Below are 72,089 nucleotides of genomic sequence, written 5' to 3' on the forward strand. Positions count from 1 at the left end.
ATATTTAAGACCACTGGTCCAAAAGACACCCACCTATCTGAAGGACACAAGAGACCTCCTAAACATGTTACAAAACTTTGAGTACTCGGAAGGAACAATGCTCTTAGTGGGCTTAGATGTAGAGAGTCTCTACACCAGTTTGCCACAACAAAAAACACTAGACACTCTTGGGACATTTCTCTTTAACATTGACTGGCCAAACAAAACCCCCAGACATTTTGTTTTGGAGTGCTGTAGATTAGCTCTAATGGAAAATTTCTTCCAGTACAAAGACACCCTCTTCCTTCAACGCCATGGAACATCTATGGGCAGTACATTTGCCCCAAGTGTGGCGGGGTTGTACGTTAGCACCTTTGAACGCACCTTCGTTCAGAATGAGAACAATCCCTTTCTTCATCATATTCTCTTTTGGAAGAGATATATAGATGATACCTTTTTAATTTGGAAGGGTGATAAGGAAACCTTGACGGATTTCCATCGCTGGCTTAAAACCCAAGATGAATGCTTGAAATGTACATACACTGCCAATGAAATACTTTAGATTTTTTAGACATTACCATCTTTTCTAAAGACAATACTTTGCACACCCAAACTTTCTTTAAACCGACGGCCAAGAATAGCCTGCTCTCTTTTCAAAGCTTTCATCCAAGACCCTTACGGGAAAATCTCCCGTACAGCCAATTCCTTCGCTTGAGGAGAAATTGCAGCTCAATTACTGACTACAAAAGTCAAGCGAATGACCTATGTGACAAACTACTGGTTCGTCAATACCCAAAGAAGGTGATCAACACATGCAAGAAACGTGCCCGCAACCAACCAAGAGAAGCACTCCTAGAGACGTGTTCTAAATTGAAGGAAGATAGGATCACAGGCGTAACTACTTATAGCCCAGTCACCAACCAAGTGAAGAAAATAATCAACAGAAACTGGAGAATAGTAACATCTCACAATCTGAATTGGCCTAAACCGATGTTTGCCAACAAGAGAAGCCGCAACCTCAAGGACTTGCTGGTGCACACGAGACCCCCACCTAAGAAAAAGAAAGACACACCTGGACTGTGGAATAACAGTCCAGTAACAGGCCATTACCCATGTGGAAACTGCACAGTCTGTGACACTACAAAACCCACAAAGGAATTACAGCTGCTTCCCAACTTCAATTGGAAATTAAAAAGACATACGAACTGCAACACAAGCCATGTCATTTACATGATAACTTACCCGTGTCAAATGAGATATATTGGCATGACCTGTCGTAAAGCAAAACAAAGACATTGCGAACACCGCAGCAATGTGAACTGTAAAAAAACAACCACAAAAATGTCAACTCACTACAAAGAATCTGGGCACTCTGTGAATGACCTACAGTGGGTCATCCTAGAAACCCTTGAAACTGTGGACAGGAATGCAGCCAAAATTTTATTTGAAAAAGAGCAACGTTGGGTGCACAGACTTAAGACAGACAGTGAGGGCCTAAATGATGCCGTTCCGTGGTTATGTCTTAACAAATAATTGATATTTTGCCTGAATTACGAATTTTCTAACGTTCTTTGATTATGAGAAAATTCCAAATGAGCGCCTAAAGAGTACATTCTCATAAACTCCATTTGTCATCTATTTCCAAGATAGAAATGATTACAATTCTTATCTGAAAATTAGGTATAACATTTTAGTACAACTAATAAGTATAAACACTCGAGTAACTCTTCAGTTTCCATTACTTTGCAATAAAAGAAGACAAGTTACACACTGGCGATTGATTCCGGGTCACCAAGGGCAGAGACAGCACAAGCTGCTAGACGGGTGTTTGAAGGCTAGAGGTATCGAGGAGCATTGTCCTTTTCGTTATGGAGTAAACCGCAAGTATTAAAACCCCTTTACTAAACTCCTTTTTTCCTCACTCCAAAACAGTGAAGCCTCCCCCTAACTGCCGTGGTTCCCGAGGAGACAAGTCTTACATAATGTAGAGGTACATTCTATAAGGTCTAGTTACGCATAAGCGCATGTGAAGACCCTGCTCTGTTTTGAGTTTTGCTTAGTTTTAGACTTTTGTTAGAAGTGCCTACTTTTGGAATAGAATCTCTTTCTGAATAGGCTTTCCAGAGTGCGCATTTAAAGATACTATAGCGGCAGTATGCACATGTTCGGTTTTCAGAATACATGTAGAACGAGTGCTTGGTACCGTCTAATAACGAGTGCATGTACTTTGAAATAATTGTAAGAGTCTATACTTGAACAGGTATTACATCGTTATACCAATGTTTAAGATAATCGTGATGACACAGTAAAATTGAATAGCGCCTTTGACGTCATGGTAATGTAACAATGGAATTGCGCCTTAAATTAAATAGCGCTTTTAATATCAGGGCACTGTAAAGAAAGGATCTCATGACGCCTAAATACGATTTTGGGATTTATACATCACAATATCCGCGTAGAATTTTGAGAATGAGTAAGTTGACGCTTAATATGAATGTGACTCTGAGTTTAGTATTGCACAACTCGCTTTTAATTATATGTTTTTTAATAATATGCTTCATAATTCTCAACTGTGTCTCTATGTCATTGTACATTGCTGAAGTGTCTTTTCCCACGTATTCGCTACAAATGTGGTTGCACTATCTCCCTTTTCTTTTATTACAGGTACAATGTGACCTACTACCACAAAACGAATCAGGTTACAAATTTACCTTTTCCTTTTTATCACTTAATCACTTTATGGTCCTGAGGAAAGCCGACTGACCAACAGGCAGATAAGGCTGAAACATGTCGACCACTTTTAACCTCACAAGATTAGTGCGCTACAATTCCTAAATAATTCCATAGCGACACGCCTTAACCTTTTACCCGAATCCAGAAATATTAAAGTTGAACCTCTGGCTGTCCGGGTATTTTAGAACACCTTTATAGCACTATTTCACTTATTCACCATCACTACTGTTTTAACCAATGGTACAACCTCCTGGCGGAGGGTGCAAACAAAAACTGACCCAAGGATTACGCACGGACACGTGTTACAAGAAGCGGGGACACATCATATACCGCCACACGACTCTGAAAAAACAGGTGTATGAGGGTCTTTTATTTGGGAGACACCTACCGATCCACCTGCAGACCTTGGTTATGCAGGACCAGTGATCCTTTCCACATTGATTTATAATTATTGAAAGGAGATTGAAAGGATCTCTACTCTCTTTCCCTCCACCAATTGATGATACACTATTGTGGTTATACATAAGGAGGGGATGCCTCGGAATAGATGTGCATCATACCGGCCTATTTCATTGTTAAACGCTGAGCCAAAGATTTTGGCAAAGGTACTAGCCAATAGACTAATCAAGGTCATTAGTGATCTAGTGCATCCGGATCAATCCGGTTTTATCCCACACCGGAATACTGCATTGAATTTTCGGCGGTTGCATGGTGTTATTGCTAGGGCCGGGACGTGGCGGGAACCGCCCATTTTGGCGTCTCTTGACGCCACTATGGCGTTTGATACTGTGGAATGGCCGTACTTGTGGGCAGTGTTGGCCAAATTTGGCTTCGGCTCTGAATTTATCGGCTGGGTACGACTTCTTTACGCCGACCCCCTTGCTCAGGTAGTGGTTAATGGCCGCGTTTCTGAATCGTTTGCTCTTGGGCGTGGTACTCGGCAGGGTTGTCCGCTATCTCCCCTCCTGTTTGCGCTGGCGCTTGAGCCACTTGCTGCTTGGATCCGTTGGGAGCCTTCCATGAGGGGTATCTACTGGTCCCCGGAACATGAGGATCGCATCTCTTTGTATGCGGATAACATCCTATTATATCTCACCTCCCCTAGAAAATCCCTGATAGTGTTGTGTGACGTTTTGGCCTCTTTTGGTAAGAATTCTGGTTTGATCATTAATTGGGCGAAATCCTCCCTTTATGTGCTCAGTGGTGATACACCGGTTTTGCCGCGTGGTTGTCCTATTCAGATCACACAGCAGGGGTTTAAATATCTTGGTATTTTTATTTCACTGAACCCTTTGATCCAATATGAGAAAAACCTCCTCCCTCCTTTGGCGCGGTTGAGACGGGATGCGGCGGGTTGGCGAAATCTACCGCTTTCTTTGCTCGGGCGTGCGGCCCTTTTTAAGATGATGTCCCTCCCTCCTTTTTTGTATGCCTTGCAAAATACCCTGGATTTGGTTCCTGGTAGCTACTTCCGTGTTGTTGAGGATCTGCAGAGGAAATTGCTGTGGGATGGTAGGCCCCAAATTGCACTTGCCAAACTGACACTTCCCTGGTACGATGGGGCTATTGCTCTTCCTGATATTAAATGGTATTATTGGGCATCGCAGTTGGGGGCTATCAACCATGGTACGTACTATCCCGGGCCTCACCCGGGTTTCGCTATGGATAGGTGGCTGCTCCCCGGAGGTAATTACTATAGGGCATTGTATTCCAAATCGGTAGTGGGATCTCTGACGGGGCCGACGCGTACGGCTGTGCGTGTTTGGCAGGTGGCCACTAGTGCATTAGGATGGAAAGATCGTTTGACCTTGGCTACCCCGCTGTTTGGATCGGATTGACTTGGCAAACTGTGGAATACGAAGGGATTTGACAGGTGGGACCTTATTGGTATCTCCAGGGTTGGGGACCTCTGGGCTAAGGGGCAGGTGAAGTCCTTTGTGGCCCTACAGGCCGAGTTTAAGCTGGGTGGAATGGAGTTCTTCCGCTACGCTCAGATTCGTCATGCGCATTATTCGGTCTTTCGTACTGGGGCGGAGATACTTGAATCTGCCTCGCTGGAGGACCGTGTGCTGGATGGGTATATACCGGATAGTACCATCTCGCTGGTGTATAAAAAATGTATTAATCATAGAGCGGACCTTCTCTCCCAATTGCGAGATCAGTGGACCCGTGATGGCCTTGAACTTGATGACGAGGACTGGCAATCAGCGGTCTCCTCCCCGAAGGAGGTAATGATACCAGCCCGCCTCAGATTCCGACTCAAAATACTGCACAGAGTATACGTCACGGGCCCTCATTTGGTACGGATGGGTTTTTTGGAGGAGGGTCTGTGTAGGGGGGGTTGTGGCCGGCTGGCCACATTTCTGCACATCATCTGGGAGTGTGGTTACATCGCTGATTATTGGCGCAGGATTCACCGGGTGCTTCAGGAGGTCACGGGGATCGCACTTTTACCTGAAGCCAGGCGTTGTATTTTAAATGTTTGGGAGCCCACTGATCATAATGTAGCCCAAACTCAGTGGGTGACCTTGGGAACAATGATTGCCAAACGCAATATTGCACAGCTGTGAGGAGCCCAAAGGCCTCCTACTATTGAGTGTTGGATGAATGATATATACTGGTGTATGTTTAGGGAAAAGACTGTATATGTAGCCCGGGGTCGCCCCCGAAAGTGGCAGAAGATCTGGGCCCCCTGGAATCGTTATAGAGGAGATATATGTGTACCACCTGAAACAGTTATACTTGATCTCCCACATTCCCCCTGATCCTCACTGTATATGATGTTAAATGTTTCATTTTGTCTTCTTCCTTTCCACCCCCCATCCTTCTTTATTATATGTGAGTTAAATGACGCTTGTTTTGAGGATCCGCCAATGCACAGTCTATTTGCTTGATGTAACTGACACCTTGCTGTTTTATTTGTTAATTTTCAATAAAAAGAAATATAAAAAAAAAAATAACACTTCTGCTGGAGTCTTATTGAAGTCTTCATGGTGGTTGAACAACTTAGAAGTTTTTGTCTAGATGGCCTGAGAAGGTCTTGGACTAGAGTTCAGGTCTATTTAACAAACATGAATTCATCCTATTTTTACATGTGCTCTGAGACCCATCATGTATTTCTTGGAAGACTATTACCAGTCATTGAATGAGGGAGGTGACATTGGGTTAGAGATGAGATCTTTTGCCACAGACTGCATTATAAGACAACCCATTCTTCATGAGTTTATGCAATGTCCATAATAATGCCTCAAAAAGATCTGCAAATCTAACATGCAGCTTCACTGCGATTTGTACATATTGTGCAACATGCAACCTATACGTTTAGGTTATGTATCATAATCTCTAAAATATAAATCATATGCATGAGTGAATCACTTTTTTCACCTCAAATGTCTTGTAAGGTCTTCAGTTGCCAGCTTTCATTGTGTTACATCTTACACCAGTATATTCTGTTTTATCCGATGCCTTTCCATCATGTTTCTTCTATCAAAATATTAAAAGGGTGTTATATAGAGGGGTTCTCTCAGGTAACAATTTTCAATCAATCAATCAATCACGGCATTTGTAAAGCGCGCTACTCACCCGGGAGGGTCTCAAGGCGCTGGGGAGAGGGGTATGTTACTGCTCGAACAGCCAGGTCTTGAGCTGCTTCCTGAAGGAGAGATGGTCTTGGGTTCGCCGAAGGTGGATGGGGAGGGAGTTCCAAGTCTTGGCTGCCAGGTAGGAGAAGGATCTTCCTCCGGCGGTGGCTCTGTGGATGCGTGGTACGGTGGCGAGTGAGTGGCTGGTCGATCGTAGCTGGCGGGTGGGCGTGTAGAAGGTCATGCGGTCGTTGAGGTACTTGGGGCCCAGGTCGTGGAGAGCCTTGTGTGCGTGGGTTAGGAGTCTGAACGTGATTCTTTTGTTGACGGGGAGCCAGTGCAGGTCTCTCAGGTGTCCGGTGATGTGGCTGTGACGAGGGATGTCCAGGATGAGTCGTGCGGAGGCGTTCTGGATGTGTTGGAGTCTTTTTTGAAGTTTGGCTGTGGTTCCGGTGTAGAGGGTGTTCCCGTAGTCCAGTCGGCTGGTGACGAGTGCCTGGGTGACGGTCTTCCTGGTTTCAGTGGGGATCCATCTGAAGATCTTGCGGAGCATGCGTAGGGTGTTGAAGCATGAGGATGATACGGCGTTGACGTGTCTGGTCATTGTCAGGGAGGAGTCCAGGATGAAGCCCAGGTTGCGTGTGTGGTCCGTTGGTTTTGGAGCGGTGCCCAGGGCCGGGGGCCACTAGGAGGCATCCCAGGCGGAGGGTGATGATCCCAGGATGAGGACTTCCGTCGTGTCTGAGTTCAGTTTGAGGCGGCTGTTCCACATCCAGTCGGCGACGTCTTTCATCCCTTCGTGTAGGTTGGCTCTGGCGGTGGTGGGGTCGTTGGTGAGGGAGAGGATGAGCTGGGTGTCGTCGGCATAGGAGATGATGTTGAGGTTGTGTTGGCGTGCGATGGCTGCGAGGGGGCTCATGTAGACGTTGAAGAGGGTTGGACTGAGTGAAGATCCTTGTGGTACGCCGCAGATGACTTCGGTGGCCTCGGATCTGAACGGAGGGAGGCAGACTCTCTGGGTTCTTCCGGTGAGGAACGAGATGATCCACTCCAGCGCTTTCTCTTGGATTCCGATGTTGCTGAGGCGCTTCACTAGGGTGCGGTGGCAGACAGTGTCGAATGCCGCAGAGAGGTCCAGGAGGATGAGGGCCGCTGTTTCCCCGTTGTCGATCAGGGTTCTGATGTCGTCAGTGGCTGCGATTAGGGCGGTCTCGGTGCTGTGGTTGGCCCGAAATCCGGACTGCGAGGGGTCGAGGGATCCGTTTGTCTCGAGGAAGGCGGCAAGCTGTTTGTTGACGATCTTCTCGATGACTTTGGCCGGAAAAGGGAGGAGCGAGATGGGACGGTAGTTCTTGAGGTCGGTTTTCAGCAACAAGTAGCAAAATAACATCTGTCTAAATGTGTTCACTGCTATTAAGAATCATAAATCATGTGTACTTATTTGGGTTTGCTCAAGCTCTTAACTGGAAGCAGTTGCTCAACAATTGTGATACAACTAGCAAAAAGAGGCAAGCTATCATAAGAGATTTAGAACATAAAAAATGTCAATTTGAAAGATGCAAGATGCCCCCTCAAAATAAGAATTCCTAAATTTTTTCCGATTTTGCACACAAAAAAGATGAATTTCTGTCTTTTTTAACCAACAAAGCTGAATTTTTTTCACAACAATCTGCTTATGATTAAAAGTATTTCGCAAAGGTATAAATAAATAGGGATGACTTCTGGTGTGCTCTATCTATAGCAGAAACGTGACGCTCCCCACGCTGCTGCACAGCTCTGCCTGCATTGTTTTTGCCTAATCTTGTATTTGTCTCCTGTGCCTAACTTACTTTCTTGCCCAGACTTGTTTTTCTTCCCCTGTACCTGTACTTGCTTTCTTGCCCAGACTTGTCTTTATTCCCCTGTGCCTTTACTTGTTTTCTTGCCTAAACTTGTTTTTCCTTCCAGTGCCCAGTTCTACCGTGGCCCGTCCATTTTTACTGCCGCTGCATCCCTACGGCCCCGCCCCCCTGCAATCCCATTCGCCGCCCCGCTCCCGCCTCCCAGCTGCTCCTCCCTCTCACATCCCCCCATATGGAGGCCGCGCAGCAGACGCGAGCAGCGGACGCATGCAGAGGGCGTGCCGCTGGCACCAGGACCCCTGGACCCCGCGAATGCCACGATGCCCGGCACCGCTACGATGCCAGAACCCGCCATGCACTCAACACCGTACATTCACACACCTGCTTCCTGGCCGCCCCGAAGCGCACCCAGGGAGCTTTCACCCACGGAGCTTTCCCCTGCCGGAACTGCAGCTTCACAAGCATCCGCCCCACCATGCTGCCAACCAGGAAGGAACACAACCACCTCAGATGCATCCTTCTCAACACCCGCTCCGCCCCAAACATGTCGTTGAACTCTGGGACCTACTCGACTCAAACTCCACAGATGTCGCCATCCTGACGGAGACCTAGCTGAACCCCGCCTCGGCACCCGACATAGCCATAGCCGTCCCAGAAGGCTACAAGATCACCCACAGGGACCGCACCAACGGAGTCGGAGGAGGAATCGCCATCATCCACAGGAACACTCTCAGAATCTCGACCAGCACTGACGATACCCTCAGCACCATCGAACTCCGGCACTTCCAGATTCCCACCGACCCCAACACCACCCTCAGAGGAACCCTCATCTACAGACCCCCCGGACCCCAACCACAGTTCAGCGACTCCATCGCTGACTTCTTCAGCACACACGCCCTCGCCTCCATGGACTACATCCTCCTCGGGGACTTGAACTTCCACCTCGAGAACAACAACAACACCAACTCCACCACCCTGATCGACAACCTAGCCAACCTCGGACTCAGACAACTCGTCACAACACCCACCCACTCCGCCGGTCACACGCTTGACCCCATCTTCTCTGCAAGCCCCCACGTCTCCTTAAACCACACAACACGGAACTCCAATGGACCGACCATCGTTGCATCCACTTCACCTTCAAGAAACCCACCACACACCACCGCACCCAACAAATGCCTCGCCGCTGCTGGAGAAAAGTCACCGAAGACCAGCTAACCACCACCCTCGCCCAGGGCCCACCCGCCGACCCCACCAACCACGACACCGCTGCCCGTAACTTCAGACAGTGGATCAACGAATGTGCCAACACCCTTGCCCCAATCAAGAAACCCTCCAACAGTCGCACCAACAAGAAAGCCAGCTGGTTCACTGAAGACCTCTGGGTCTCCAAGCAAACCTGCAGAAAGCTGGAGAAGATCTGGCTCCGTGAACGAATACCGGACAGCCACGCAGCCCACAAGAACACCACCTGCAGACACCATCACCTCATCAGAGCCACCAAAAGGGCCTCCTTCAAAGACCTCCTAGACAACAACATGCACAACAGCAAAGAGCTCTTCAACATCGTGAAGGAACTCTCCAACCCCAGCTCCAACACCAACGACGTCCCACCCTTGCAAGACCTGTGTGACTCGCTGGCCACCTTTTTCCACCGCAAGATCACAGACATCCACGACAGCTTCAACGCCACGACCTCCTCGACAACCACTGAGACCTCCGCACCCACGACCACCATCTGCACCAACCGCCTGCTCTCCTGGACCAACATCAACGACAACAACACCATCAAGATCATTAACACCATCCATTCCGGATCTCCATCAGACCCATGCCCACACCACATCTTCAACAAAGCCTGCACATCCATCGCACCCCACCTCCAGAAAGCCATCAACACCTCCTTCGAGACAGCGACCTTCCCGGAGAGCTGTAAGCACGCAGAGATCAACGCCTTATTCAAGAAACCCAAAGTGGACCCCAAGGACCTCAAGAATTTCCGACCCATCTCCCTGCTCCCGTTCCCGGCAAAGGTCATTGAGAAGACCATCAACGAACAACTGACCCGCTACCTCAAGAACAACATCCTGGACCCTTCCCAGTCTGGGTTCCGCAGAAACCACAGCACCGAGACTGCCCTCATCGCCGCCACCGATGACATCAAGTCCCTGCTGGACAACCGAGAAACGGTGGCCCTCATCCTCCTGGACCTGTCAGCCGCCTTTGACATGGTCTGCCACCACACACTACGAACACGCCTCCACAACGCCAGGATCCAAGAGAAGGCCCTGGACTGGACCACCTCCTTCCTCTCTGGCAGAACACAGAGCGTCCGCCTCCCCCCTTCTGCTCCGAAGCCACCAAAATCATCTGCTGCGTACCCCAGAGCTCATCCCTCAGCCCAACTCTGTTTAACATCTACATAGCACTGCTCGCCCACGTCGGCCATCGGCATGACCTCAATATCATCTCCAACGCCAATGACACCCAGCTGATCCTCTCGCTCACCAAGGACCCCAACACCGCCAAAACCAACCTTCACAAAGTAATGAAGACAGTCGCTGAATGGATGAGGAACAGCCGACTGAAGCTGCACTCGGACAAGACGGAGGTCCTCATCTTCGGATCCACCCCTTCGGCCTGGGATGACTCCTGCTGGCCGACCGCACTAGAAACCGCTCCAACACCCACCGGCCACACATGCAACTTAGGGGTCATCCTCGACTCCACCCTCTCCATGACTAAACGGGTCAACGCCGTCTCTTCCTCCTGCTTCAACACCCTCCGCATGCTCCGCAGGATCTGCAAGTGGATCCCCACTGAAACAAGAAGAACGGTCACCCAAGCCCCCGTCAGCAGCGGGTTGGACTACAGAAACGCCCTCTACTCAGGAGCCTCAGCCAAACTCCTGAGATGGCTTCAACACATCCAGAATGCCTCTGCACGCCTGATACTCAACATCCCTCGCCGCAGCCACATCACACACCACCTGAGAGACCTGCACTGGCTCCCGGTCAACAAGAGGATAACCTTCAAGCTCCTCACCCACACACACAAGGCACTCCACAACACCGGACCAACATACCTCAACAGGCGACTTAGCTTCTACACCCCCACCCGCCAGCTCCGCTTCGCCGACCTCACCCTCGCCACAGTCCCCCGCTTCCGAAGAGTGACCTCCGGCGGCAGATCGTTCTCCCACCTCACCGCCAAGACCTGGAACACCCTCCCTATCCACCTACGGCAGACGCAAGACCTGCTGACCTTCAGAAAACTCCTCAAGACCTGGCTTTTGAGCAGTAGCAGCATTCCCCACCCCAGCGCCTTGAGACCCTCATGGGTAAGTAGTGCACTTTACAAATGTTATGATTCATTGATTGATTGATTGACTTTATCAAAGTAGGTAGTGACAGAGCATACAAGTAACGGCGCCAGAGTAAGAACAGAAGATTTTCTAGTGCTGACAGTGGAAGGCTAGTAACCGGATGGTAAGGTCTACATTACTAAAATGTAAGAAATCCAACATTTCCAAAAATATAAGGTAGAAACCCTTAAGTTAAAACAAAAAGTAGCTGGTCTGAAAAAAACATCGAAATGTAAAGCCTGTTTAACATGGATAAGAGGGAGGGTTAGCTTTAAAGGAAGGGCAAATGTTATGTTAACGGGCATGTGCTTGGCGCTGGTGGTAGTATTATACATGCTGTAAAGGCTAGGGATAGCTTAATGGTGTGGGTTAGGGTTTGGCTTGGTGATAGTATTAAAATAAACGTATTAATAAGAGTAAGAGATAGTGGTAAATAACAGTAAGAGTGAAGTGGCGGGGTTAACATTACATTTAGAAATGGGATTCCCACAAAAAAGGCTACATTTAAATTAAACATGGTGCTGTGCCACTTTTATTTTCAAAGTTTTTGTTTTCTCATTTTTTGATTATGAAACATCAGCCTACATTTTTCTCCCACTTGCTGTGATCTCTTGAGAGGATTTTCAACAGACTGAAGAATCAAATGGGGGTACTTTTAAAACTCCTCCCACAAAAGCTATGCTATCTGTGACCAGTTCAGCAGGTCAACACAAGCATGACTGCAGCTTAATATTCCCAGCTACGGAAAATATTTTGAGTGCGTGCACTGTAAAATGTATGTGATCATATGATTGTGGCAAAGAATCTCAAGAAGCTGTGGCCTGAGTTAATTCTCAGCAGTGGAGACAGGAGCAGGTGATTTTGGAGGCCATACATAACATAAAATTAAAGATGGGTAAAAAGTAAATATTGTTTTACCTCTGGATTCTGTGTGACACCATAAACAACTCAAGTTTCGCTCTTGTTGTCTATTTGATGTCACTCCAAATATGTAGGTGAAAAAAAATCCCGTTATTCACTGTTACTCATCTTTAATTCTAGATTTTATCATTTTATAGGCCATGCAAATACTCCTTGAGGTAACCTTGTACTATGATTCAGTCAATAACATTACAGATCAAAAAGGTAGTTCTTGAGTGTTTCTTCAGTGTTTCCTGAACATTAGGTGAGTAGGTAAAGTATTCTTAATTTTAGCAGCTTGAAAGATAGAAACTCACTCTTGCTGTTGAATTTTTCTAATTGTATGCACTACTAGCAGTTGGGAAGAAGATAGCACCAAGTGCACACAAGTTGGCCCAAAGGAAACAGACTCCATATGAAATACGGTTAAAGATTAGGTACGGTTTTTGTTTTATAATCGCAGCATCTTTTTTTATGACAGATCTTTTAACTACACATAACATCAGACTAATGTACAAGGGCAATTCTTAATACAAGGAATTCTCATAAGTGTAGCAAGATCCCATCACATCCTGAGAAAGTGTATTTCGACTGCCAGATGTATAGTAAACACATTCTGTTTTTTACCTTTGATATCCTTTCATTTTCAAACAAATTGTGTGTTAGTCATATAATCAGAAAATGGCACTACTATGATTTCATGAAATATACATTCTTAGCATATTGTTAAAAAGTTTACTTGATTTATACAAATATGACAATCAAGCTTGTACGACTACATTAATGTTATTTAATCATTTTTACTGAAGATTATAATTATTACCCATTATAAAAAAAGAGCTTTCCGACTGGGGGCTAACCACCTTTTTCCCTCCCCGCTCACACACCTAGTACGCAACCCTGACTTCATGCCGGGGCTGGATGAGACCGGGTTCCGACACTGGACGGGAGAGGCAAGCCAATCCATTGGTCCCTTTTTTGACCTTGAGGGCCCCAGATCCTTCACAGATATGCGCAGGGAAGAGGGCATACCCGAAACTGATCACTAGTGGTACCTACAGATCCGGCACTGGGTTCTCCAGGGCGAAATCCATGCGGGCACAGAGAGACGCCTTACTTCCTTTGAAAAATGGCTCCTTACCCAACACAAAGAAGCTCGCCTGACCTCGGACTTATATAAATTTGCACACCCTGTTTCTGGAGAAGGGAAGGCTCCAAAACAGCTGCGGTGGGAGAAGGAGCTGGGCAGGGAACTAACACAGAGGGAATGGTCAACAATCTATTATAGGGCCTGGCACACGGCTCGCAATGTGGCCTTAACTGATTCTGCCACTTAAGTAGCTTCCTATTGGTATTTAACTCCTGTACGCTTACATCACGGCAACCTCTCTCAAAGCTCCCTCTGCTGTAGAGCATGCAGCTACCTAGGCACACTCACTCGCATTCTTTGGGAGTGTCCACTGCTGGGGGACTGTTGGCGACAGCCTCTGGACGACATGGACTCGCACTTTGACACTCAAATCCCACGCTTCCCTGCGTATGTCATTTTAGGCCTTCCGAATGCTCTCACATTCCCCCTTAAATCCAGGATGGGTAAACAGAGGGCCTTGGGTTTAGGGGCTGCAGTTCAGAACATTGTACACACTGGGGTACTACGACGATACCGACACGTCTAGGCTGGCTCCATAGACTGTGGGGGATCTTGGGGATGGAGGAAATCTTGCTCGCCGAAGCTCATTCAGAATCATTCTTCCACGGCCTCTGGGAACCGTTCCTCACACTACTCACCTCCGAGTTTACGGAGCTCACATGCCCTAAATACCTAGAACTCTTTCGACTCGCGGATCCGCTGTGCCCATCGGATCCAAACGCCACCAACACCTAAAGGCCCACGCGGCGGTAACCTGACATGAATGGACAGAATATAGTGGTGAGAGATATCGAAATGAAGGTAAGTAATGTAATATCGATTTTTTAAATATAGAAATTCAAAATATCGAAGTATATAAGATATGTATTAAAATATATCGAATTTTTTATAATATCTAAGTTTTTTAAAGTTTTTTTTATGTTATTTCATTTATGTGTAATTTAATTCTGTAGCAGGTTGTGGGTTTATAGGGAAATAGGGTGGGAAGTAATTTAATTGTAATTAAATAAATATGTTAATGTATTTATTGGTATTTATTTTGAAATAATTGCTAATTAATTTTTAATTGGTAATTTATTTGTATTAATTGATTAATTGATAATTATGTTTATTTTATTAATTTATTTTCCGTAGCGGGTTGTGGGTTTAAAGGAGAATAGGGTGGGAAGTAATTTAATTGTAATTAATTAAATATGTAAATTTTTGTATTGGTATTTAATTTGAATTGATTGTTAATTAACTTTTAATTGGTAATTAATTAATTTTGAATTGGTAATTAATTGTATTAATTGATAATTATGTTAATGTAATTAATGTATTTTTGTAGCGGGTTGTGGGTTTATAGGGGAATTGGGTGGGAAGTAATTTAATTGTAATTAATTAAATATGTTAATTTATTTATTGGTAGTCAGTTTGAATTAATTGTTAAGTAATTAATGTTTGTTAATTAATTAATTTGTATTTGGTAATTAATTTTTATTAGTTGATTAATTGATAATTATGTTAATTTTATTAATTTATTTTTAGTAGTGGGTTTTGGTTTATAGGGGAATAGAGTGGGCAGTAATTTAATTGTAATTAAGTAAATCATTATTATTTATTTATTGGTATTGATTTTTAATTTATTGTCAATTAATTGTTAATTGGTAATTAATTTGTATTAATAGGTAATTAATTTTAATAACTGATATTAATTTGTATTTTTAATTGATTCATTATTACATAATATTAAATTGGTAATTTATTTTAATTAATTGTTTCTTGGTATTGATATTTAATTAATTTGTATTAATATATTTAGGGCCCGATGTAGGTAATCTCGATTTACCTACTCTTAAATACCGAATCATACCTATTCGGTATTTAAGAGTAGGTAAATGGGATGTAGGTAATTTCTATTTTTAAATTACAGAATCGGTAAAATTCGGTAATTACCGAATCTGTATTTACCGATTCGGTAATTGCCATTGATTCCTATGGACCTTGAGGACCTTAGGAATCAATGCCAATTACCGATTCGGTAAATACCGATTCGGTAATTACCGGATTTGCAAGGGGGACAGGGTGTAGCTTTGACACCCTGTTGCACCCCTCAATTGTGCATGGGTGCACATTTTGCTGACATGTATGGCTGCAACATGGCACATTTTTAAAGCAAAAAAAATGCTTTTTGAAGGGTTTTCATTATTTACCACCAACTTCTGATTACAGTGCTACCTACATGTTAAATTACAGAATCAGTTATTTAACCGATTCGGTATTTTACAGAATCGGAAAAATTACAGATTCGGTAAAATTACAGATTCTGTAATTTGACATGCCCCTACATCTCAATATACAAATACCGGTCGGAAACGGCTGAAAATTGGTATTTTTGTCCGTTTCCGACCGGTATTTGCCTACCTACATCGGGCCTTAAATCTTTACTTTCCCTACTGTTGCACTCTCTGGAGTGCTAATAGTAATTTTTACACCTACGCTATCCAACGCTTTCCCTACTGTTGCACTCTCTGGAGTGGGAATAGTAATTTTTACCCCTACGCTATCCAACGCGTTCTCTACTGTTGCACTCTCTGGAGTGGGAATAGTCATTTTTACCCTCCCGCAATCCAATGCTTTCCCTACTGTTGCACTCACTGGAGTGGGAATAGTAATGTTTTCCCCTACGCTATCCAACGCTTTCCCTACTGTTGCACACACTGGAGTGGGAATAGTAATTTTTACCCCTACGCTATTCAACGCTTTCCCTACTGTTGCACTCTTTGGAGTGGGAATAGTAACTTTTACACCCCACTATCCAATGCTTTCCCTACTGTTGCACTCACTGGAGTGGTAATAGTAATGTTTACCCCTACGCTATCCAATGCTTTCCCTACTGTTGCACTCACTGGAGTGGGAATAGGTATTTTTACCCCTACGCTATCCAACGTTTACCCCAGTGTTGCACTCACTGGAGTGGGAATAGTAATTTTTACCCCTACGCTATCCAACGTTTACCCTAGTGTTGCACTCACTGGAGTGGTAATAGTAAATGTTACCCTCCCACTAGCTTACGGTAACAATATTTTATATTTTTTATTAATAATATGTTCATATATATTTATATATGTGTGATCAAGGTCCAGGTGGGACTGAAATGCGTTATGGCGGCGATGCAGGGTGTTTCATCATAAATATTTCTGGCACGAAGAACTTTTTGGGTCCGCTATTCTTCTATCGTTATTTACTGGATGTTTTGAGGAAAACTACAATATATATATCAGATTTTGGAAACTCCTACCTAAATAAACTTTGTGCCAAAAGGAACGTTGGACTTGCGTGGTTTTCTCTGTCGTGGCAATCGACGTGTTGAGAGACTGCAGCAGTTGTATATATATATATATATATATATATATATTCACTGAAAAAACCATAGGTTATAGACCATATATAGTTAGGAATTTGCATTTACAAAACCTTGAAAATTCACTGAAAAAACCATAGGTTAGAGACCATATATTGTTAGCTGGACATTTTATTGACATAAAACCAATGAAATTCCATATATAGTTAGTTGCACTAACTATATATCGCGCACCCGCAATCCACTGCTGATGATGTCACATATTACATCATTCATGACATGGTCAGTGACATCACTGATGACATCACTGATGACATCTCAAATGACATCACTGATGACATCACTGATGACATCTCAAATGACATCACTGATGACATCATCTAGTGTCTGTGTGTTTTGTAAAGTTTAAATATGTTTTACATATTGAAGAATGAGTGGATGTATGGAAGACTGAGTGTGTGTGTGGCTGCCTGGGAGGTGTGTGACTCTGTGCATATCAATGTGTACTTGTATCAGTGATTGTATAAGAGAGTAAGTATGTGTTAGTATATGTGTGAAAAGTATGGTGTTCTGTGTTTAACTGTATAGATGAGGAAATCGAAGTGTGATTGATTCTTCACAGGACTGACTAGGTGTATGAGTGCATATGATAGTGTTGTAATAATGAGTGACTGTATGTATGAGTGATTGTATGGGTGAATGAGTGAATGTGTGTGTAGACGTAGGAATCAGTGAGTGCGTATGTAGTAACTGGTATTGGTGTGTCATGATGTCATCAGTGATGTCATTTGAGATGTCATCAGTGATGTCATCAGTGATGTCATTTGAGATGTCATCAGTGATGTCATCAGTGATGTCACTGACCATGTCATGAATGATGTAATATGTGACATCATCAGCAGTGGATTGCGGGTGCGCGATATATAGTTAGTGCAACTAACTATATATGGAATTTCATTGGTTTTATGTCAATAAAATGTCCAGCTAACTATATATGGTCTCTAACCTATGGTTTTTTAAGTGAATTTTCAAGGTTTTGTAAATGCAAATTCCTAACTATATATGGTCTATAACCTATGGTTTTTTCAGTGAATTTCATTGGTTTTTTAAAAGCTAATATCTATAGCTGTAAAATATATTCTTTATTACGTGACGTATCACGTAGCCACGTGAGACGCCTCATGACGCGTCGCAGAACCGTGACGTATCGGCTCTACAGCGCAAACAAAAACCGTAACGTAAGCGTGCCGGAGCACGCTTACAGATATATATATTTTTTTTAACGTTAATTAGACAAAATCCACACGTGCACATATCTTGAGGCCTTGCAAAGGCACATCAAACAAACAGTCCCTACAATTTTGCCAAGTTTGCTGGAAATCTATTCCCTTAATTTTTTTTTTACTGTTTCTCTTGGTTTTCCCCTTGTTACGCTTACCGGGACGCTACCCGGTACGCGAACCGGACGCTCCAAAAACACAAGATGGCGGACTCCCGTTACGCTGCCGGTTAGCTGCCCGGTTCGCGTACCGGGAAGCGCCTCTACCGCGAAAAATCACGGGGGACTTTAATATCCCCCTCATCAATCCTAGGGGGTCAGGAGGGGTTTACCTTGCCCCCTTTCCTTCATTTCCCCCTTCTTTTTTCACCACATCTTGTCTCTCGAACCTACCGAGAGACAAGATGGCGGCCGCTCCGGACTGTTTACAATGTTGACAGCTACGCTGCCAGTTAGCTGCCCGGTGAGCTGCCCGGTGAGCTGCCCGGTGAGCTGCCCGGTGAGCTGCCCAGTGAGCGTACCGGGACGCGCCTCTACGGCGTAAAATCGCAAAAAAAAAAAAATTTTTTTTTTTGCCCCGCGGGGCACTTTAATATCCCCCTCATCAATCCTAGGGGGTCAGGAGTGGTCTACCTTGCCCCCTTTCCTTCATTTCCCACTTCGTTTTTCACCACATCTTGTCTCTCGATCGTACCGGAAGACAAGATGGCGGCCGCTCCGGACTGTTTAGAATGTTGACAGACACCGGAAAGCCAATCAGCTTCGCTTCGCGAAGTTCCGTTACGCGTCAGGTACGCGAACCGGGGCGCTAACCGGAGCGCTGTCACAGATATATATATTTTTTTAAACGTTAATTTCTCAAAATCCACTGGAGCACATATATTGAGACATAGCAAAGGCACGTCGGGCAAACCATATCTACAATTTTGCCAAGTTTCAAGTAAATCTATTCAGCCGTTCGAGCTAAAAGTGAGTCCAACCGCCCTATGGAAAAATGAATGGGAAAAACGCGTTTTGGGACCCCCCTTTTTTCTCGGCCCCCCTTGACGAAACCCCCCCAAATTTTCAGGGGCTGCTCAGAAACAAAATGTGCCATTTTCCTGAAAATTACAGCCAATTCCGTCCACAAACGCCAAAGTTATTAGACATAGAATTTTCAGAAATCCCATAGAGAAAAAATCCTAACTATATATACCCACTGGCTATCGCCAGTAGGTAATATACATATATAAACATATATAATCTGCATATCTATATAAATATAAATGCATGCATACATATACATATATGCATACATATGCATGTTATTTACATGAAAGTTTTAAAAACACTAATAAAAGCAAAGCTAAAAAGCCACCTCATTACAAACAGAATGGCTTTAACTTAAACGAGGGCGAGATCTATTGCATTTTCAATGCTTGTTTACTTTGGTTCTATCAAGAAGGCATTCAGATGTGTCACACATTTGCCATAAATTCTGAATGTTAGCACTCTAGTTGCTCATTAGATCACTGTAGTAAAGCTAGTGCTCACCAGGGAAGTCTGCTGCTAATCATGGTTTGCAGCCATTTTCCCGCATTTTTTATCCCGCAGACTTTCAGTCCGCATAGCATTATCCCGCAAGGTCATTGACCTCGCATACCATTATCCTGAATTTTTTCAAAACGCATGTGCATTTATCGCGCATGCCTTTACAAAGAATTACGTTTTAAAGGCATGTATGGTAAATGCATTTGCGTTGTGAAAACCACGATGACGAGAGAGGTAAGTGGGTTTGTGTTAATTTTTTCGTGGGTTAGTGATTGTGTAGTGTAGTGTAGTGTTGTGTAGTGTAGTGTTGTGTTAGTGTAGTGTAGAGTTGTGGTGGTTGTTTAGTGTAGGGTCATGCTGGGGGTAGTGTTTTAGGGTTTAGGGTTGTGTTGTAGTGTTTGCGTAGTGTAGGGTCATGCTGGGGGTAGTGTTTTAGGGTTTAGGGTAGTGTTGTAGTGTTTGCGTAGTGTAGGGTCATGCTGGGGGTAGTGTTTTAGGGTTTAGGGTTGTGTTGTAGTGTTTGCGTAGTGTAGGGTCATGCTGGGGCTAGTGTTTTAGGGTTTAGGGTAGTGTTGTAGTGTTTGCGTAGTGTAGGGTCATGCTGGGCGTAGTGTTTTAGGGTTTAGGGTAGTGTTGTAGTGTTTGCGTAGTGTAGGGTCATGCTGGGGGTAGTGTTTTAGGGTTTTGGGTAGTGTTGTAGTGTTTGGGTAGTGTAGGGTCATGCTGGGGTGTAGTGTTTTAGGGTTTAGGGTAGTGTTGTAGTGTTTGCGTAGTGTAGGGTCATGCTGGGGGTAGTGTTTTAGGGTTTTGGGTAGTGTTGTGGTGTTTGCGTAGTGTAGGGTCATGCTGGGGGTAGTGTTTTAGGGTTTTGGGTAGTGTTGTGGTGTTTGCGTAGTGTAGGGTCATGCTGGGGTGTAGTGTTTTAGGGTTTTGGGTAGTGTTGTAGTGTTTGCGTAGTGTAGGGTCATGCTGGGGTGTAGTGTTTTAGGGTTTTGGGTAGTGTTGTAGTGTTTGCGTAGTGTAGGGTCATGCTGGGGGTAGTGTTTTAGGGTTTTGGGTAGTGTTGTAGTGTTTGCGTAGTGTAGGGTCATGCTGGGGGTAGTGTTTTAGGGTTTTGGGTAGTGTTGTAGTGTTTGCGTAGTGTAGGGTCATGCTGGGGGTAGTGTTTTAGGGTTTTGGGTAGTGTTGTAGTGTTTGCGTAGTGTAGGGTCATGCTGGGGGTAGTGTTTTAGGGTTTAGGGTAGTGTTGTAGTGTTTGCGTAGTGTAGGGTCATGCTGGGGGTAGTGTTTTAGGGTTTAGGGTAGTGTTGTAGTGTTTGCGTAGTGTAGGGTCATGCTGGGGGTAGTGTTTTAGGGTTTAGGGTAGTGTTGTAGTGTTTGCGTAGTGTAGGGTCATGCTGGGGGTAGTGTTTTAGGGTTTAGGGTAGTGTTGTAGTGTTTGCGTAGTGTAGGGTCATGCTGGGGTGTAGTATTTTAGGGTTTTGGGTAGTGTTGTAATGTTTGCGTAGTGTAGGGTCATGCTGGGGGTAGTGTTTTAGGGTTTAGGGTAGTGTTGTAGTGTTTGCGTAGTGTAGGGTCATGCTGGGGTGTAGTGTTTTAGGGTTTTGGGTAGTGTTGTAGTGTTTGCGTAGTGTAGGGTCATGCTGGGGGTAGGGTTTTAGGGTTTAGGGTAGTGTTGTAGTGTTTGCGTAGTGTAGGGTCATGCTGGGGGTAGTGTTTTAGGGTTTAGGGTTGTGTTGTAGTGTTTGCGTAGTGTAGGGTCATGCTGGGGGTAGTGTTTTAGGGTTTAGGGTTGTGTTGTAGTGTTTGTGTAGTGTAGGGTCATGCTGGGGGTAGTGTTTTAGGGTTTAGGGTAGTGTTGTAGTGTTTGCGTAGTGTAGGGTCATGCTGGGGTGTAGTGTTTTAGGGTTTTGGGTAGTGTTGTAGTGTTTGCATAGTGTAGGGTCATGCTGGGGGTAGTGTTTTAGGGTTTAGGGTAGTGTTGTAGTGTTTGTGTAGTGTAGGGTCATGCTGGGGGTAGTGGTTTAGGGTTTAGGGTAGTGTTGTACTGTTTGTGTAGTGTAGGGTCATGCTGGGGGGAGTGTTTTAGGGTTTAGGGTAGTTTAGTTGTTTAGTGTATGCTAAAGGCATATTCGTTCTAAAAGTTTTCGTTATTTTAATTTGCGGCCTAATAGTACATGCGGGATTTTTTTTACGGACTGATGGTATGCGGGATTTTGTCATATATTCGCTAATCATACTTTCTATGGCAAAATGAACCCCCTCATTTTGTTCCTTTTTAAATTAAATGTTTTAAGAGTTACCACTTTATTCCAATCAAGATGGCTTCAGGTGTGCCATACCTTTGTAATAAGTAGGACTGTTAGCACTCTAGTTGTTCTTTAGAACACTCTGGGACATTCTGTCATTGGGCTATAGTTGGGCTACATCTGGCTGATATTTGGGCTACATTTGTTTTTTTTTGTCTCTGGTGGCCATCTTTGGGCTACATTGGGCTACATTGGGCTACATTGGGCTACATTTGGGCTCCAACATATATATAGCCCAATGTAGCCCAATATATATTTTTCAAAGTTAATTTTCGTAAACACCACTGGAGCCTATATCTTGAGACATAGCAAAGGCACATCAGGCTACCAGTCCCTACAATTTTGCCAAGTTTGGTGTAAATCCATTCAGCCGTTCAGGCTAAAAGTGAGGCCAACCGCCCTATGGAAAATTGCATGGGAAAAACACGTTTTGGGACCCCCCTTTTTTCTCTGCCCCCCCTTGACGAAACCCCCCCAAATTTTCAGGGACTGCTCAGAAACAAAATGTTCAATTTTCCTGAAAATTTCAGCCAATTCTGTCCTCAAACGCCAAAGTTATTCGACATAGAATTTTCAAAAATCCCATAGGAAAAAAATCCTAACTATATATACCTACTGGCTATCGCCAGTAGGTAATATATATATATATATATATATTCACTGAAAAAAACATAGGTTTCACACCAGTTATAGTTAGCTGGACATTTTACTCATACAAAACCATTGAAATTCCCCCGTTATAGTAAGTTGTACTCACTATAACTCGCGCACCCGCAATCCACTGCTGATGATGTCACTTATTACATCATTTATGACATGGTCAGTGACATCACTGATGACATCACTGATGACATCTCAAATGACATCACTGATGACATCATCCATGTGACAATCAAATACACCTCATCACACACTAGTATAATCTTTCATCACTCACTGTAAAATAGAAAGTGCCATATTTGAAACCATTGACACACCAATCTCGATTTTGGAGCTGCCGACTGTGGAGACCAGGTTGCGGGTCGGCCGTGCTGCGGCTTCCCCGGGGGGCCTGCGGTCTCCTGTGACCAGCGGAGCGACGTGTGAGTCCCGAGCTGCCGCACTGACCACAGGGGAGGCGAGTGAAGAGTGTAGACCCCCCCCAGGGGGGAGCAGCGGCCTACCTTGGTGCCGAGCAGCAGGGGCCTCGATTTTGGCGACGCTGGGCTGGTGCCGGGCTCTGACGACGGCGGCCCAGTAGTGGACCTTGGGAGGCTGAGATCCGGAGCGGGGGCCCTACCTGAGGGACTGTACATGACGTACCGGCATTTCCTGGTGAGGAGGACTGGTGGGCAGCCGAGCAGACTGGCGTGATCTGTGCCCGTGCCTGGCGTGGCCCTGCGGTGGCTTACGAACACTTAGTGGTTCCCCTTGGGGGCCCTGGGGCCAGTGCTGTTGGCGGTGGTACTGAGGAGGGCGGCCACCGCTGTGACTGTGCCCACAACACTAGACGAGCTGGAGCGGCGAGGCCGGCGGTGGGTGGACCGCGAGACAGCGGAGCCAAGGGGTCACCGGTGCAGAGACCAGTGCGCTGCGAATTGGAGATATCTGCTCCGAGACTGACTGGGGAACCAGCCTAGTGCTAGCGACAGTGGTGCTGAGGACACTGGCGCCTGGGTGTAGCGGACCAGCTGGGCAGATCTACGCTGGACATTCCTGGAAGTCCGAAAACCTACATTGGTGTGTACACTTGCTGCGTAGCGGCCCCCGGGTCAGACCGCAGCCATGACCAGGGGTGGTGGCGGGCCCCCGAAGCATGGTCCCATAGATAAATTCACCGGGCCCAGTGGAGGGTCCGGGGCCTCCGGAGGAGGTCCTGGAGTGGGGCCGGACAACGCGGTGCTTATGGCGGCGATCACCCAGTCCCGGGACATGCTGGACGCCAAGATTGGGGCTGTGGGCGCAGATGTGACCCTGCTACGTCAGGACCTACGGAATGCGGTGGCACGGATTACAGAGACGGAATCTAGGATTTCGGTGGTGGAAGACGACGTTAAGACCCTGAAGCGGAAAATGGCGGCGATGGAACAATCTCAGAAAGGCCTCGCGCTCCGCGCGGAGGATGCTGAAGGGCGCGCACGCAGGAATAACCTCCGCTTCGTAGGCTTTCCGGAGCGGTGCGAGAAAGGGAATATGGAACTATTTCTGACCCAGTGGCTGGAGAGCTGGCTGGCCCCTGGGGTTCTTTCTACTTGCTTTGTTATTGAGCGGGCACACCGGGCTCTGACGCAGAGGCCGCCGGAGGGAGAGCGGCCCAGGCCAGTGATCGCTAGACTCTTGAACTACCACGATCGCGACACTATCCTGCGAGAAGCACGAGCTAGGGACTCTATAACATATGAGAATCAAAGGATCATGATATTTCCCGACTACAGCAAACTTGTGCAGCAACAGCGTCACTCCTTCGTAGAAGCCAAGGCCAAACTGCGGGGCCTCAAGATCCTGTATTCCCTGCTGTATCCCGCCCGCCTGCGGGTGATTTATCAGTCACGGACACACTTCTTCAACACGCCCGAAGACGTCTTCAAATGGACTGACGAAACGGTGAGGGTCAGGCCGCATGCCCAGCCGGGCCTGGACGAGGGGCGTATGGACCCGTCGATCGGGAGCTCTAAGATTGCCTCTGCTACCAGTTCCAGATAGTGCCTAGTACATGTATGGTATGGTGGACTGGGGTCCGGGTGGCTACTTTTCAGGGGCCACTGACCTCCTGTTAAATCGGGAGTTGACTGGGGGGGGGGGTGATTTCACTGTTTTTGGGGGGGTTGGGATCCATTGGTATGGTTGGCCTTGGGTCCTCAGTTTTGGGCCCGAGGTTACCCATGCCGCGACAGGTACTTCAGAGTTCTATGAGGTATAGGGGTGGGGGGTTGGGGGTGCAGGGGGGAGTGGTAGGGGGTGAGTTGGGACTGCATATAGCTGCGGTAGGTTTGGGAGTTGAGGTTGTTGTGGGGGGGACCTGGAGTTGGGGGCGGCTGCACGTGATTTACTTTGACATTCTACTGGTGCTAAGTGTGTGGGTGTGGCGCAGAGGTCCCACCTGTTTGGTTCCGCTGGACTATGGCTGATGTTCCTCAAGGGCTCCCTGGTGAGTCCATACGCATGATAACCTGGAATGTCAGGGGAATGCTCGATAAGATCAAACGGGGGGCGATCCTACGATGGGGGAAGAGGGAGGCAGCGGATGTCCTCTTGCTGCAAGAAACACACATGATGGGTTCCAAGGTGCTTAGTTTGCAGAGGTTTGGGTACCAGCAAGTCTTCCATGCTGGGTTCTCTAGGGGGTCCAGGGGGGTGGCTATTCTGGTGCATCGCAGGTTGGCCTATGTTCATGAGAAGCAGTGGGCAGACACACAGGGTTGTTATATCTTTATTAAAGGAATGGTGGGGGTTGAACATGTAGTGTTTGGTAGTGTCTACGCCCCTCCACCTCTACAGTGGGCCTTGTCTGAGAAGCGGTTTACGGTGTGGGAGGATATCCGTGAGTCTTTGGCAGTGGTTGGGGGCGATTGGAATGAGGTGATGGATGTGTGTATGGATCGCCAGAGGCAGCAGGGAGTGCAGACAGCAGCCCCTACCACCCGGTTGAATGCTATGGTGGAAGGAATGGGCTGGGTGGATGTGTGGCGCCATATGCATCCCAAGGTGCGCGAGTACACGTATGTTTCCGTGGTGCATTGCTCCTTCTCGAGGCTGGATTACATGTTTGTTTCCAGTGTCCACCTGAGCAGAGTGCGGGAGGCTGAGATCTTACCGAGAGGGCTGTCGGACCATTCTCCAGTGGCAATCAGAGTCGAGCTGCTTAAGCAGCGACAGCCGTTCCGGTGGAGGATGTCCTCGTGGCACCTTCAGCAGCCTGGCTATGTCCAGCATTTGAGAGGGGCGATTTCCCATTATTGGCAGGAAAACCTGGTGGAGGATATCAATGCTGTGGTGGTGTGGGAGGCGATGAAACCCACCATACGGGGTGTGGACATTGCGTGGTGTGCGGCAGCCCGTCGGCGACGCCGGGAGGTGATTGTGGAAGCTGCGGCTTTGGTGGAATCCCTGGAACAACGCTGTCGGGGAGGGGGTGACGAGATTGCGGTGCGGTTACTCCTGCAGGCACAGCAGTCTTACGCCACTATACTACTTGATGAGGCTAGACAGGCGTGGCTGGCCACGCGGAGCAGAGTATACCAGTGGGGGGATAAGTCCTGCACCATGCTTCATCGGCTGTGTCAGCGTGCGTTCCAACCGGTTGCGCTGCCGGGCCTCACTTCGGAAGATGGGGTAGCGATTACTGATCCGGCTGAGCTGGGGGCGACCTTTGCTAGATTCTTCGCGGCGCAATATGCTCCGATAGAATGTCTGTCAGCGGACGAGGTAGCTAAATTTATCGACGACCTGCCCCCGGTAGCGGTCTCCGAGGAGACCAGGAAGGCTCTTGATGTCCCGCTTACGGCGGAGGAACTGGGCGATGCGTTGGGACAGCTCAATACTGGGAAAGCACCTGGGCCCAGTGGCTTCCCGAGCGAATTTTATAAAAAGTTTCAGCTCCAGCTGGGGTCACATTACCGTAGGGCGCTTGAGGAAGCGAGAATGCAGGGCAGATTGCCGCCTGACTGGCGACACGCCGAAGTTGTTGTCTTTCAGAAGCCGGGCAGACCCCCGGATAGCCCTGCCTCGTACCGCCCGATATCCTAGTTAAATATAGAAGCAAAAATTCTGGCTAAGGCTCTAGCGAACCGACTACTTCCATATGTGACGGATCTGGTCCACCCGGACCAGGCCGGCTTTATGCCTCGAAGAGCAACGAGACACAATATTCGGCGGGCGCAAGCGGCAGTAGATGCAATGGGGGCCACAGGGGAACAGGCAGCTTTGCTGTTAGCAGATATAGATAAAGCGTTTGATTCCGTGAGTTGGACATACTTGTTTGCGCTCCTGCCTCGTCTTAACCTAGGCCCGGTGTTCCTTTCGTATATCAAACTTCTCTATACTGACATTACGGCCTCGGTGCGCGTTGCCGGGGCAGTCTCCGGAAAGTTTCAGATTGGTCGGGGGACCCGACAGGGATGTCCACTATCCCCATACCTCTTTGCCCTAGCGATGGAGCCGCTGGCCTCTTGGGTGCGTATAGATGCCCAGATGCGGGGCTTTGTATGGAACAGGACCCTCACGGACAGAATTGCACTATATGCAGATGACGTCCTGTTTTTTCTTACAGATCTGTGTCGCTCCGGGACCCGGGTGTTGGAAATTATGCGGATTTTTGGGGAAGTGTCGGGCCTTTGTCTGAACCCACGCAAATCCACACTGTGGGTGTTGGGAGGTGGTGTCGTGGAGGATCCCTGGGCGTCGGGGTTGCAGGTCGCGACCGGTGGTTTGCAGTATTTAGGAGTATTCCTTTCGGAGTCAGTGGACATCGCCTGGGAGCGTAACATAGTGCCGGTTTGGGAGAAGGTACAAACAGACGTGAAGACGTGGTCTCGGATGCCCCTTACAATCTTTGGTAGGTCAGCCATATTCAAAATGGTTGCGCTCCCACGTCTCCTATACCAACTGCAAAGCTATCCCCACCAAATCAGTCCCCGGTGGTTTCAACAGGTCAACTCAGTCTTAAGCCGATTCTTATGGGCCGGGGGGGCAGTTAGAGTTGCGCTGCGGACATGCTTCCTGTCCACATACTGTGGTGGTCTTGCCACATCAGATTTATTGTCCTATTACCAAGCCTCCCAATTGTTGGTGCTTAATGAGTGGTGGTATGGAGACAGAGGGGACCCGGCGTACGCCCTGGAACGCTCGCTGATGGGGGACAATGCACTACACATGATACTGTACTCTGCTCGGTTGCGGCGGACACTGCCGGGTGTCACGAGAATTGTTTTCGTGGTATGGCGACAAGCACTGCGTCGCACGGGCTGGTGGGGTAAGCTGACGGCGGAGACCCCGTTGTGGAACAACGGGTTGCTCCCAGAACTGGCCTCCCTTGCGGGGTTTGATAGCTGGGATGCCATTGGGATCTCGTCACTGGGTCATGTGCTGACCGGGGTTACACTCAAATCGTTTCAAGAGCTCAGTGCTGAGTTCCACATGCCGTGGACCCAGTTTTTCCGGTACCTGCAGCTTCGCCATGCGCTCGCACCTAGCATCGCTGACCTAGAGTCGCTTCCGGAATGTAGCCCGATTGAAGCTAAGGTCTTTATGGGGGATCTTGGTGATAAGAAAGTCTCTCGAATTTATCAGACGCTGGTCACTCACTGCTCGTCCACTCTACTTCCCCTCAGGGAGACCTGGGAGGCAGATGTTGGTCCCCTTGAAGAGGATGATTGGAGGGAGGCCCTGGAGTCCCCGCGAGGGACTGCTGTTGCGATGCGGCTTAGGCTCATCCAATTTAAATATTTGCACAGAGCCTATTAAACCCGCGAGAGGCTGTGGAAGGCGGGATTGATTGGATCTCCGGAGTGTTTGCGTTGTGGGGCTGCAACAGGTACGCTGCTGCATACTTTATGGTCGTGTACTAGATTGACTGGCTTCTGGAGGGGCGTGTGGAGCTGCCTGTCGGAAGTGCTGGGCTGGGATCTTCCCCGCACCCCTCGACTAGGGCTGCTTCATATTCTGGAGGGTGTCGGTGGGAATATATATAAACGCCACTTGCTGTTTTTGGGTCTGGTCGTGGCTAAGAGGGACCTAGCCCGGGCATGGAAGGGAGTACGAGCCCCCCCCTGTGTGCGTGGAAGGCTGGCTTGGATTACTTTATGGGATTGGAACGCCCGGTGTTTGAAGCGAGAGGAGGCCCCCGCAAACATTTTAAGATTTGGAAGCGGTGGGCGGACTATAGGGGGTTGGAACTGGACCCCCCCAGTGGAACATGAGGAAGAACTGTAGGAGGAGAATGTCTCATGGGCTTATGAACTGTGTCATGCCGAACACACTACAACCACAATGTACAGTACTTGCTATTCTCACGTGCAGGGGGTTAGGGAGGGATAAGGGGTGGGTAGCCGGGTAGTTGGGGGTGAAGGTGGTTGGATGGCGGGGGAGGGGAGGGGGGTTTGTTTGCTTTCATTCTTAATGACCTGTTTCTCCTTCTACTGATTGAACCAAATACTGGTGTTATAAATGTACCATGATGCTTGGTGGTGATCTCCTGACTGTGGGGAGCCACGTGTCTTATGCTGCTTAATCACTTAATACATTTTGTTGTGAAAAAAAAAAAAATTGATACCTAGTCACTTTGAATACGAATGTACTTACGACTCATCTAACATTTGGAAGAAATATCTAGTTATATGACAAAAGGATACCGACATAACTTGAAGGAAATAAGAACGCCCTGAAGAAGTTCTGTTGTACAGAACGAAACGCGTCGACTGGCTGTGGTACATAAACTTAAGGAAAATAAAAGCATTTGAATATACACCAAGATTCAGCGCTTCATTAAGGACTCTAAGTGATATGATTTGATTGGACTTGTTGTGCAAGTGGTGCTGTGCCAAACTTTGGAATATTCTCCACTACTCTCTAATACTCACTCCCTACTACTCATTCTCTACTACTCTACTACTCTCTACTACTCTCTCTCTACTACTCATTCCCTACTACTCACTATCTACTACTCTCTACTACTCACTCTCTACTACTCTCTACTACTCACTCTCTACTATTCTCTCTCTACTACTCACTCTTTACTTCTCACTCTCTACTACTCTCTACTACTCACTCTCTACTTCTCACTCTCTCTACTACTCTCTACTACTCACTCTCTACTACTCTCTCTCTACTACTCTCTACTACTCACTCTCTACTATTCACTCTACTACTCACTCTACTACTCACTCTCTACTACTCACTATCTACTACTCTCTACTACTCACTCTCTACTACTCTCTCTCTACTACTCTCTACTACTCACTCTACTACTCACTCTCTACTACTCTCTACTATTCTCTCTCTCTGCTACTCACTCTCTACTACTCCCTCTCTACTACTCACTCTCTACTACTCACTCTCTACTACTCTCTACTACTCACTCTTTACTACTCTCTACTATTCACTCTCTACTGCTCTCTACTACTCACTCTACTACTTACTCTCTACTACTCTCTACTACTCACTCTCTACTACTCACTCTCTACTGCACTCTACTACTCACTCTACTATTCACTCTACTACTCTCTACTACTCACTCTCTGATACGATCTCAACTGCTCTCTATTACTCTCTACTACTCACTCTCTACTCTCTATTACTCACTCTCTACTCTCTACCTCTCTGTACTTCTCTGTACTTCTCTCTCTACTAGTCTTTACCTCTCTACCTCTACCTCTCTACCTCTACACCTCTACCTCTACACCTCTACCTCTCTACCTCTCTCTACACGCACACATATACACATATATATATGCATATATATGCATATACATTTATATATATGTATGTGTATATATGTATACATACATATATAAACATATATAATCTGCATATCTATATAAATACAAATATAAATGCATGCATACATATACATATATGCATACATATGCATGTTATTTACATGAAAGTCTGAAAAACACTAATAAAAGCAAAGCTAAAAAGCCACCTCATTACAAACAGAATGGCTTTAACTTAAACGAGGGCGAGATCTATTGCATTTTCAATGCTTGTTTACTTTGGTTCCATCAAGAAGGCATTCAGATTTGTCACACATTTGCCATGAATTCTGAATGTTAGCACTCTAGTTGCTCATTGGATCACTGTAGTAAAGCTACTGCTCACCAGGGAAGTCTGCTGCTGGTATTCAAAGTGCATGTTTCAGTCTGCATGTCAGAATTTTTTTAATGAAATAAAAGAGGATTTGAGAAGTCAAAAGGTGCCCTAATTTTTCTTTCTTCAGCACTAATCATAATTCCTATGGCAAAATGAACCCCCTCATTTTGTTCCTTTGCAAATTAAATGTTTTAAGTGTTACCACTTTATTCCAATCAAGATGACTTCAGGTGTGCCATACTTTTGTCATAAGTAAGACTGTTAGCGCTCTAGTAGTTCTTTAGAACACTCTGGGACATTCTGTCATTGGGCTATACTTGGGCTACATCTGGGGGATATTTGTGCTACATTTGGGCTCTTTTGTCTCTGGTGGCCATCTTGGGAGACTTATTTGTTATGAAGTTTCCTAATTTCCCCATTTACTACAGTCTCCTCAGTAGGAAATACGTTCAGTTTTCTACTTTGATTCCATCAAGAAGGCATTCAGATGTGACACACATTTGCCATAAATTCAGAATGTTAGCACGCTAGTTGCTTATTAGATCACTGTAGTAAAGCTACTGCTCACCAGGGAAGTCTGCTGCTGGTATTGAAAGTGCATGTTTCAGTCTGCATGTCAGAATTTTTTAATGAAATAGAAGAGGATTTGAGAAGTCACTCAAAATGTGCCCTAATTTTTCTTTCTGAAGCACTAATCATACTTTCTATGGCAAAAGGAACCCCCTCATTTTGTTCCTTTTTAAATTAAATGTTTTCAGACTTACCACTTCATTCCAATCAAGATGGCTTCTGGTGTGCCATACTTTTGTCATAAGTAAGACTGTTAGCCCTCTAGTAGTTCTTTAGAACCCTCTGGGACATTCTGTCATTGGGCTATACTTGGGCTACATCTGGGTGATATTTGTGCTACATTTGGGCTCTTTTGTCTCTGGTGGCCATCTTGGGAGACTACATGTCAGAATTTTTTAATGAAATAGAAGAGGATTTGAGAAGTCACTCAAAATGTGCCATAATTTTTCTTTCTGCAGCACTAATCATACTTACTATGGCAAAATATACCCCCTCATTTTGTTCCTTTTTCAAATTAAATGTTTTAAAAGTTACCACTTTATTCCAATCAAGATGGCTTCAGGTGTGCCATACCTTTGTAATAAGTAGGACTGTTAGCGCTCTAGTAGGTATTTAGAACACTCTGGGAAGCTGCAGTATAACACAAAGGAATCAACTGACAGTCTCTGTCCTTGTTGGATGTGCATGTTTTACTGAGAACGTCAGACTTCATTCTCACATGACTGAGAAAGATAATGTGAATTTACAGAAAATATGCTTTCAGTTTAGCTTATAGATCCCCTTCCAAACCACTGTGGGAAAAGCATGAGATAATAGTTTTCTTTCAAACATGATTCATGATATCCCAGCAGAAGGCTTTTTCACATGGTAAAATCACCTTAGAACACACCACAATTCCATACCATACCATCAACAAATGATTTATAATGTAACTAAAGTCCTAAAACCTTCTATTAACTGCAATGCTTTTTAATGAGGTGCTATCATGTATATTGGTCCCAAGATGGCTGCCAACACTTCTTGGATGAAGTGCTGACAGCCAATCAGATCTCACGATGAGATGTGTGGTTGGGCTCCGCCCAGATATATACTCACATTTGATTTTCTCAACAACTACTGGAGGGATTTACACCATTTAAACAAAAGGGAGATCTGCGAATCAGACTCTACCATTTTGCCAAATTTCTTGTAATTCCGTTCAGCCGTTCGGGCTGTAGCCGTGTCTAATTGTCCTATGGAAATTAACATGGGGAAAACACATTTTGGGACCCCCCTTTTTTCTTGGCCCCTGCTTGACGAATCTTCCCAAGACTTTCAGAGAAGGAGCGGAGCGGGCCATCTTCTTTGAGAAATTCGCGAAGATTCAACAACCGGCGCCAAAGTTAATCCCAATAGAATGTTGCGGATTTCCTATTCAAACTAGGTCCTAACTATAACTACCTACTGGCGCCCTCCAGAAGGTAATATATATGTTAAAAAATAAAATTGCATGTTTTTTTAACTTAAATTAATTATTTCATAATTTTAAGATTATTTAAGTATTTTTAAGTATGTTTCAGTTAATTATATTTATTATTTTATTCTTTTTAAATAACTTTTAAGGTATTTTAAAAAATTCGATGTTTTTACCAACTATATTTTTTAACTATATTTTTGATTCAATATTTTTGTACTTACCTGTTTGTAGATAGGAATCGATATTTTTGAATTCGATATTTTGTCATCGATATTTTAGGTATTCTATATTAGTGTAATCGATATTTTGTCAGTGATCCGGCCCATGCTGCTACTACACACCATCAACACACACCTGAGGCCCACCACACTTGGACACAGATTGCTAAGGAGGGGGAGGGAGGGTGGGTTCTTGTTCCTTTCTTTGTCGCACTTTCTAAGCCAGACATATGAATTTAAAGCCGGATTGCAATCCAATGAATGTGAGGCACCTACTGGCCTGTTGCACTTAATTTTGAAATACAACAAAGGAAATTTAAACAAAAATAAAAAAAGAGCTTCTAGAACCGTGTTACTTATAGCACGGTCCGCGGGCCGCCAGCAGCCCGGCAGGCCTTCCTTGGTGGCCTGCAGATCTTGCAGGTAATGTACCCACGGCCCCCCAGAGAGAGAGAAAGAGAGAGTGGCGAGAGATAGAGAGTGGAGAAAGAGAGAGGAGAGTAGAGATAGAGACTGATTACAAGACTGAGATACTGACTGACTGAGAGACTGACTGACTGAGAGAGATACTGACTGAGCGAGAGAGAGATACTGACTGAGAGAGACAGAGAGAGAGAGGGAGACATACTGACTGACAGCGAGAGAGACTGACTGACTGACTGAGAGAGAGACTGAGAGGGAGAGAGAGAGAGAGAGAGAGAGACTGACTGACTGAGGACAAGAGAGACTGACTGAGCGAGAGAGAGACTGTCTGAGAGAAAGAGATAGAGACTGACTACTTGACAATCTTCATGTCTACATAGATGATTAAAACAATCATTCTTTGTGCTGAAATAAAACTACACAAATACAATAATAAAACGAAAATAAAATCATTGCATCAAAATCTTACTGACATAAAGAGACTACGATTCAATGATTTTATATTGTTTTTTGCTTGTAATTTTTGTTCGTGTTTTGCTATATACACGTCCTCTTTTCCCTCGTATAAATGCAGAAAATGTACATCTTTCTAGAGGGCGTGGCCTCGGGTGAAACACATTGCAAACAGAAAGATTAAGATTGAAGATTGTCCTTAAGTACGTTGGCCATTTATAACTTTTATATATGATTGATTCTATTTTTCGAGCGTTAAATATAATAAATTGAAGTTCGGCATCACTGCTACTTTTGTTTAGAAAGACAAATGGTTTAAAAAAATGTAGAATGTTTCACAAAATGCCACAATGTATTCTGCGTGGGACGCTTTCATATTTCTGAGCTGTAAACCATTGTCCTATGATGGATGCCATTTACAGGCCATAAGTATAGGCGACATTTCTTATTTGTTGTTCTTTAAGGAGGTCTGTGGCTTCTTAACTGATCAGAAGAATGATGAGAAAAAGCAAAGAAAGGGATTCCTCGTCAGGTCCAGTGTAAATATTTAAAAACTTTTGGTCTGCCACAGTTTGTAGGTCAAAGCAAACGTTTGCCAGTAAAAACCTCAGCACAATGGAACACTGTTACATTGAGACCCCAGCCTTCAAATAATGTTTATAGTGAAGAGGGAACATCCTTCAAAGGCGCACAGCGACAAGAAACTAGAAAACAGAATGCAACATAAGAAACCATGTAAGTGAGAAAGTAGCCTCACTTTCCACCCAATAAAACCTTAAAGGGGCAGTTCAGAGTAGAATAAAAGGTTCAATTTAACATGTCCTGCACCTCTAACAATTCGCAATTGCAATTCTAGAACGTTTGATGACGTCAGCTGGGTTTCGAGAAGTACTGCGACATCATTCACTGGAAGGAACACCTTTGATAGACATTATAATTTCCCCAAAGGTGCCATTGTGCGTCACCCGATTTCTACCTGAACTAGGAAACTAGACAAAATTCTCCGAGATCACGAGGACTTAAATGACCGAAAACCAACATTATGAATCAGTGGCATAACGAAAATTAAAGGGGCAGTGCCCACCCTGCAAAGTACATGGAGACCCCTCCCCTCTCACATATCCAGTCAGAAGCTCTCAGGCCAGGGGCCCGCTGCCTATGAGCAGTCCCGGAGGGAGCCCCCTGGAGCTCTGGGGTCCCCACCCGCACTACAGGGGTTGTGGAGGCTACTGCAAGGACACGGTTTTAAATATCTCTTTATTATTAACTCCAAGAAATGTTATTTGAATTTGGAAGGAAAGGTCGTAATGTTGTACCAAGGTGTGCTGGAAATCGGGGGCCTCATTTATGAAAAGTGACGCATCGCTGCGTGAAAACAGCGATGCGTCACTTTTCACGGCGCCCTCCTTGCAACACCAATGATGCGTCATATTTACAGTATGATGCATCATTGCGCAATGAGTTACAGATACGTCAGTATTTCTGACGTATCTAACTGGCGCAAAAGTGACGCATTGCTGGAGTGTGTCACAAAAGTGACGCAACTCCAGCAATGTATCCTTTCACATGGGGCAAGCCCCATGTGAAAGGGCCTGCGACAGTCTTACGCCTGCTGTGAGGCAGTCGTAAGAAATTGACGCATTTGTGTCCTAGAAGTGGCGCAGTGAAATCACATAGATTTCGCTGCGTCACTTCTATGACCCTTTCTTGCGTCAATACGCCCCCCTTGCATACATTATACCTGGCGCAGGTATAATGTGGCGCAGGGGTTTACAAAGTGACGCATCTACCTAGATGCGTCACTTTGTAAATATGGCAGAACAAGGCGCATTTTTTACACCACTGGTGCGTCACAAAAAGTGACGCACCAGCGGCGTAAAAGTGACGCATAGCCTTATAAATGAGGCCCCATATTTTTTACAAGATTTCACGAAATGCGAATTTCAGGATTTTGCCATTTTTTTCAAGCACAATTTATTTCTCGCTCATGTCTCGTTGTATCTCAATCGACCACAATTAGAGCATTGTTAAGCCCAAAGCTATAGTCGAATCAATATGCATATGCATTAGAGGAAAACCCAACTAGGTTCAATATAACCTAGAAGAACATAACTGCACACATAACAACAGCAGAAATACTCGCACTGCTGATAGTGCAGCAGTCATCATTTATTTAGTCTGATCTTTGCAAAGGTCCCAGCTATGGGAAGGTGACATTTTGGATCTACAAAGGAAAGATGCTTGTAACTATATTTGGAGGCATTTTGAATATGAGCATGGTGTAGAATGAGACCCTCTTGCTTAGCTAGTAAATACTGTGGAGTTTTTTAATACCGTGGGACGCAGTACATAAGATTGTGTTATTGCATGCAGATCAAATAACATTTGAACCACTCCTCGAGGGAGAATATTTCATACCTGTCCACATATTATTGAATGTCCCTCACAAACAAAAGTAGCTATAGATAGGAAGAGATTTTTCTTCTACAGTGATAACTGTAAACAGCAAGTATAGACAGTCCCACATTTTTGCAAAGTCCCTTCAAGGAAACAGTTTAAGTTAAGTTTAAGTTAAATTAAGTTTAAGTTTATTAGCATAGTTAATTAAAACCATTGCAATAAAAGCACTACAATATTCATAAAACATAATTAAAATCGTTTAAAGCTAAAATAGAAAATTCAGTGCAGTTAAAAAACAATGTGATTATGCTAGTTGGGAAGAGTCAATGGGTCGCTAGATGCTGTAATTTTGTTTGTCTCAGAAATCTGTGCTCCGGCCATGCTTGCCCGATTATCCGAGCGGAATTATCTCTGCTTATTACAATAGTGTACCCGCTGCTGCTCCTGGTTCACATCTGGCAGTCTGTTTCATGATGATGAGCTTTGCGGAGCATTCTTTGATGTTAGCGGCATTTTTTGTTCAGCCATCCTCAGGAATTTTACCAGTCTGCAGTTTAATTGAGTATTTGGCGGGTTTAAGCAGGTCAGCAATGCTTGCCTTCTAGTGTGGATACCTTTCTGTTTGAATGGTTCTTTTAGAAGTTGTATCCGTGCTTGGTGCAGTTCTTCGCATAGGCTAATTAAATGAAGAAGATCGCCATTCTTGGTATTGCACAGCCTGCAAGTATCTTGGCCTTTTATCCTCAGCCATGGTGGTAGATGCTGAGTGTATGGAAGGATCCCCAGTCTGTACCTTTAGAAATTAATTTTTATCACCCTAGGGTAGCCCTGATTGAAATATGGTTGTGGGGTGAGTAATTTATAGGAACTGAGGGTCATCCAGGCATGTGATCTTTTCGAGAAGGTTGCCTTGTCCTCCAATAAGGAGGATCGTTTTATGTTTTTCCAGACCAATTTTTTTAAATTGAGGTGGCCGAGTTGCACATCCCAAAGTCCAGAGAGTTTGGTGGAATCTAAGGCTAGTTGGAGATAATTTCTTGCCTGGGAATACTCCCTGTGTTGTATGTCATGCCACAACAGATAGTTAAGCGTGTTTGTATTGGCATTTCTTATCTTATGCCAACAGATGATATATGCACCATATCTGGATAAGACTTGTTGTTGAAGGCCAAACTCCAGCCTTATTTGTGCTGCTGAGATATAAGACGGAAGACAGAACATAGTTCTGTAAGCTTTCACCAGCGTCCTATCCAACTCCTTAGCGTCTCTTCGCCGCATTGCCTCGCTGCCATAGGTTATCGAGGGTAGAAGTTTAGCCTGAACTACCTTCAATAGCGGAGTCAATGTCGGACCCATCAATTTGCTTGCGAGATTTTTCATCGTTAAGGCAGTTAACAGACCTTTCCTTCTTATTTCCTCTTTTTGGCGCCAAAAGGACCCTTCCTTCTCAAATACGACTCCTAGATACTTATACTCCCTAGCGTGGTCAATTTTAGTGCCGCCAAGGAAGCAATGTTTCTGTGTGCTCTTTTTGCTATAGATTGACATTGTCTTCGTTTTACTCAGGTTTATTTTTAAGTTATTTTCTGTTGCGTATATCTGCATTTCGGTTAGTAGATGTTGAAGGCCAACATAAGTATGACTTAGCAGAACTACATCATCTGCATACATTAGATTTGTTAGAGTTCTCCCTCCCAGCCTGGGAGCGTGGGAGTTGCAGGTATCCAGCAAGGAAACAGATGCTCAAGAGATTTACACTGCCTGACTCAATGGACAGAATTACTAAACATTCTGTCATATTTACTAACAGGTGTTGGCAATGCCAATAGGTCTGGCTTATAACTGAATGTGTCTCTTTAGTCACTTTTGAGATTAGGAAATTACTCATTATATACATGCACTGTGCCACTCATCCGTGAACTCATGCATCCATTCAAACACACAGTATCTTATCCTTGCATTCATCCACCTCTAAATCTGCAATAAAGCACACACACAAACTCAACAAGCACATAAAAGATAAATTGAAAGACTAAAGGTCAAAATAGGAAAACATGCCTCTGTCTGGCCATAGCGGAAATATGCTTGCATTAAAAAATAATATTAAACATAACAGGGGCTGACTGTCTTGCAATGGTAGTGTAGATAGCGTATTATATTTTTCTCTCTGGTGCACTGAAAATGCCATGTTAGCATGATGGTAAGGCATTTGCGCCATGGTGCAAATGCAAGTGACTTGTTTTTCATGATATTTCTACTCAAGGGACACCTTTCAGTGTATACACACAGACAAGTACCGCAGGGTAGGCTGCAAATAATGTGTCATTTTAGGGAATTACACATTGTGCATGGAAATGTCATGTCATATTCAGCTTGCACATTGTTTGCCTTTGCTACTGTAGTTATGCTGACTTTGTATGGAGTCCTAGGAATATGTGCACTGTTTCCAAATTGGTATTCCTCCACCGTACAGACAATCTAAATTTTTCATAAATCCACTTGTATAATCCTTTGAGACCTCGATGAAAACTAGGAAGAAAAAACAATATGTTAGGTCAGCATGTAAAGGAAAAATAACTCACGCTATGTTAACATAACAGCTATATATTGAGAACTTATTTATGGGCCCCTTCCGCCGCAGGTGCGTCACTTTTAATATGGGAAAAAGTGAGGTACAGGAGGCGCAGGGGAGGTTGTACATAAGCCCCTGAGTGTACTGCCGAACATGTTGGTTCAAATCACAAGTTGAGTGAGAATGTAGGAATTAAAGGACAGACCGAGCAAACATGAATTAAAAGACAATGTTGTGGAAAACAATCATATTTTCATCTGTGCTGTCCGTCCGTTTTCTAAAGGGGAGGTAAGGAATTCAAGAGTGATGGGGCTAGCACAACGAAATCACACTCACCCCATGAATCCAGGATACCACTATTAGGCTGAAATTGAAAAAAATTACAATTTGTGAGATAGAGTGTGTTAGGAATGTCAGCCTTAGGGTGGTCTTCCGCTGAACTTTTTCCCCTTCTATTTTTCTGACTTCCTTTTGCTGGCCATAGTACTCTGTGCACTTTGCCACTGTTAACCAGTGCTAAAGTGCTTGTGCTCGCACCTTTAAACATAGTTAACTTGACTTATACCTCATTGCCATATTTAATTTATTATTAGTCCCTAGTAAGTGCCATACCACATACTTTTTATTTGTGCCATCCACTTCAGTAGCTTTTAAAATATTTCTAAGGCCTGCCATTGAAGTTTGTTTGTGCAGTTTTAAACTGCCATTCGACCTGGCAAAATAAACATTTTGCCAGCATAAACCTTCATTTTTAATACATGTAAATCACCCCTAGAGTAGGCCTTACACAGCCCAGAGGGCACCATGCAGTGTACTTGAAAAGTTAGACATGCACTTTTAACTTTTACATGTTCTGGTAGTAAAAAATTCTTACATTCATTTTTACTACTGCAAGACCCACCTTGTCCCTAGGATAACATTGTGTTATCCTATTACATTTAATCAGTGATAACTTTCAATTTGGGGCAGATAGGAATATCTAGTTTGGTGTTACTGGTAGTTAGTCTTTGTGTATTACTCCTATACAATGAAATAAAGGGGGAGTAAGTATAGGCAGAATGGGCCATCTCTGACTTGTTGAGGGATGAGGAGTTGTCACCTACCACACTTGCACTTCAGGAAGGAATACCTGAGCACACTCAAAAAGGGTTTGTCAATAGTCTTTTGGGTCCCCAGATAAGTTGGTACCAGGTCAGAGACCCTGGTACCAACTGGTACCAGAAATTCCAAAAACCTCTGGTGGCAGAAACCTCCAGAACCTTCTCTTACTTCAACATGGACACCAAGGGCTCGATTCCGATCCGGTATAAAAAACCGGCTTACGATTCGTATTCGTAGCCGATTCCGTACGATTGGGAAACTACCGTCCGACCAGCGAATTCCGATCCGTTACCGTTGATTTCCGTACGATTTTCTAAGATCCGTACGATTGACATTCGTATACCCGTACGAATAAGCCTCGGGCAGACCACCGTACGATTCGTAATCAGTCCGTACAAACTCACTATTCCGATTCGGAACGACATGCCTGAGCGAGATACGTACGGGCCTAAGTATTCACGCTTCAACATTCAGTCGTATGGGACATTCGCCTCACTGCAAGCTCCACCAATACATACTACACGCACACCCCTCGGCCAAGCCTACGCGAACACCCCCACCCGCCAACGGCCCGTACTACTCACTCGCACGCACAAGTACGACACGCACACCCCTCGGCCAAGCCTACGCGAACACCCCCACCCGCCAACGGCCCGTACTACTCACTCGCACGCACAAGTACGACACGCACACCCCCCCAACAAGCCTACGCGAACACCCCCACCCGCCAAGGGCCCGTACTACTCACTCGCACGCACAAGTACGACACGCACACCCCTCGGCCAAGCCTACGCGAACACCCCCACCCGCCAACGGCCCGTACTACTCACTCGCACGCACAAGTACGACACGCACACCCCTCGGCCAAGCCTACGCGAACACCCCCACCCGCCAACGGCCCGTACTACTCACTCGCACGCACAAGTACGACACGCACACCCCCCAACAAGCCTACGCGAACACCCCCACCCGCCAAGGGCCCGTACTACTCACTCGCACGCACAAGTACGACACGCACACCCCTCGGCCAAGCCTACGCGAACACCCCCACCCGCCAACGGCCCGTACTACTCACTCGCACGCACAAGTACGACACGCACACCCCTCGGCCAAGCCTACGCGAACACCCCCACCCGCCAACGGCCCGTACTACTCACTCGCACGCACAAGTACGACACGCACACCCCTCGGCCAAGCCTACGCGAACACCCCCACCCGCCAACGGCCCGTACTACTCACTCGCACGCACAAGTACGACACGCACACCCCCCCAACAAGCCTACGCGAACACCCCCACCCGCCAAGGGCCCGTACTACTCACTCGCACGCACAAGTACGACACGCACACCCCTCGGCCAAGCCTACGCGAACACCCCCACCCGCCAACGGCCCGTACTACTCACTCGCACGCACAAGTACGACACGCACACCCCTCGGCCAAGCCTACGCGAACACCCCCACCCGCCAAGGGCCCGTACTACTCACTCGCACGCACAAGTACGACACGCACACCCCCCAACAAGCCTACGCGAACACCCCCACCCGCCAACGGCCCGTACTACTCACTCGCACGCACAAGTACGACACGAACACCCCTCGGCCAAGCCTACGCGAACACCCCCACCCGCCAACGGCCCGTACTACTCACTCGCACGCACAAGTACGACACGCACACCCCCCCAACAAGCCTACGCGAACACCCCCACCCGCCAAGGGCCCGTACTACTCACTCGCACGCACAAGTACGACACGCACACCCCTCGGCCAAGCCTACGCGAACACCCCCACCCGCCAACGGCCCGTACTACTCACTCGCACGCACAAGTACGACACGCACACCCCCCCAACAAGCCTACGCGAACACCCCCACCCGCCAAGGGCCCGTACTACTCACTCGCACGCACAAGTACGACACGCACACCCCTCGGCCAAGCCTACGCGAACACCCCCACCCGCCAACGGCCCGTACTACTCACTCGCACGCACAAGTACGACACGCACACCCCTCGGCCAAGCCTACGCGAACACCCCCACCCGCCAAGGGCCCGTACTACTCACTCGCACGCACAAGTACGACACGCACACCCCCCAACAAGCCTACGCGAACACCCCCACCCGCCAACGGCCCGTACTACTCACTCGCACGCACAAGTACGACACGCACACCCCTCGGCCAAGCCTACGCGAACACCCCCACCCGCCAACGGCCCGTACTACTCACTCGCACGCACAAGTACGACACGCACACCCCCCCAACAAGCCTACGCGAACACCCCCACCCGCCAAGGGCCCGTACTACTCACTCGCACGCACAAGTACGACACGCACACCCCCCAACAAGCCTACGCGAACACCCCCACCCGCCAACGGCCCGTACTACTCACTCGCACGCACAAGTACGACACGCACACCCCTCGGCCAAGCCTACGCGAACACCCCCACCCGCCAACGGCCCGTACTACTCACTCGCACGCACAAGTACGACACGCACACCCCTCGGCCAAGCCTACGCGAACACCCCCACCCGCCAACGGCCCGTACTACTCACTCGCACGCACAAGTACGACACGCACACCCCCCCAACAAGCCTATGCGAACACCCCCACCCGCCAAGGGCCCGTACTACTCACTCGCACGCACAAGTACGACACGCACACCCCTCGGCCAAGCCTACGCGAACACCCCCACCCGCCAAGGGCCCGTACTACTCACTCGCACGCACAAGTACGACACGCACACCCCCCCAACAAGCCTACGCGAACACCCCCACCCGCCAAGGGCCCGTACTACTCACTCGCACGCACAAGTACTGCAAGCACACATAACGCCAACACCAAAACGACCACAAGGACCTTGCTAACAAGTCGCACTACCACACTGAACATGTCTCCTGTGTACACACCTTTGACAATCAATGTCCTGGTCACAGCCAAGCAGCCAAACAGAGGACAAAGCCAACACCCACCCCATATAACACCCACACAAAAAATTCAAATTAAGCCACACCCACGATTTGACCAATAAAAGGGACCACACATACAACCCATCATCCTTTGCAACATACCCATGCTTGCGAGGAAACAGAGAGCACACCAACAATTCCAGCCACATACCTTCACACATACACCCTATCACATCTACACCAACACCACCTCCTTCACTATCACAAACACACACCCTAATCCATACACACCATCACACCCTCAATCACATACACCTCACACCATGAGCACACCCAAGAATCCAAAATTCACCAACCCGGAGATGGAGATACTTACTGATGAAGTCATCAGAGTCGACCCACAGCTGTTTGGCGCATTGGTCAGACAGACCAGCATGGCAGAAAGAACACGCCTGTGGGAGAGGATTGTAGACCGGGTCAATGCTGTTGCACCCATCAGGCGCACCAGGGAAGAATGCCAGGCCAGGTGGTACGATCTGCGGAGGATGGTGAAGAAGAAGATGGCACAGGATTACGCCAATGCACACCACACTGGAGGCGGTGGTCCCCGCAGACCTCCTGTATACCAGCCCTGGGAGGAGAAGGTCATGGTCCTACTGCCAGCGGTGGGAGTACATGGAATAGAAGGAGCCATTGAGTCTGGTGAGTGTACAAAAAACACAACTTACATGGGTAGACTAACAACAGTGCCCAGCAGCATGGGGTGGGTGGCCATGACTCCAAGCAGTACACAACCAAATGGTGGGAGTTGCTAGGGGGAGGCACATAGGGTGCAATGTGTAGGGTAAGAGGCTGCTCTCATGCCATATGTCCCAGGGACACACACAAGCATAATGCCCAATGCACAGGGATAGGTAAAGATCACACAAGATACTAGACCACAGCTGCTAAATATTAAAATTTTGCTGACACACCTTTCAGAGATGCATCATTTTGTGACAAAGTAAGGCAGTGTAGCAAGAGAGCAAGCACAATCTACCTGTCTCCATCCCTGTCTCGCCCTCTGTCTCTGTCGCCCTCTCCCTCTGTGGCCCTCTCCCTCTGTGGCCCTCTCCCTCTGTCGCCCTCTCCCTCTGTCTCCCTCTGTCGCCCTCTCCCTCTGTGGCCCTCTCCCTCTGTCTCCCTCTGTCGCCCTCTCCCTCTGTCGCCCTCTCCCTCTGTCTCCCTCTGTCGCCCTCTCCCTCTGTCGCCCTCTCCCTCTGTCTCCCTCTGTCGCCCTCTCCCTCTGTCTCCCTCTCCCTCTGTCTCCCTCTGTCTCCCTCTGTGGCCCTCTCCCTCCCTCTCCCTCTGTCTCCCTCTGTCTCCCTCTGTGGCCCTCTCCCTCCCTCTCCCTCTGTCGCCCTCTGTCTCCCTCTGTCTCCCTCTGTGGCCCTCTCCCTCTGTGGCCCTCTCCCTCTGTCGCCCTCTCCCTCTGTCTCCCTCTGTCGCCCTCTGTGGCCCTCTCCCTCCCTCTCCCTCTGTCACCCTCTGTCTCCCTCTGTGGCCCTCTCCCTCTGTGGCCCTCTCCCTCTGTCGCCCTCTCCCTCTGTCTCCCTCTGTCGCCCTCTCCCTCTGTCGCCCTCTCCCTCTGTCTCCCTCTGTCGCCCTCTCCCTCTGTCGCCCTCTCCCTCTGTCTCCCTCTGTCGCCCTCTCCCTCTGTCTCCCTCTCCCTCTATCTCCCTCTGTCTCCCTCTGTGGCCCTCTCCCTCCCTCTCCCTCTGTCTCCCTCTGTCTCCCTCTGTGGCCCTCTCCCTCCCTCTCCCTCTGTCTCCCTCTGTCTCCCTCTGTGGCCCTCTCCCTCCCTCTCCCTCTGTCGCCCTCTGTCTCCCTCTGTGGCCCTCTCCCTCTGTGGCCCTCTCCCTCTGTGGCCCTCTCCCTCTGTGGCCCTCTCCCTCTGTCGCCCTCTCCCTCTGTCTCCCTCTGTCGCCCTCTCCCTCTGTCGCCCTCTCCCTCTGTCGCCCTCTGTCTCCCTCTGTGGCCCTCTCCCTCTGTGGCCCTCTCCCTCTGTCGCCCTCTCCCTCTGTCGCCCTCTCCCTCTGTCTCCCTCTGTCGCCCTCTCCCTCTGTCTCCCTCTCCCTCTGTCGCCCTCTGTCTCCCTCTGTGGCCCTCTCCCTCTGTGGCCCTCTCCCTCTGTCGCCCTCTCCCTCTGTCTCCCTCTGTGGCCCTCTCCCTCTGTGGCCCTCTCCCTCTGTCTCCATCAGTCAGTGTTTGTCCCTCGGTCACCTCAACGCACATCCCTGAGGCACACACACAGTTGCACACAAGCACTGCACAGGCCTCACAAACTCCATAGAGCTGAATGTTAAGGGATGTCTCACAAGTACCAGCAAGCATCTGCCATGTGCCTGTAAGACAGCCACCATTTCCTGTCAACACTGTACTGTGTCAGGACACACATCTCAGAAAGCTCAATAGTACACAATGGGCACAGGTGTAGGCAGCACAAGTCCCTCCTGTGCTCATTGCCAACACAAACATCAGGACAAGGTCACACATGCTGTGCATAAACACAAATCCAACATAATGGCAGCATGCCACATGAGGGGACAGCCAAAACATGAACAATGGACGCTTGCAATTTGCAAACAAAGTAATAGCATGGCGTGTTGTACACACCCCTTACATAAACTCATCCCCGGGAGACAGGCGTTGTATTGCAACACTGTCCCAATTGCCATGTACCACAACAAAACACGTACTCATATGAATATGCATACAACTCTTACATGCACATAACAGAAGCTCCAGTCCATTGTGGCCCTCTAAAAAAGCTAGTGCCCCATCTCATTACCTTTGTGGATGTACATAAGCACCAACATGGACATGGGTATTGACAAGGTGATGCGTCTCAGAGAAGTGCCAAGTTCTAAAGCCATGATCTCCAAGTGGGTGTACAGGTCCAGCGGTGTTGCCATTGTTTGGCCAGTATGGAACAGCAAAAGACATCCAAAGTAGTAGCTGACATGCTAAATAATGATGCTCTGTCTCTTACATCAACATGCTGCATCTAAACTCTGTGCATGCTTGCCGCACACATAAGATTTTTCACCACATCCAGGATGTTGCGTGAAACTTACAAATTCTTTACACGTGTGGTGCCGGCAACACAAGACACAGCAATGGCTGTGTCAGTCATTGTCAAGAGATTGGAAGAATGTATATACCCCATCGTACTATTGTGTTTTTCTACCACTAAATACACAACTGTACAATGTCAACTATGTATAGCTTGTGGAACAGTGATGCTGATAATGGATAACAAAACCACATGTCACTTGATATAGCCCTAACAGTGTCTCTCTCTCTCCCACACACAGGGCAACGTGCGGATCGCCCCCCCAGCCAGGGGGGCCAAGGAGCCCAGTCCCAGGCTCAGCAGGACCCAGACCCCACCGCCAGCGCTGTCCCTCAACGCACTGTGGATGACCCCAACCAACCTGGCTCCTCTGGATCCCAAACCCCTGCAGCAACTATACCAGCTACATCTCTGCCAACCACCGGACCTATTCCCACCACATCCCAGCAGACAGGTCAGAGCCCTGCCCATGATTCACAAGAGAGCCAGTCTGAAAATGAGGGACACCCTTTGTCGGGCGCCCCTGAGGTTGGTGACAACCTCCACCCTCCCAGCACTCGGGGGGCCCGTCGATCGGATGTGCCCACAAGCGCAGGCCGTGCTCATGTGGGTCAGGGTGGTGGGAGTGGCGCAAGGCGGAGGCGAGAATCTGGCCAGTCAGCTGCAGGGACCGGTATGGCTGAACTCGATAACATCCTTGAGGCATACCGGCGGGACACCAGTGAGGTAAACCAGCTTGCGGAGACCCTCAACCAGCTCAAAGAACAGCAGGCAGAGCAAATAGCCAGGCAAGACCTGCATTATGGACGGGTGGAGGCACACCAGGCTCAGCTCTTGATGGTGCATAGGGACATTGTCCATGTGCTACGTCAGATGGCTGCCAACATGCAGCCCCCTCCCTGTGTCACAAGGCCAGCAACATCACGGCAAAGTGCAACACCAGCCACAGGGAGGGAGGAGAGGGAGGAGGTTGAACCCTCTGACGTAGCGTCCCATGCACCGTCCATGCCTGCACATGAGGGTCCCCCAAGGAAGGCGGGTCGTCCACGCCGAAGGCGTTGAGGGCCTGTGGCCCATGGACTTCTCCCAGGACACTGGACCTGGCATATAGCCCCTGGGTGCAACAGCATCCCCTACGAGACTCTCCCACAAGGACTTGCTGGTCACAGTCTGCCCAATGATGTCAGGCACTGTGGGCTGGACTCTGTTGACTGAAACAGTAAGCCATCTCATCTCCAGCAGTGAATTTTGGATTCCCCCCCCTTTCTGTACAGCACCTATTCACGTTTCATGCACTAGAGCACCCAATAAAAAATTTAAACATCATACGCATTTGGTGAGTAATCTTTGAAACAGCATACATGTATATGTGTCAGCAAATGTCATAAATGCAAGGTATACAACAAACAGCAGTCATCCACACACTTGGATCAGAATCTGAGTGAGGACACACATTGGTCAGAAATTTCCACAAACTACATACATGGATGGTAAGACACACCTGTGTGGGACAGTCAATGCTGGAGGGGGGAATGAATCCCAAACAGCTAGCACAGGCAGGCCCAGGAGAGTCACTTTGAGGAGTACATGTCAGTGTCACAAAAGTAGTAGTCCATGTAGGGAGTACCTACAACTGTGTCCTCAGGTATGTGAGCTACCATCAGCATGATGCATTACTGTGTATGTGATTAATGCCGCACAGGATGACGGTGGCAGGACAGACTGTGGGCAATGGGCTGGAGCACTCTACACAGGCACACCTGATTAGGTGACCTACCCCTATGGAGCTACAAGTACTATACTACTGTAATGGGAACAACGCATACAGAAAAACAACACACACCAGACAAATACCAACCCCGGAACCGCCAAATCACACCACACCCAAGAGACAGGGTCATGGTGTGTGTCCCATGTGCCAACTTGACTGACTGTGACAGCAATGTTGAAGTGGTGTGAGCATGTTGTGTTCTGGCACGTGACTGTAAGCTAACAGTTTTCGGATCTAGTGGTGTTGACAAGCTAACACTCTACAATAGTGTGCCAATGTAAGGTGTGTGTGTGTTGGACACGCCACATGACCTGGTGGTACGTAGACCCAATGTCATGTGAATCTGCATAGTTGTGCCAGTATGTGTTGCACACACACGCATAGCAGCAGCTATGACTGAGTACACAGCATTTTCATAGCACGAGGGTGAATGTCTGGTGTTGTCTGTGTGTAGGGTGGCCGGAGCATGCTCTATTAATGGATGGAAGGAGGGTCATCCTGTAGGTGTCTGTGTTCCTGGATAGTGTGCGCTGCATGTTGGCTGTGTATGCAGCTACAGCAATGAGTGAATAAATGACGGCAGGAGGGGTGTGACTAATTGCTAAACAAACACATAACACAAGGGCAGCCGCAATGCGCAAAGTGACATGTGGATGTGAAGGCAGGAGTGTCTGCCTCACTCAGGATCACTGACTACTAAATGGCACAGTAAACACCACACATCACAGTCAGTGGATCAGGGCCCTTACGGTCAAGTGGGGCACAAGACACACAGCGTCTGCAGGTGTATACAAGAGCTAGTGTGTTCAAATCCAAACTGCACCAACAAAGACATCTACCTCACACACAACATAGTATTATAGCCTTCACCCACCCCATGTGTGTGGACAATACACAGTTACACACCTAACAAGCATGAGGTAACTAATTTGAAAATAGTATATGTGCACATTAGACGGACATGTGTGTAGAGACACAAGCAGGCACTAGATTCTGTAGGAGTCAGACGTCATGCACAACATGATAATCTACATTGTGAGCCCATGGAGCTATCACAATCATACATGTGCATTGTCAATAAGTCCAATTTACACTAATCATGATGTCACCTGTAATGCCGCTTTACGAATACCTACAAGGCTGTCAACGACTGGCCGTACCTTTCTTCATCAGACTGGTGTGATGCTCTAAGGGTTCCACCTCCAAATAGCCCATTGGTCTGAGTACAAACAACAGACACAAAAGGGTGATCAGGCGAGGGAAGGAGAGGATGGGAACTGCTGGGAGGGAGACCTGAAACAGAGGCAATTAAGCATTAGGACAACATTCTCATGTCACAGACACTTCAAAAACCTCATTAGCTACACTCTACCAGTCACACCTGTGAAGTGTACTGTCTGGTGACAAATAATGATGATTAATCATGCCATCACATCAGATTCGATGCTGTGACACAGACACATAAAAACTGGGACAGTCTGTCATCCATTAGAGTCATGTGTAACGCTCACAAGTGAGCACCCATGCAAAAAGATCTATGTAGTATAAACACATTCCCAGGCACAGATGAGGTAGACATCAGTAACAAATGGAAACATATGGAAATCAAACTACCGCTAACTCTAAAGTCTGTATGTGATATTGGTAAGCCATAAGGGCCCTGTAAGCTAACTTGAGCAAATCCACTCCAGCTGTTAGTATCACATATGACGAGGAAGTTAATGATCAACATGCAATGAAGGCACTCTGTAGCCAGTCTTTTGGTGTGGCAAGTATGCATCACAATGCTAAACATGATATGCATGTACAACAAATATTAAGTGCAAGTGATGTCCATCCAAGCTACATAATCAGACCCTACCATAGCACAGTCATGGTGCCGGCGACCAGAGATTCATGTGAATGACCGCACTCCACTGGTGCTACACAGAAATTCACATATGCATCTTTCACACTTTTTACTTTGTCATGCTAAACATACATGGCATCATGTGCATCTAAACATCACGGCTACTCACTGTGAAGGCTGGCGTTGCAGTATTCTCAACCTGCACTGAGGTAACGACATGACAGTGACATGATATACTGCTGCAAGGGGCAATGCATCCATGTTAACTGATTCACGGGACAGTTGTCTTAAGATGTGGAACATACACTGGGCAACACCAACACCACATGCTTTCATGGTACTCACACTGGACTGGCCCACAAGCTGGAGGTGAGGATCCAGTCACATTCTAATGCACACAGTGAGGCTGCAATCCCCCACAGAGTCCGTGGTTGTGACCTCTGACACAATGTCATGCCATGGTATGTGCAATGTTGCTGTGGCAATGTCTCCACACATTGATGCATTCACCAGAGTATCAAAGTACAACAGATGACAGAAGGGGTGACTATCCTGTCATGGGAGTGGCCATACATGTCATGAGGTACATAATGGAGTAGCATGTATGCAAGATGACACCACATGCACATGAACATGTACCACACATTTCTACACATACCAATGCTAAACAGCCTCATATGAGTCCTTACCCAAATTGACTCCTCCACATGTTCAAGCATGCTCCGTTGATGTGGCTGACGGTGCAATCATAATGAGCAGTAGCAGGATGACCACGATGTACCCCAACGGACAACAGGCAGGGCGAGCTGTGGATGAGAGTGGCACACAAGGGGTCACGGTCGGTATAATGTCATTTTGACAATGTCTGTTGAATAGCCAGATGTAGTATGACACCTGTACATTCCGAGTGCACTCATAGCACGTATGTGTGTAGCATTCCAACTGAACATGTGACACAGCACAACACACATCCAATTGATCTTGCTTACAGTCTGTTGCATACATAGCATGCTACCCATGCTACTCTATAGTCCATCTTTTACTGAAAAGATGAAAGGACTCACCATCATGAAAAGAAGTTGCGGATGAGGTGACCACGGATATCATCTTCACCCTCCTCATCACTGGCATCCTGGCCAAGGCCTTCATCCTCAACGGGCGGATGTTCCAGCTCATCAGGATCCAGGTAGAGTGGCACAGCCTTCTCCACTGCCATGTTGTGTAGCATGCAGCACACGGTGAAGATGTCACACACCTTGCGTGGGCTGTATTGGAGGGCTCCGCCTGTCTTGTCCAGGCACCTGAAGCGGCTCTTCAGGAGTCCAAAGGTCCGTTCGATCACCTGCCTGGTCTTCACATGTGCATTGTTGTAACGCTGGTCTGCAGCTGTCCTGGGGTTGCGTAGCGGAGTCATTAGCCATGGCATGTTTGGATATCCAGCGTCTCCTGCAATTTGACAACATGTACAAGAGTCAATCATATGATGCAGATCATGAAGTTGTGACATACTGACATACAGAGCTCACAGTGTATACTCACCAACTAGACATGCCCGGTGGTTGTGCAGCTGCAGCATCATCTGTGGTACCCTGCTACGCCTCATGATGAAAGCATCGTGGCACGATCCTGGATAACGTGCACAAACATGTGAGATAATCATGTTGGCAAGACACACCACCAGGGCATTTATCGAGTGGTAGTGTTTCCTGTTGCGATACGCTTGCTCCTGAGCCTGTGGTGGGACAAGAGTAACATGTGTACCATCAATTGCACCAATTACATGTGGCATACGGCCCAGGCCATAGAATTGCCCCTTGACATCTGTCAACTCTTCTGGAGTAGGGAATGTAATGAAATCATCAAGGTGGAGCAACATTGCTCCCAAAACATCACTCAATACCCGGCTAAACATGGTCTGAGACATCCCTCCCACATCAGCTATGGTAAATTGGAAGGTACCTGTGGCAAAGAAATGGAGGGCTGCCATCACCTTCACCTTGGGTGTCAGTGCACTTGGATACCTGTGGCGTGGTTGTAGGTGAGCCTCAAGCCTGCCCGTCAGGTCCTTGATCAACTGTCGGCCGAAGCGATATCGACGGATGCAGTTGCGCTCCCTCATGGCTTCCAAGTCAGGCAACGGCCTTTCCAGAGGGGGTGCCCTGCAAGACACAATTTTAAGGAAATGTCTACAACTGTCTGACTAAGACTATAACAATGTACATGGCACAAGCAACACCTCTTCAAATGATGTAGACAATTTGGAGTGTGGTGTGGGATACACACAGATGCCAGCTCCCACACACTCCTCCGTGGCGAAGGTAAATACCTGTAGTGTGTGGAATGGATGTGACATGCATACAAGCCTTCAGATGTACAGGTCTAAGTGACCATGACAATGTATCATGTCAGTGAGACACGTCATGTCAATGTCAGTAGGAGGTTGCACACCCAGAGGGCAGACTGCAATACACACACACACCACATGTGCAATCATTTGCACTGTTCAGCCTTAGTCATGTCGCGGTGTGTACTTTCAGTGAGAATTACATGACCATCATCATACATCATGATAATTACATTTGTCACTGACGGTCTGTAATGCCATCACACATGTGAACGGGTCATTTACACACGTGGCATGGTGTGTGTACATTAGTCACCCTGCCATCACAGCAAGGACACAACATATATGCTCCTACAGCAGATGCACAGTACTTTCAAGGACTAGTTACTTACCTTTTGTGAACCAATATCTGTAAGGAACAGTAGGCAGTAGCAAAGTGTCACATTTCTATACATACATAGCTTAGGACTAATTAGCCTCCCTGGGTGTCATTGATCTGACCAGTGAGTGGTGGCTATCCAGGCCACACCGGAACAAAAGTAGTGTTGTTGATTGGCATCCGACAAGGGCGTGGCCACGTTTTGGCTGTACCTACAACGCATACACTGGCAGCTGTTACACAAACATATCCCACAGAGAGTGTGGGTAGCAGGCAAAGATGCATGTCAAGTAGCTAAACATCACTCCCAGAGTCAGGGAGGATGATGACATCTTTGCGTAGTGCCTGTACCTCTTGGATACCCTCTACAGCGTAGGTAACGTGAATGTGTTCTGTGGTTTTGAGGGCTGCATGCAGATGCTTCCTGGGATGGGGTGGTAGGACAGGGAACATGGTCAGTCCGGGTAGGGCAGTGGGGGTCTGACAACGTGCCTATGTACAGACAAACATGCTGCGTGGCTGTACAAGCTTGCAAAAATACATACAGTACTCTCATCAAGATGAGCCTGCAGAGGCTCTGCGTAGCGTTAGTGTAGTTGAAGGACCTGAGTGACAAGTTGGTCCTCACCGCAACAACAGGGAGATGAAGGGCCATGGTTACAACCGCCCACATAAACACTACACTGAACGTTGCCAAATCATCCAAATACATCTTTTGAGTTGAGACATCACCTGTGTCTGGCTAGGTGTCCACAACACTCGCATCCCCCAGTCCACCTGTCCTGTGGTGTTGGGACTGACACTCACGTGCCAGTGGGTCTTCTTGACCCTCCCAATACTCATTAGCGCCAATTGTAATGAGGTGTGGCCAGCTCATTGATGTTTACATTCCCATGCAGCATTAAGAGCGGTGTTCTGCCACACAGTTACCACGGCGGAGCCGTACAGTGTGTGTTATCGGGGCCAGCACCACCCCAGAATGGCGCCACGGCTGACACCTGGGGGAGATCTGGCAGTGAGGTTGTGAGTTGCACCAGCGGGGACCTGGATGAACATTCCGATCATGTCTGTCACAGCGGTTCTGGGACGTATGCACCGCCTGCGTCCGTCACTCAGCGAATGATGGCGTCAGGGGCATATCAACTGAGGCGCAACTGCCCCCTGACGGGTACGGTGGGCCAGAAGCTGATGCAGAGTCACTGGCCGGGGTGAAGGACATCATGGACATGAGGAAGTGCAGTTACTCCTCCTGTGTCACATGCAGGGCTGGGACCGTAGGTCGTGGTGCTGGCTACGATGGCTGCTGTTCTGATGGAGCCGTGTGGTCGCCGTCACCCTAATCCCATGCAGCATTGCACTTGCATCATGGTTATTTGTCAATGCAATTACACATCTCTGACTTTTGTTGTTTACCTGACGAGTGTCGCCTGGGGAATGATGTACTAATGAGGGGCTCACATGTCTCCACACCCACACACATGCACTGGTCCTACATCCCAACCATGAGCTATTGTGCTGCTGTGCCAACTGCTGGAGTCTAAGTGGCTTGTGGGACATATCACACCTGGATTCATATGTCAGCTCCCCGCAATTGGAGCAGCTCTTGTTGTTGTGCCTGACGTGAAAACCGTGGAGACACAGACGGTGAGGGTCACTCACCAACATGAGGCCTTTTCATTCCTCACAGGCTTTGTAAGTGACATCCCTATTGGCACGGTCTTGAGTATGACAATAAAAGGTAAATGTTCTGAAGTGTTAGTACAATGATTTAGGGTACAAAATGTGTAAGCTTTAACTTAGACCGGAGCTGCGTTGGTGTTGAGAAACAAACAGAGGACCTGACGTGTGGACGCAGAGGTGACATATGACTACTCAGATAACGTCATCAGGGCAGACACAACGCCAAGGATACTTGCAGAGCCAGAGGAATTACACACCAACACACAAGTGTACGGTATTACGGAAATTGCCATGTCCAGGATGACATGTGTGGATATTCTGAGGTGAGTAATACTTTACTGACCTCTTCATGGCATATGCTAACAGCATGCACAATGTAGCACAAGGCACACACATGACGTGGTCACACAGGGTCATGCTGTGCGGCTATGACACCTCTGTGACAGTGGGCATGTTCCTGTCATCATGTGGCAGTTCCCTGTACTGAATTGTGGCCCATTCGAGTGTTCATGTGCCACGCTACATGTTGCAGACGTCAATCGTGTTGAAATTGTTGAATGCATGTGATGCACATGTGCATCATGAATGATGACATGTTGTGCAAGCTATTTACACATCAACTGAGGCACACGGTCACAATCCCTGTGCTTCTTCAATGTCTGCCAAACCTGGCACATACTGATGTATGTGTGCCATGCTGATGTATGCATCCACATGGTTGACATGAGTGTAGACTACATCCCTGCTGTGTGATTTCCTAGTGTGACTCTGCCAATGGTGACATGAAGGTGGACAGGGACGCAGCCTACACAATCGTTCACTTGACCATGTCTGACTCAATGTACCCCAATGGTAGGGGCCTGTGTACGCATCGTTTCCCTATCGCCTTTAGGCTCTACGCGAGCTGAGCGTACCCCAATGGTACGGGCCTGTGTACGCATCGTTTCCCTATCGCCTTTAGGCTCTACTGAGCGTACCCCAATGGTAGGGGCCTGTGTACGCATCGTTTCCCTATCGCCTTTAGGCTCTACTGAGCGTACCCCAATGGTAGGGGCCTGTGTACGCATCGTTTCCCTATCGCCTTTAGGCTCTACGCGAGCTGAGCGTACCCCAATGGTACGGGCCTGTGTACGCATCGTTTCCCTATCGCCTTTAGGCTCTACGCGAGCTGAGCGTACCCCAATGGTACGGGCCTGTGTACGCATCGTTTCCCTATCGCCTTTAGGCTCTACGCGAGCTGAGCGTACCCCAATGGTACGGGCCTGTGTACGCATCGTTTCCCTATCGCCTTTAGGCTCTACTGAGCGTACCCCAATGGTAGGGGCCTGTGTACGCATCGTTTCCCTATCGCCTTTAGGCTCTACGCGAGCTGAGCGTACCCCAATGGTACGGGCCTGTGTACGCATCGTTTCCCTATCGCCTTTAGGCTCTACGCGAGCTGAGCGTACCCCAATGGTACGGGCCTGTGTACGCATCGTTTCCCTATCGCCTTTAGGCTCTACTGAGCGTACCCCAATGGTAGGGGCCTGTGTACGCATCGTTTCCCTATCGCCTTTAGGCTCTACTGAGCGTACCCCAATGGTACGGGCCTGTGTACGCATCGTTACACCATTCAATGTGTAGCAATGGCAATGTCACCGTACTTGTGTGTGGATTTTTAAAATTTCATAGGGAACAACTAAGGAAACAGTGTACTGTTCCAAATGCAACCAGGTTGTCATGGATACGGAGTTTTTTACACTCCTACAGGTGTCCTGGAAGATTCAGTTAGGAAAAAGTATACAATGTTGCGAAAGTTGTTGTTCAGCTCTGGCTCTATTTTCAAACCATGCATATGTGTGTAATGGGCTTAGGTGTGATGTGATTGGATGGAACATAGGATGCAAATTATGGTGGCCTATCACACACTACTCCTTGGACTCACAGACCCTCTGCAGCACAGATATAAGGCAGCATGTGGCTGTGGGAGGGCACTTGCCTGCACAACATTGGTGTGCTAACCACAGCTGCTGTCTCTGAATCCTCTGGCCCTGATTAGCTGAACATGGAGAGGGCACCTGCATTCACTGATGGTGAGAACAAGGCCCTTCTGGATGCCCTCCTGCCCAACTTCAGCAAGCTGTATGGGAGACCAGGGGATCAGGTGAGTGATGTGTGCAATACCTTGGAGTGTGCACCTGTTGTGTGTGTGACATCATAGCCACTGTGTAGTAATACTGGATAGATGCAATGTTGTTGTGAGTGAGTGCCAGGGTGCACAGTGTTGTTAGAAGAGAGTTATTTGTTGTAGTGTGGTGTGTGACAGCATGTCACGTGCTGCATTGCACCCAGATATAGCATGTCTTGTTCAGTGAGTGTCATGCTCAAAGAGTGTTTTACAGCCCTCATGTAATCTGTAGATTTACAATGTAATGCTAAGCAGTTTTGTTAGCACACAGGCCACATACTCCTGGACAATGATGCTAATGTGTGTGCCATACGTTGCCCTATTGTCATCATGTATTTTGTGGACATATGGGTGTCTTGGGAACATGCACCAGGTATACTGATGTTCTGTAACTTTACATTTGTGACAGGTATCTGCCTATGAGAAGGGTGAAATCTGGGTGGACATCGCCAGGGCTGTCCGGAGCGAGGGGGGGCCTCGCAGGAGGCTTCGAAACATAAAGAAGAGGTGGCAGGACATCCGGTGCTGGAGCCGCCGCATCGCCCGAGTCCAGCTGAAGCTGGAAGCTCCACGCCGGCATGGCGGCAGCCGGCAACTCACCCCCAACATGCTCCGGGTCCTGGAAGTGGTGTTCCCAGACCTCCATAGGCAGTTGCAGGAGGGACAGCAGCACGAAGGGGGTAGGTACATGTCTGTTTGTAGTCATGTGTGTGAGAAATGGTACCTGAAGAGCTCTACGGCATGGTCACACTCCCATAGTTTGAGTGGTGTAGTCAGACAGGCAGTTCATGCATTGGAATTCGATTGTCCCTCTGTCAGCAGCTGCTTCTTTACATGCCTTGCCCTACTCCACAGTAGAGGTTTGCTTTGGCTAATGCTTGTTTTTGACATGTACTCCTATGGTGCAGTGTCTCAAGTTGCATCTTCCTTTGCACATCTTCATGTTGTAGGGGGGTATGTCACACCTGTTCGTACCTTAAATGTAGCACCACATGTGCACTATGTCTGCCCTTCTTCATATTGTGGCACTGTTCTTGAGTCTCAACAAGTGTTTTGTGCACAAGTCAGCCTCAGTGGCCTTTGTCCATGGTACACTTTCTAATTATCTTGTGTTAGCTGCAGGTGCACAATGTACATGTGCTATATTTTGGACTTCTGCATACTCACACTGGGCAGTGCGTGTGTGCATATTCTCTCCATCTGTGGCATGTTCTTTGTACATGGTATTGATGGTTTGCCACACAATGTGACTTTGGATGTACAAAGCGGTGATGGCAGTGTGAGGTGATGGAAGACTTGTTTCAGGTCCCAGGACGGCATCACATGGCAGTTTGCCCAGGACTTTTCTAATGTGGCACAGAGTCAAAGCTAATCAAACATGACCAGGTCTTGATTTGGGTGGCAGGGTTGGGTAATGAACTGTTATGCATCATCAGCTATCCTGTTGTCAGGCAGTGGATCATGATTGTGTCTCTCATACAAGTATTTTCCTTGCCTATACCTTGTCTCCTACCTTACATTGAGCTGTGTGTCTCTGACATTTCTCCACAAGTAGAATTGTCATTATGAAGAGTTATGTGTCATGTGACTCATGATGCATGCCATGTTGACGAAAGAGGCCATATGATTTGCAGCTGATATGTCTGATGTGTACAGGTGACTGATATGTTTTAATTCTTCTCCTTGCTCACAGCATCATCATCTGAATCTGGAGGAGACAGAGGCGCGGACCAGGCGGAGGGACACACCGACAGTGCCACCTGCTGGGAGGTGTCAGAGGGAGGCAGTGGCACAGAGTGGGAGGAGAGTCTACAGGCCGCACGACATGTGACTGACACATCGTACCATGCCGACGAATCCGAGACAGACTCTCAGGAGGGGGGGGAATATGCAGCAATGGTCACTCATACATCTTTGGCTGCCCTCCCCTCCTCCAGTCCCATCTCCAACCTCCCACTCCTTGGTGTGCCTAGGGTCCGTGCTAGCCCCCGTGTCTCCTTTGTTCCCGGCACCGCAGCCCCTGCCCCTGTGTCCCCTGCTGCCCTCAGTGCTGAGACAGTGGACCTACTCCGGCAGATTGCAGTAGGTCAGGCATCCATGCTGTCTGTCCTCCATGGACATACACAACTGATTACACAGGTGGTGTCGTTCATGGAGGGCATGTCATCAGCCATGTCTGATCTGCGTCGGAGTGTGGCTGCCATTGAATCAACGCTGACGGCAGCTATGTACACCCAGCAGCATCTGTCCCCCCCCCATCCTTCCGAGCCATCCACCTCTGCCTCTCACATACCTACACAGCATACACGCACACGCCACAGGTCAGACACACCCAGCGCACACACACAGCATAAGAAGCTCAAAGCTCCACGCACACAGTCTCAAGGGCAAGTAGGCACACCCACAGGGAGAGGGGAGACACCTCACACACACATCCACACACCCAGTAGGACTGACTCACAGCCCTGTACCTCCACCCCCAATGTGTCCCCGGGTTCTGGTGGTAGTTTTTCCGCCCTGGCTGAGGTGTGCAGCCAGGTTTTTGAATCTACTTTCGGCGATGCCCCAACCAGTGTGGATGAATCCACTACACCTGCACCCACTCCACCTGTCCTTCCCTCTCCTGTCCATGCGGTGCCGGAGGATTCCACAGATGGTGCCCCCATAGTCAGCACAGCTGATTAAACGCCATGTGCAGGCATGTTTGGGTGAGATGACACCCATGGAGGCACAAGCTATTGCTGAGACTCTATTGGACTGGCCATTGCCCTTTAATGAGCGAGGACTCTCATTTGCTTTTCTTTTGTGATTCCGCTGAATAAAGCTGATTTTTTCTTTTCAGATTTGTAGTTTGTGTGATGATGTCTGTGACTGCTGGGTGCCTGGGAGCTGGTGTGATGTTCACATTTAGGTCTACTAAAATGTGTCTATCTCCTGAGGGTAATGAGGTTGACAATGGTATGTTTATGATGTACGAGCTGGGCAGTGGTGGGCACTCTGATGCTGGGCACTCTGATGCTGGGCACTCTGATGCTGGGCAGTGGTGGGGACTCTGATGCTGGGCAGTGGTGGGCACTCTGATGCTGGGCACTCTGATGCTGGGCAGTGGTGGGCACTCTGATGCTGGGCACTCTGATGCTGGGCAGTGGTGGGCACTCTGATGCTGGGCACTCTGATGCTGGGCACTCTGATGCTGGGCACTCTGATGCTGGGCAGTGGTGGGCACTCTGATGCTGGGCACTCTGATGCTGGGCAGTGGTGGGCACTCTGATGCTGGGCACTCTGATGCTGGGCAGTGGTGGGCACTCTGATGCTGGGCACTCTGATGCTGGGCAGTGGTGGGCACTCTGATGCTGGGCACTCTGATGCTGGGCACTCTGATGCTGGGCAGTGGTGGGCACTCTGATGCTGGGCACTCTGATGCTGGGCAGTGGTGGGCACTCTGATGCTGGGCACTCTGATGCTGGGCAGTGGTGGGGACTCTGATGCTGGGCAGTGGTGGGCACTCTGATGCTGGGCACTCTGATGCTGGGCAGTGGTGGGGACTCTGATGCTGGGCAGTGGTGGGCACTCTGATGCTGGGCACTCTGATGCTGGGCACTCTGATGCTGGGCAGTGGTGGGGACTCTGATGCTGGGCAGTGGTGGGCACTCTGATGCTGGGCACTCTGATGCTGGGCAGTGGTGGGCACTCTGATGCTGGGCACTCTGATGCTGGGCAGTGGTGGGCACTCTGATGCTGGGCACTCTGATGCTGGGCAGTGGTGGGCACTCTGATGCTGGGCACTCTGATGCTGGGCAGTGGTGGGCACTCTGATGCTGGGCACTCTGATGCTGGGCACTCTGATGCTGGGCAGTGGTGGGCACTCTGATGCTGGGCACTCTGATGCTGGGCAGTGGTGGGGACTCTGATGCTGGGCAGTGGTGGGCACTCTGATGCTGGGCAGTGGTGGGCACTCTGATGCTGGGCACTCTGATGCTGGGCACTCTGATGCTGGGCAGTGGTGGGCACTCTGATGCTGGGCACTCTGATGCTGGGCAGTGGTGGGCACTCTGATGCTGGGCACTCTGATGCTGGGCAGTGGTGGGCACTCTGATGCTGGGCACTCTGATGCTGGGCACTCTGATGCTGGGCAGTGGTGGGCACTCTGATGCTGGGCACTCTGATGCTGGGCAGTGGTGGGGACTCTGATGCTGGGCAGTGGTGGGCACTCTGATGCTGGGCAGTGGTGGGCACTCTGATGCTGGGCACTCTGATGCTGGGCACTCTGATGCTGGGCAGTGGTGGGCACTCTGATGCTGGGCACTCTGATGCTGGGCACTCTGATGCTGGGCAGTGGTGGGCACTCTGATGCTGGGCACTCTGATGCTGGGCAGTGGTGGGCACTCTGATGCTGGGCAGTGGTGGGCACTCTGATGCTGGGCAGTGGTGGGCACTCTGATGCTGGGCAGTGGTGGGGACTCTGATGCTGGGCAGTGGTGGGCACTCTGATGCTGGGCACTCTGATGCTGGGCACTCTGATGCTGGGCACAGGTGGCCAGGGGGGGGTGTCTCAGACACACACTCTCATACTTACACATACAATTACTTAGCAGACGTATGTCCCACACGTCTATTGCACTGGTGTTGTGCGGTGAGCTGGATGACGTACATCGAGCTCGATGACGTACATGCAGCACGTATAACACTGGTGGAGTGCGGTGACGTACCGTACCCCGAAGTCGATGACGTAGGTGCGGTACGTCTCCGTATGACACTGGTGTTGTGCGGTGACGTACCGTACCCCGAGCTGGATGACGTACATGCGGCACGTATAACACTGGTGGAGTGCGGTGACGTACCGTACCCCGAAGTCGATGACGTAGGTGCGGTACGTCTCCGTATGACACTGGTGTTGTGCGGTGACGTACCGTACCCCGAGCTGGATGACGTACATGCGGCACGTATAACACTGGTGGAGTGCGGTGACGTACCGTACCCCGAAGTCGATGACGTAGGTGCGGTACGTCTCCGTATGACACTGGTGTTGTGCGGTGACGTACCGTACCCCGAGCTGGATGACGTACATGCGGCACGTATAACACTGGTGGAGTGCGGTGACGTACCGTACTCCGAAGTCGATGACGTAGGTACGGTACGTCTCCGTATGACACTGGTGTTGTGCGGTGACGTACCGTACCCCGAGCTGGATGACGTACATGCGGCACGGTGCGGTACGTCTCCGTATGACACTGGTGTTGTGCGGTGACGTACCGTACCCCGAGCTGGATGACGTACATGCGGCACGTATAACACTGGTGGAGTGCGGTGACGTACCGTACCCCGAAGTCGATGACGTAGGTGCGGTACGTCTCCGTATGACACTGGTGTTGTGCGGGATTGTGTGGTGCAACGTACCCAGACATGACAGTCGTGCAATGGAGATGTGCTCGTATGGCAACACGTACAGGTATGTTGGTGTTCGTTGTACTCACCTTCTGCGCCGTCGTCGGTTTCTATATACGAGGTGGTGGGCGTACAGGATAGGGATGACACGGACGATGGCGTTCATGTCTTGCTTGTCGTGTACCGGGTGCCGGGTTTGACGGAGTGTGGGTTTACGGTAGTTTAGAGCTCTCGTAGCAAAAGAGCCGTACGGTGTGTGTTCGACACGGATCGTACTTCCTGGGTCGGAAGGCGCGGTCTATTTACGTACGGACGCTGCGTGGTGCGTCAGCCGACTGCAAATCGTACGGATTTTCGATTTGTACGGTGTTTTGTACGAGTCGTACGGAGCCACGCATTTATTTGTGATCGTACTTGCTGAATCGTACGGGGACGCCTACGGGTGCTATTCGTACGGGGAAAAACGCTCCGAAGTGCAATTCGGAGCGCTTTTTACCGGATCGGAATCGACACCCAAGTATAACTATTGGACCCTTGGACTAAACTCTTCAGTACACCTCCTGGAACAAGGACTGTTGTGCTGCTCTGAAAGAAGTACTGCTGCCCTGCTGCCTGAGTGACGAGGACTGGACCTGTGGCTTGAGCCCAAGACCACCGGAGTGACTCCGAGGGCTCGATGGCACCTCTTGATCGCAGCCTCAGCCACCCACCTTCAGCCCAGCACCTGGACTCTGTCTGCTGTGAGTCTTGAACCCATAAGTGGTGCCATCCCTGCACTGGACCCTTGTAAGTGGGCCAAAAGGTGCTCTGCCAGCACATCTGGTTTCTCTTGGGCTGAACCAATGCAGGATGGTGCATCTCCTTGCAGCCCAGAATCGGAACCACTGCATTGAAACACATCCCCAAATGCAAGACCTTGCAGCTCCTCGAAACCGCTGCTGCAGAACACATCCTTGATGAAGGACCTCACATCACAGCCCCCCAGCTCCTCAGAACATTTGCTGTGTGGCACCTCCTCGACACAGGACTTCGCATTGCAGCTCCACAGCTTCTAAGGACCGTTGCTGCACCACACATCCACAAAGTAGGATCTCGCAGCGCTCCACAACCCTGGTTTAAGGTACTCTATTCATTGGTCCAAACTTGGCCCCTTTATCTGGCCCATGCTTTGTTGCTGTCAGCCTGAACTAGTGACTTTACCCCAGTCTGGTACGACCATATAACCACAGTTGACACTTTGTGCTTCTAAGCACTGTTTTCACTTACATCTTCATAATTGCACATCTCCGGTTCTGCTGATTGAATTATTGTTGCTTTGGTCTCAAATTATTTATTACATTTTTTCAGTTTTTCTATATTAATGTGGGGTTTTTCTTGTGTTGTCTTTTCACTTTATTACAGTTTGAAGTGCTGCATAAATATTCTACACATTGCCTCTATATTAAGCCTTGCTGCTTTTGTGCCAATCTACCAGAGGATTGAGCACAGGTTAATTTGAGGTTGGATTGTTTTCCATCCTGACATGACTTGTGGTGGTTGCTTGAATATGGTATTGACCCCTCCTTTAACCAGTAACCCAGTTTCCAACAACAGTTGAAGCTTAGATCACTTATAAAAGATATGAGTCTCGAGAGCTGCCATTTTGATAGATTACACATTTAATAGTAAAAAGGTATGAACACTATTCTAGGTTAAACTATTTTTAAACCAATATGAGGGAAGCAGATATGGTGAGTCCACCTTGAGTTGAGCTTATCCTACCAATCCTTTATGAGGCGGATAATGTTCTTCGAGGGCAGTAGGTGATACAAGAACTACAAACAATATGAAATAGTTTTTTGTTGACTTTCAGATTTACACCCAGTAACAAGGTAAGGCACTATTATAATGCCTTTTTAGGGGAAGGATTGGAAGGATCTCCTAGCATATGATCAAAAAAGAGAAAAGGAAATTCTTGTTCCAGAAAAATCTTTTCGAGATTGAAAAGAAATTTAGAGGGTGCAGACTCTAGAGAATGAGAGAGTCAAATAAGCACATACAATAAAGAGTTTTCGGAGAGAATTAAAAATCAACGTGGAAGTAAAAATGCATAGGAAGTGAGTGGTCAATAGAATTGGATGCTGTCAGCGTGGCAGGAAGAGTGGCAAGTTACTGGCTGACAACACTACAATAGACTGGAATGATATAAAAGAAACATTTTGAAAAATCAGGCTTACTACTGAGGATTCAATGAGGATATATTTTATAACCTCTTCCAGAGACTATATACAGATGATAATACATCTGAAACTATCTGATTAAAAAGGTAGGTAAAGGATGCATATCTTCCAAAGTTGAATTTAGACCAGCAAAAAATATTGAGTCAAGATATAGAAGAAGGGAAAATATGTAGAGCAAAACAAAAAGAATGGTAAGGCTTCTGGGCATGATGTATCCCAAATGAGGTTTATTTGAAATGAAGCAAAACACAATACATGTAAAAAATATTAATCAATTCCATTATAATAAAAGAGCCCAGTTCTGACTTTGTCGCTTGAATCCACCATCAATTTGATTCTGAAACCAAACAGAACATCAACTAATAGTGAATCATAGGGCCCATATCTCTATTAACCTGCAATTATAAAATATCCTGTAGCATAGTAGCAGGTCGATTAAGTGGCATAGTTACTAATGTACTATGATGAAGGTCAAAAAGATTTTCTACCAGGAAGACACTTGCATGAGTTTGATGCAGCGCGGCTCCAAAATTTACTCAGAAACCATAACCTTAATCAACTGAGCTATTCACTAACTTCTCACAAATGGGCCCATAACTTTTACCATTCATTCATTCACACATTTATTCTGCACCAAGGATTTAGTGAAGACTTAAAGGAGAACCGCGGGGCTATAGCAGAGTGCCTAAACTTAAAGTATATACATTATTTACACCTGCAATTTAATTTTAACTCCATGATTTTCTCTAAAGGAAAGAATTTAATTACACCCACTATTTATTTTTCGATGGATCAGCTAGTAAAAAATAACTAAGGGACAACAAGACCTGTTTAATTCTCCATTTATTTAATTTTTGTTTTTATTTAGAGAATAAATCTCCTTGCATGATCTCTATGTTCTATTTGAAAGAATAATTCAATTATACATTAATAATCCTGAAAGAAAGGTTAAATTCAAAACATTAATTTATTAGCATGACAGTTTAGAAAATAAGTAAAACTATATTACCAAGATGGTGAGACGCAGACATCAGCAATAATACAGAATAGTTCCCAAAGAACACCTCTCTATCTCTCTCGATGTACCCCTCTCATAGGACTTTGCACCCATTCAAAAGTTAAAGTTCAGAACATTTTCAAAGTCCCTGTGCCATAAGCAAAATTATGCAGACCTACAGCATCTCGGTATGCAAAGATTAGGTCAAAAAGCAAGCTCCCTTCAAAGTCCCAAATGTCCTCCTATATAACCTTTTTCACTAACTTATCTATCTAAATTCCTAACTCCTATGTCCTAGAATGTCTGTGATTGGTCAATTTAGAGTTGGATGAGCATCACCTCATCGCTTTACTGTTCAATTTGTGCGGAGTCATCCTTATGACAGAAAAAAATAGTGGTGCTATTGTTCAAATTAAACTTCCTCCGAAGTGTCCTTTAAATTGTTATTCGGTGTCCCATTCCAACGGTTCAACTTGCTGACTTCAACAAACTTGGCATGTACTCCATGTTGCAGGCCACACTGTCCTTGACCCATACTGCTCAGGCACAGGCAGCTCGCGCTTTCAGCTGGCGCATGCGTAATTAGACCGCCACCTCGGAGTCATAGTCAGCTTCCATCCTTCTTTTGGCCACATAGACCTCAATGTAGGAACTAAGGCAGAAACAAACACAAATAAACGTTAATTTACGAAATAAAGCCTTTCTGTTTACCTCCCCCTTTCTAATAATATCCCAGCTAGTATTTACCTAGCTTTAAGCAACACATATGCGTGAATTTACATACCAATCTTCATGATTTATGCCACAAATAAACAAACAACAGCACATTCATGCAATTGTCAGTCAGATTACAACTAATGCATACGCTTTATGGCACAATATACGACAAATTAGTAAATTATGCTTAGCAATTTCATGCAGTTTAATATCCCACGTATATTTGTGTGTGTGCATTCTATTCTATGTTGGTTAATTTCAAAACCCCACGTTTAGTACATGGTATTGTTATGGAAAGTTACTTTCACAAGGGGTATACAAAATTTTTTTGTTTCCACCTTGCTCCATCAAGTTGAGACACGCCTTTATAAGCTCTAAAGATTTGGCTGTACCCCACAGTATACCATTAACAATCTTGACGTTATATGCCACTAAAGCTCTTGATAGAGTTAATGGCATTTAGATTCATTATAGAATAGGGAAGGTGTTCTGTATAACAATACTGTTGGTATATAGTTCCCCTAGAGCCTGGGTGTTGATAATGGGGTTTGACTTCACAATTTAACTAACCTTCAGAAAAAGGTGTCCACTTTCCCCTATATTATTTGACCTATATTGAGCCGTTAGCTCTACATCTTAGATGGAATAATAACATTGTACCCTTTGTCTGTGATGGGTGTGAGAAGTCAATTGCCTTGTATGCAGATGATCGGATCATATACACTGCAGACATATAACAGTATATCTCGCACATAGAATAAGCAATAGATATATTTCATCTGCTGTCAGGGTATCAGGTGAATGATTTAAAAATAGAAATTATGATCTAGAAATGGCACGGGAAGGTAGGGTAACTAAGGATCAAATACAATGCCTAGGTATTAAAGTGGTACATGATCTTAAAAAAGATTGCAGAGATAATCTTTAACAAGAGCCCACTCCTAGGCCATGCCTGCACATATCAAAATCTTTGTTGATCTCTATTTCCTGTCCACTGGATCCAGAGTGTCAGAGGGGACACCAGGGGCATCTAAAAGCCAAGGCTATCATGCTGCTTATGCCAGGTACGAAGATGCATCGCCAGAAGGTAACAGGGGTCAAGGGAATTTTATTTCATTGACCACTTCCTACATGTATTAGGTGACATAAATCGTACACATGTGGCATTTCAGCCACCCTGACACAGTGAATACCATTTTTACAACAGATTCCATTGGCATCTATCAACATGTCAGATGTCTGAGATGCCAGGGGGTAATTCACTGATGTGCATGCTGCCTTTCTTGAGTGCATGAACGAAAACTACATTTCCCGATAGTCATCTCTTTCATGTAAGTTGACTGCTGTGGATTCTGATGACATGTGGCCATTAGGTAAGTGTGACAAAATAACACTGCTAGTGTATGTATATCCAGGGAAAGGCATCAATGACACAGTCATTTATAGCTTCAGACCATCACAATAAACACCCATAACATTCATATTGAGTGCTTGGATGTAGAGATTGTGTACTAGATTCAATAGGTGACCACATAATTTGCAAATATTGCATGTCTTTGTTGCCGCTGATGCCAAGTATGGCCATTCCCCCCATCTGCTCTTCCACTTCTGGTCTCCATCCTCACAGCCTCAACAGATGTACACTAGGGCACACAAATGTATGTGAGCTATTGTCAAAAGCACTTTTGGAAACTTGGTATCCTGATTTCATGCTTCAAATGTCTTGACCATTAGTTGGGAGTGTGCTCCTGTACTCCCAAGAAGTTGTGTGAAAGAGAAATGTAGCCTGTTGCATGTAGGTAAAGGTGCAACTTGACGTTAGAAACTTGCAATGCAAAGGAGATTGGTTTATATGACATTGTTATTCATTTCCACATTCAGTATTATTATATTTCAAATAATTTTGGGATTTACAGGAAGTAGGAGACATATGCACTTGTGATTTTTTTCATTTTCCATTTCATTTTTAGTGGGTAGTCAGGAAGACACTGGAGAACAGATGCCCAGGGTCTAGAAAGAAGAAGGGCCTTGACCACTAAACAGGTACATGAGGAAAGCTGTAACACCACCAAGAGAAAGAGAGTTACTGAGAGAGCTTGAAGGACTGCCTTGTTGTCTGAAGAGGAAGACTGGATCTGCTTGTCTTGATCCCAGGCTACCCACAATGACTTAAAGGGTCAGTTTGCTGACCTCCTGTGTGAGCTACAGGGACATAAACAGCTTCAATGGCCTCCTTGCAACTGCTCACCTGATGACCAGTTTCAACTGGACCTGCCAATGTCAGACTATGCCACCTATGATCAGTTTCAGAGTGGAAAGATTAACTTTCATAACTTGGAGTTGGAGCTGCATTAGCAACAGAATTGGTATTTAGTAACTGAAGTTTTTGAGCCATTGCTTTAGAATTGATCTTTAGAAAAGTTTTGAACCGGTGATGCTGTTTAGTGTGAATTGGCAGCCAATTACCAAAAAATGGGAAATTATAAATTTGGAATCTAAAAACATTACATAAAAATTCTATAATATTATGATGTGAAACATCCTGTTGCAGTCAATTCTAATATTAAAAGCTGGGAAATTCTAAGCACTATTTCATGCTAAACTTGGAGCAGAGTTAAACATTGATGGAGAAAGCAAGTACTCTACCCTCATGCTTGCTTAATTTGAGCTGGTGGGTTGCCGGAGTGGGCCATGGCATTCATTTTTGGGGACTACCACTTATTTTTACCTGATTAGACTTTCACTTAGAGCAAGAGATAGAAATACAAAAGGGAGAGTGACAGAGGAAGAGAAAGATGAAAAAACTGTGACAAGGGGCGAAAGCCGGGATTAGAAAGAACTTGCAAGAGTGAGATAATGGGGCAGGAGATGTCTGGTGGTGGATGAAAGGGGAATGAGGTGGAACCAAGACTATGAAGCCTTGATATTCGGCAACCAACCAGGAGCGTAACACAGGCTGCTGCAGCCCCTGCAGTGTGGTTGCCCTGAGCTACAGGGGGCACCCTCAGCACAGTATTCAGGCCTCATAGCTCTGGATTAAATTCGGAGCGGGCCCCTCTGTGTAACTTGAAGGAGGGGACCCTTCAACTTTTGTTATGCCACTGCAACCAACAATAGTCGGAGTGTCGACCGTGGGCTTCTCAGCAAAACATTTGGCCTCGGGACTCATTGTTTTACAAATTAAGCACTGGCTAATTCCCCATTGAGGAAATTCCATAATGTAAATATTGACCCCGCAAACAATCTTTTCTTCTAAATATGGTGAATGACTGGATCAGCCTGTGCTCGCTCTACCTCTCTTACTTGATCTGATAATTAAGGCTATTATCTACCTAAATGCATACCTAGCAATTTAATCTACTTCCATTAGTCTTTTGTTGCTGTATTATAGGAATTTTATATCAAGTACAGACCAAAAAATCATCAAACTATGCAAAAATCTAATTATGTTTGGTTGCCTCATGAGGTTCAGTGGTAGATTCATCCATTAATTTTCCATCAGAAAAGCTTCCCTGCTGCAAATCTGAGTACAGACAGAGCAGTACACAGTCTCAGTGGCTCCAAAAAGGTTACTGCAGAACGTTTGCACTGGCAAAGGCAGTGAAAGCCGATCTCTCCCATTCCCTGTCCATTAGGTAACTTTACCCTTCAAGTATTTAAAGACAGGTCATTAAAATGCTTTTATTGGCTGTCCATTTTGTCCGCAGTTCATGCGCTTGATTTAATATTTTATATCAATATTGACTTTATACCATCAGCGAGAAGAAGACGCATTCTTAAATGAGATATTTGTCTTCTTTAGATTCTTGTTAATATCAGGTGTCCCACAAGGCTTGGATCCATTCACACGTTATTAATTAAGCGATATAAAGTGAATTCTTTTGATGACACCAGTCCTGCATCACTCTCCAAAAAGGAACCGCAATAGACATGGCACCTACCCTTCTTTATTCTGCTTTCTTCGGTTACCATTTTTTCTCTAGCGATGATAATCAATCAATATAAATCTTTATTCGGCAAATAAAATCACCATACAACAGTACAGATCAAAGACAATTGTATCAAATATATAGCTGATAAAAACAAACAGTATGGTTACTCACAAAAACTGTGAACATTAAAACAGTTAATCAGGTCTCTTCCTCCTAGACACCCAGACAGCTTGTAAAAAGGATAAAATAGTGACGTCACTCACTTGTTTATGGTTATATTGCAGTTTCGACAGAGTTAATGTGTACTAGGAAAATAAATAATTAATACCTCTGAAAGCAAATAAGAAAGCACACACACAGGGGTGTTGCTTCCACTGGTGCAGCGGGTGCAGTGACACCGTGGCCCATTAGCCTAATGGCCCACTGGACCCTGCTTTTTGCCGTGTTTCATGGTTCAAACAGCGTCCAGGGAGTCCATTTCCATCCTTGCACTAAGGCCCATGACGCACTGCCTACGCCACTGCTAACAGTGGAAGCATAGGTCACACAGCTGAGCAGAGAGTAAGTGCTAAAACATATGTTGATCATTAGCCCGAGTCATACTGCACCAGGGCTCTTTGTGTGAGTCTGACTGGGTCATAGTCACGCGCCTTTCCAGTCAAACTCTGAGCCACTCACATTTTCAAAAATCTTTAGAGAGTGCGGGTGAATGATTTATGGCAGCTGGGACTCGCCTGAATGTTTTATTGAACAACAATTTGAAATGTCACAAAAGTTCCTTTACAAAGGCATGGTGCCAAGACATGGGATTTGGAGAGGAACTTTTTCAAGACACAAGAAATGTAGCTGGGTGCAAGAAAAGTTCTCTTTATTTCCAGCAGACTAATGAATCCAAAACATATCTCTCTTTCTGGTAATGGAACCTTTGAATTAAGGGTAAATAACTGGTGATGAAAGTGGTGCCTTGACCCACCAAACTGTTGGGAGGGAAAAGTCCTCTGCATGGTAAGAGATGTGTACCCCCTCCCTGAGTGCCCAACTGTACTATTCTCAGGATCTCTGATGCTGAAATTTTGTCTTAGGTAAACATGGATCAAGAGTGTGTGCCATGGCATAGGCCTGCCTCACGGATTGCAGTCTTGTTGGAACAAGAGGGGCACCCAAAGTGCTACCCTCATAGTAGTGGAAGGTTACAGACTTCACCAAGAGTTAAGCAGCATGAGTGCGGTGGTGCAGCATACTGTGTAGTGATTAGTAGGAGTGAACAGGTCCCTTTTACCCAGTGTCACTGGAGTGAGGCCAAGAGGTTCACTCGTCTTTCTTAAAAGTTTTTCTGCTGTGTTCCTACTTTTTTTTTGGGCATACACCAGACAGACGTAGAGTGCTGCATAGTAATGACTCTGAGCTGGATGCATATGAGCCTAGGTAGGGTACAGTAGAGCAGTCCTATGTAGCACCTGGGATTGGTACATGTGCTGAGCGTATGTATGCCTGCGAGGAATACATTATATGAAACATGTAGTGCTGTGCAGTGCCTATAAGGTGAAACATTAAGGATGAAGAGTAGTGCAGCACACACATGGTGAGTGAATGTGTGCTTGCAATATTTGAATTTGCAAATAGGATTACCTGGTAGAATACAGGCAGGCTACAGTACTGAACAGTGCGCACAGATTGAATGTGTGTTTTTAGTGGCACAATGCACGGACGTAACAGTACTGGAAAGTATGTTTGCTTTCAAAGTACACTAAGCAAGTGTAGTTGCAATGGTATATTACATGGAGGACCACGAGTACCATTTTGGACTCCCCCTTTATACTTCACAAGGTTGCTCTTTGATTCAGTGATAGATCACAAGGAAGGGGCCGGGACACATACCAGGAAGGAGATGGGGCAGATAAGGAAATAAAAAGAGTAGGGCTGGGAGCCCAGAATTTAACTTTTGATGCACATATCACAGTGGCTGAAATCCTAGTGAGAGCACTGGTCACTCCCATGGCCTGTGTTGTGGGAAAAACAGTTTGGAGTCTTTCCTGCTATGACAGACAGGCTTTCAAGAGGATAGAAGAAAATGAAATGTGTACACTTCAAAATAAACAGCATCCCAACATAAAACTTCAAAGATTCAGGACCTAAATCACATTAGGTGTCTGGAAATGGATTATAAGAAGGGGAGATTGAGACCATAAACAGACATCTGCCAAGCATTTAAACCGGCTGTGTGAGAAGGGGAAGCTCTGTGAGACTTCCACCTTTGACCAGGACTGGGGACCAAGGTCTGGTAGTCTCCCTGCTGGTTGAGAAGACATCACCCAGGCAAACCAAGACCACCTGGCCATGAGCCTGGAGCACCAGCGCCTGCCTGTTTTCAAAGAAAAAAACGTGCCCTGTGAGGAAGAGGAGAGCTTTGGAGGGTGTGAGGTCCAATGGCAAGCCATAGAGAGAGGACTCCCTAAGTGAGGTGTGAGGAAACAGCTGTGCACAGATCATATCATTGCCCATATGCAGGAGGGATCTGCTGACTCCAGTATTCCAGGAGACGGCTGCCATAGGCTGAGCAATGTGTTGAGCACTGTGCAGAAAGTGCCAACCTGTGTCGCCTTGCTGCAGTGACCCTGTATGCCAGGGGGCCACAATTGAAGT

At 47.1% G+C, this 72,089-nt stretch overlaps 1 protein-coding gene across 1 annotated transcript; it reads left to right on the top strand.

The window, feature by feature from the left end:
* Window positions 1-23,920: 23,920 nt before the first annotated feature.
* Window positions 23,921-58,881, top strand: LOC144790772 (uncharacterized). The gene is made up of 3 exons (XM_078665468.1): window positions 23,921-24,592; window positions 56,606-56,876; window positions 57,890-58,881. The coding sequence occupies exons 1-3, from the start codon at window positions 23,921-23,923 to the stop codon at window positions 58,879-58,881; spliced, it is 1,935 nt and encodes a 644-aa protein (XP_078521594.1).
* The last annotated feature ends 13,208 nt before the right edge of the window (window positions 58,882-72,089 follow it).

The sequence above is a fragment of the Lissotriton helveticus genome, chromosome 11 (assembly GCF_964261635.1).
Source record: "Lissotriton helveticus chromosome 11, aLisHel1.1, whole genome shotgun sequence".
Classification (NCBI taxonomy): Eukaryota; Metazoa; Chordata; class Amphibia; order Caudata; family Salamandridae; genus Lissotriton; species Lissotriton helveticus.

Coding starts and splice junctions, on each gene's coding strand:
- LOC144790772 (XM_078665468.1), top strand. CDS start 23,921: ATGCTGGACGCCAAGATTGGGGCTGTGGGCGCAGATGTGACCCTGCTA. Junction 24,593..56,605: donor TCAAATGGACTGACGAAACG/GTGAGGGTCAGG, acceptor CATTTGTGACAG/GTATCTGCCTATGAGAAGGG. Junction 56,877..57,889: donor GGGACAGCAGCACGAAGGGG/GTAGGTACATGT, acceptor CCTTGCTCACAG/CATCATCATCTGAATCTGGA.